Below are 63,626 nucleotides of genomic sequence, written 5' to 3'. Positions count from 1 at the left end.
ATAATAACATCTATTTTCTTTTTAGTAATTCTCAATGTCTTGTCAGTTAATAAAAGATAAAAAAAACATTTTTTCATTACACAATCAATTTTACGAATAAAATATCGAAACGAATAATTGGAAAATTAGAGATTCTATCCACTTACCTCGATTTTGTAATCAAAACGATGGATTATTTTCTGAACAATGAAAAAAATTGATTGGACCTTTACTGATTGCTGCAACGGTGATTGTCAATTAACGATGAACAAAAAGTGGATATTAAATAGACGGATAAAAAATAAAAAAAAAATTAGATATTCAGTAGATGGATGGATGTTCGAAAGAAAAACAATGAAATTTTTTATAAAGAGAATGATACACGATTTTAATGGTGGGATTGAATAATTGGTGATGGATTATTCACCAATTTATAATATTAATATTAAGGAAAAGATAAGATTAGAGTATCTAAATCAAAATAAAACCTTAAAAAAGGAAGATAGAATTTTAAAGATGAGATAGATGAATAAGAAGATAACTTTTAAAAACGAAAACAAGACTGACGTAATACATCGTGTTCCAATCGATTGAATTATCATTTCAATCGATTGAATTTGAACTCACACACTACAATCGATTGAAATTGGCAAATTCATATTGTTTGGGTAAATTCAATCGATTGAGTCACAAAAGCAATCGATTGAATTTGGTGAGACTCAGGTTGTTTTGAAGCATTCAATCGATTGGAAATTCTAAACAATCGATTGAATTACAAAAATCCAATTTTTATGCATCGTTCAATCGATTAGATCGTATGACCAATTGATTGAGTTATGCGAAAACCATGCTTTTGGCAATTTTCAATCGATTGTTTAGTGGTAAACTGTAATCCAATCGATTGAGATATAATTCAATCGATTGATTCATTATTCCAATCGATTTGTTTTCGCAGAAAACACAATTTTATGATTCCTCGCGAACGACACGAATCAAATTTAATATTTTAATCGATTGTAATGGCCAAAAAATTGTTTTTGTATTTGATTGTTAATGAACATGATAGATTTATGATAAATTAATTATTTATAAAATAAAAAATTATTTTTATAATTATATAAAATATATGGGTCAATTTATAATTAAAATTAGTTAAAGGACTATGTAGCAATTGTTAAAAAATCTTAAAAAACATGTTTTCTATTTGGACCACTAAGTGGTCCAAAAGTTCCTGGACCACCGAATCCTGAGCCAGGTTTCATATGTGTACGTGTAATATTACCCTAATCGCACACTTAATCACAATGAACTTTGTAACTTCCGTAGTCACTTTCGAAAAACTAGTACATCAGTTTATTAGAAGCTATGTGATGATTCGGATATTGGAAAACATAATACAAAAATGTTTACGTCGTTTATTATCTTTCGTGTAATAGACGTCTACAACCGTTCTGAAATTGTGAATGTGACTTGTTTTGCATGTCGTGTTTGTGCTTTATTTCCTTATTAAATAGAAAAATACTTTTATTACTTCAAAAATTAGAAAAAATTTAAAAATATTCTTAATATTTAATTTATTTTAAATGGCCATATAGGTGTATCACACCTCTCTTAAGTTCTTAACCATATGTATGGATTTCACCTCTTGGAGCATAAAAGAATTATTTTGCATCATTTAATTGTTGTGTCGTATATATGGGTTAATGTTCAAATTCGTCCCTGAAAGATCACGCGATCTTTATTTTCGTCTCCGAATAATTTTTTTAATCAAATTAGTCCCTGAAAGATAAACTGTTAGTCAAATTAGTCATTTCATCAATTGGATGATGACGTGTCACGTTAAGTGCCACGCGGCATGATGACGCAACATGCCACGTGGCAGGTCAGTGACACGTGGCATGCCATGTGGCACTTGACATATAAAAAGTTTTTTATTAGTCAAAATAGTCCTTGAAAGTCTAGAGTAAGTCATTTTCATCCCTCAAATTTTAAAAATTAGTCAAACTAGTCCTTATATAATTTTTTTATAATATTAAATTTATAATATTTTTTATACTACTAATTTTAATATTATTTTTTAAATCTTAATAAACAAAATTCTTTTTATGTAAAATAATAAAAATAATTAAATTTTTATAAAGTTATTTTGTCATTTGTATTTTAAAATTTTACATTTTTAAATTATAATTTTTTATGTGAATTTTTTTATTTAAATGAGTTTATCAAATTATTGTTGATTATATATTTAAAAATTTAATATTTTAAATTTTACTAAATAATATAGTAATTATTTTAAATTTTAAATTATAATTTTTATTATTATTTAATTTATATAGTAAAACTCAATAATTGAAAAACTGGTTTATGGAATCACTTTTTGAATCTTAATATTCTAATATAATTTTTTAAATATTTCATTTAAAACAAAAGGAATTTTATTTTAATACAAAGCATATCTATTTAAATAATGTACTAGTGCGGAGTAGCCTGTGTTATGTATAAGTATAATGTTTCCTATTTCATTTTATCTCATTGATTTGTGAAATTAAGAGAAAAATTATATAATTTATCTCAAACATATGAAACACACAAAAATTTATTATGATCTTTGCATGCTTAAGAAGCAATTCGTTAATAATAATAATAATAATAATAATAATAATAATAATAATAATAATAATAATAATAATAATAATAATAATAATAATAAAGCAACAAATTTTTAATATTTTGTAAAGTTTGGAATTGAAGCAAAATTTGTGGATCTTCTTGAATTTTGACTCTAAGTATCACTATCATTACATTCTATATGTAAGTAATACCGTAATGAAAAAAAAAAAAGATGTAGTAGAAAAAAATAATGGTATAACTTTGTTTAGGTTAACATACATAAATTTTGATTTTGAGCATATAACTTTGTTTAGATTAATAAATACATATATTTCAATTTTGAGTATATATATATATATTCCAGCAAAATGCAATAATGTAAGAAAAATATTTTAGAATAGAAAAGAATAAGAGAGATTTTGAGAAGAATTAAAAGAGAGAGATAATTTTATTGAAAAAATTTTTAAGAAGAAAAGATACAATTATTAATGTTTTGTTTGTCAATTACATTTCTATTAAAATTAGTAGCATCAAAAAATATTTTAAATATAATATTATAAAGAAAAAATAAAAAAATTATATAAGGACTAGTTTGACTAATTTTTAAAATTTGAGGGATGAAAATGACTTACGTCTGGACTTTCAAGGACTATTTTGACTAATAAAAAACTTTTTTACATGTCAAGTGACACGTGACACACTGACCTGTCATGTGACGTGCCAAGTGTCACTGATCTGCCACGTGGCGTGTCACGTCATTATGTCACGTGGCACTTAACGTGACACGTCATCATCTAATTGACGGAAGGACTAATTTGACTAACAGTTTATTTTTCAAAGACTAATTTGATTAAAAAAATCATTCGGAGACAAAAATAAAGATCGCATGATCTTTTAGAGACGAATTTAAATATTAAATCTGTATATATGCAATACTGCACTGTATTAAACTAAAAACAAAAAAAAGGGCAATTCACCCTGATAAACTCTAAGGTGAGTTTAGCCTAATCACAAAATTACAAAAACATCACTCTAATAAATTTTAATGCAAGTTCTATAATGCTTTTTATTATGATGTTTAAATTGTTTAATTTATTTTTAAAAATAAAAAATAAAATATTTAAAATTTATTATTTATCTTTTTTAATAAATTAGGTATAATTTCAAAAACACCGTACCTCTAAAGACATTGCACATTTTCCTACCATAAATAAAAGGGATTGCAAATTTTGCAGACGTGTTGCATGGGTTTCTCTGCCAAATGGCCCAAAATAAATAATAAGAGGCAGTGCATAAATAATTTTATAATTTAGTTAAAGGATGAAATTTAACAATTCTAATTTATAAATGTCATTTTCAGAAAAAAGGTACCATTTATCAGTATTGCACTTCAAATTGCTTATAATAATTAATTTCTTAGTCTATAATTTTATATATATGATAGCACGCAGTACATAGGTTGGTTAGAGTTGATGTCATATAGAAAATGAAATCACACCGGCCTGCTCAAATCTGTGGGGAAGACTGAACTATAGTGCACTAATAAACCAACATATAATTAACTACTAATTATTAATCGCAAATCGTCAATTTTCCATTTTTTTTTCTTTCACCAGCTAACATTAATATAAGTTAATTTATCAATGTTTTGCAGAAAATCATCTTTTATAAGCATGGTACCCTTTGCTAATACTCAATAAATTATATATTTTTTTCAGTTAACTTATTCAATTCAGTACTGGACATTTATTTTGTTTGTTTTTGAGTAATCATTACAGAATCCAATACCTTTAATAAAATGAAAAATGTATGAACTTATCATGAGCATTGAAACTACCGTATAGTTAAATCCATGGAGATACAATAGAATCTTGAAAAACCATTCACCGTATAACTTGTTTTTTATTCACCTCTCATGTAATTAACGCCTTTAATGAAATAGTAAATGTAAAGATCAAGGGAAATAACATACGTGGTACATTTTTCTTTTTTATATTAAAATCTTGTTTTTGTAATATTAAAAAACAATAAGTTTTGTTACTAAAAGGAAAAAAAGTTCTATTTTCTTTTTGTAGAATAAATAGTATTTTGACACTCAAAAGATTCTGATTTTACTAAAATAGATTCTAATCTTTGTTTTGGACAAAATAAATTTTCAAATATTAGTTCCATTTGATCAAATGAGTTAATAATTAATCTATCATTTTGGTCATTTAGGCCATTTTGTCCAATAAAACTAATATTTGAAAATTTATTTTATCAAAGATAAAGATTGCAATTGAGATAATTATATATAAGACGGTTTATTCCATGGGAATATTTCATAATCCTATGTTGTAGGTTTTGGACATTAATACAATGTAATTCTTGTACTCATCGAGGCCGGGATTATTCACCAAGTGGAAATATACTCAAATTCTCTATAAATTTTAGCTATACTTTAGGACTAGAATATACACATCGTTACAAATATTTTTAAGCAATATTAAATGACAGTGATGTGATTGCTTACTATAAGCTTAGTCCTAACTAAAACGTTCTCTATAAATTAAGATAGATGAGTCAGCAGCTTAATTCATTAATCATTACTACACATCCTCTTCAATCTCACATGCCATTTGGCAAAATAATCTACTATATGCTTTATCAATTACATCACTGCGGTAATAACCAAACTAGTCTTATATTTGCTTCTCTCTTCTGTTTATACATACACATTTTATTTTTCTTCTTCATTCATGCATGTTCTTATGCCGGTGACATATCAACATGTTTTTTCTTTTCAATATGATAATATTTTCCAACAAAATAAACATGCGTGGGGAACTTTACCTCATGTGTTGCTCTTCACTTCAACTTCACAGGTTTGTTATGCTGAGAATAATAATGTCATTGCAATTACTGCAGCAAATGATCCAATTAACGATCCAACGTTGACAACAACTCCTCATCAAATTACATTCATTATATAATACACTGCACCGTTCTTCTTATCTCTATGGTAATGTTCTCATTTGTTTGATGATATCAAATGACCAAATATAAATTTGTAACACTTTTTGAACCTCTTGGCATCCTGTTTTTGTAGTTTCTTAATAAGGTATCTTTCTTTGTTGTTATTGGGAGTGAGAAGTGAGAAAATTAAATTGAATCACATAAATAAAATTCCCTTTACATTACTTATATACACAGCCAGCTAAGTAACTAACTCCAGCTGTCAAAATAACAACCTAACAGAATTCAACTAACTAACTAACTAACTAGTTGTAAAAAATGATTGGATTGTAGCAGAGATTGCAGGCATGGATCTTAAAATACCAATAGATGACCAATTCTCCAAGTTGCATCCTTCATTACCATTAAGCACCAGAATTGGAATAGTTGGTGCTGGTCCAAGTGGTTTATCAGCTGCATATGCACTCTCTAGACTTGGTTATAATAATGTCACAGTTTTGGAGAAACATCACACAGTTGCTGGCATGTGTGAATCAGTAGAAATTGAAGGTACTTATATCTTACTACCACTCTCTAGCTGCTGATCCAATTGAATATATATATGAATGATTTTTGTTTTGGATTACTATATATATATGCAGGGAAAATTTATGATCTGGGTGGGCAAGTTCTTGCTGCAAATAGTGCTCCAGTCATCTTTCATCTCGCGAAAGAGACAGGATCCGAACTAGAAGAAATGGACTCACACAAGCTTGCTCTCATTGACCCTTTCTCTGGAAAGTTCCAAGATGTTAATGTTGCTGATGATTATGTATCTGTTATGACACTTACTCTGGATATTCAGGTAAGTATATATAGTATTTAGTCTTTCATTTACATAATGAAATTAAATTTCCTTATTATGTTGATTCTGCTTATATGACTGGAATGACAGGAAAAGGTGAAGAACTCTAAGCATTTTGGGATCCATGCTGTTAGCCAAGTTGCTTCAGACTTAACTACAGATTATCTTGAGAGTCATGGACTCAAATCTGTTCCTAAATCTGTGGCTTATGGTTACACTGCCTCAGGATTTGGATTTGTTCAAGACTTGCCTTATGCATACATTCATGAATTTACTAGAACATCAATGGCCGGAAAAATTCGACGCTTCAAAGGTGGATATACAAGTCTATGGAAGAAGATTGCTGAATCACTTCCCATAAAACTTCATTGTAACACTCAAGTGTTGGCCATCAGACGTAGCTCTGAAAGTGTCAAAGTAACTGTCAAGAGATTAAATGAAAATGAAAAAACCATGGAGTTTGATAAGATCATAATCTCTGGTAATTTTCCATTAAGATATGGAAGAACTTATGGATCAGTGCCTTCAGCTTTCACAGGTTAGTGTATATACATATATATGTTCATTTCTTTGTATAGTACATATTGTTGTTGTTTTCTGATTGATTCTTGTTGCAGATTCTGAAGAAGAAGTCATGGATGCAACTGAACTTGAAAAGGACTTGTTCAGCAAAGTAGAGACATTTGATTACTACACCACAGTGTTTAAGATTAAAGGATTTGAACATCTTCCAATTGGGTTCTTTTACTTTGGTGAATACATGGAAGATCCCAACACCATTGGAAATCCTGTTGCAATGCAGAAGTTTTATGATGACAGTGACATATTCTTGTTCTGGTCTTATGGCAACTCTTCTGATATTAAGGGACCAACTGTCATCGAGCTTGCGATTAAAGCGGTTGAATCCATGGGGGGAAAAATTGACAAATTCATCCTTCAACGTCGCTTCAAGTATTTTCCTCATGTTAACAGCCAAGGTATTTTCGGAACTACTTAATGCCCATAATTTATTTTCATTTTTAGTTGAGAATTATAAACTCTAGAGTTTGAAATGCAGATATGAAATCTGGTTTCTATGAAAAGCTGGAGTCAGAACTTCAAGGTTCAAGGAATACTTATTATGTCGGCGGCCTTATGGCTTTCGAGCTCACAGAGAGAAATTCATCTTATGCCATGGCTCTCATGTGTAAGAACTTTGCAACTAGCAGTGATTTGCCAATGTTCCCTTACACTAAGGTAATTATTTAATATTTATATATTTTAGTTTTTAAATAGTCCCAAAATTGAGTTGCACTTACTAGAAGCATGTTATCTGCAGAGTTTGTTTCCACTACAAACTGAGTTCCAGAAAAAAGAGCCTAGAGAACTTGGTGAATTGCCTGGGGTGCAATTTCCCAATTTGCCCTCTTTGAACAGCTATTTGAAGCACTGGGGAGCTCATCCAATCACTCAAAACAGAACTCTTTATTCTTGGATAAATGAAGAAGGAGAAGTTGTATGCAAAAGGAGCTATGGAGAACAAAATTCTAATGCTTCTTGTATTGCTCAGAATCTCTTAACATGCCGAAAGCCAATCATCAAGCCCGGTGACAAGGTTCTCCTAGTCTATGTCCCCGGTCTGGATTTCGTCGATGCCTTCTTCGGATGCATAAGGGCTAAGGTTATACCAGTTCCTGTTCTTCCTCCAGACCCCATGCAAAAAAGTGGACAAGCACTTGTGAAAATTGACAACATTGCAAAGTCATGTGGCATAGTGGCAATTCTATCAACAAAAGGTTATCACTCAGCCGTGCGGGCCGGATTTGTTAAAGGTCTAATCTCATTATCCGGAAAAGATGGCAAGTCTTCAGCTAGATGGCCAAATCTTCCATGGATGCACACTGATTCTTGGATCGACAAGTCAAAAAGTCTGGCTTCTGAATATGTAGATGATCAATGTGAGGCTCAAGCTGGTGATATTTGTTTCTTGCAGTTTACGTCAGGTTCAACTGGGGATGCTAAAGGAGTGATGATTACTCATGGAGGCCTAATTCACAATGTGAAGTTGATGAGAGGAAGATACAAGAGCACCTCGAGGACCATGCTAATAAGCTGGCTTCCTCAGTACCATGACATGGGGCTCATTGGAGGACTTTTTACAGCTCTTGTTAGTGGTGGATCGGCCGTGTTGTTTTCACCAATCACATTCATCAAGAAGCCATTGTTGTGGCTTGAAACTATGAGTAAGTACCAAGCAACTCATAGTGCTGCCCCTAACTTTGCTTTTGAGCTGGTGATCCGAAGGTTAGAGTCTAACACAGATAATCTTCAACATTTAGACCTTTCCTCCATGATTTTTCTTATGATTGCTGCTGAACCAGTGAGGCAGAAGACTTTAAAAAGATTTCTTGAGCTAACTGGTCCTATTGGCTTATCCCAAAAGGTGCTAGCTCCAGGATATGGCTTGGCCGAAAACTGCGTTTTCGTCAGCTGCGCATTTGGACAAGGTAATCCTATTCTTGTTGATTGGCAAGGAAGAATCTGCTGTGGATATGTCCAGCCAGGAGATGCTGATGTTGACATCAGAATTGTTGATCCTGAGAGTGGCGAAGAGCTTCAAGAAGATGGAAAAGAAGGAGAGATTTGGATAAGTAGTCAAAGTTCAGGAATTGGGTATTGGGGAAAGGATGAACTGAGCCAAAAAACTTTCAGGAATGAGCTTCCAAACCATCCTGGAAGAAACTTCACAAGAACTGGTGACTTGGGAAGGATAATAGATAGGAAGCTATTCATCACAGGAAGAATCAAGGATCTGATCATTGCAGCTGGGAGAAATATATACTCATCAGATGTTGAAAAGACAGTTGAGAATTCATCCGAATATCTTCGTCCCGGGTGTTGCGCTGTCATTGGTGTCCCTGAGGAGATTCTATCAGCAAAAGGTATTGCCTTGCCTGACGGGTCTGATCAAGTTGGCCTCGTTGTAATTGCAGAAGTAAGGGATGGTAAATCAGTTAGCAAGGATATGATTGAGCATATTCAAACTCGTGTGATAGAAGAACATGGAGTTAGTGTTGCTTCTGTCAAGTTGATCAAGCCAAGAACCATCAGCAAAACAACATCAGGAAAAATCAAGAGGTTTGAATGTCTCAAACAGTTTGCAGATGAAACACTGAACTTGGTGCCACAACCTCTCTTGACAAAGAAAAAATTGGTAAGGTCATTTACTACTGGAACTTGTAAAGATGGAAGAACACCAAGGTCCAATGTAGCAAAAAACAATCTTGGAACTAGCCAAAGAATCAGCAACAAGGAAATTGTGGAGTTCTTGAAAAAGCTTATTTCTGAGCAGGCAGGAATCCCAGAAAGTGACATATCAGTCACAGATAACATAACATCTTATGGTGTTGACTCAATTGGTGTTGTCAAAGCAACACAGAAACTCTCAGATTTTTTGGGAGTTCCGGTTGCAGCTATTGATGTCTTCACTACTTCTTGCATTCAAGAGTTGGCTAACTTCTCAGAAAATCTTCTACTCAAGTCTAAGCCACAACTTGTTAGCAATCCATCCAATGCTTCAGAAGAAGATATAGAGATTGCTGAAGTGGTTATGGATGTGTCCAAGACTCGCCAATGGGGTATTCGTTTACTTCAACTCCTAGCACTTTTTTATATTACTCTCATGCTGGTTTTTCCTGCTTACATATCCATCACTGCTTTTCTAAGTTTCAATCAAAGTATCAGTGCATTAGTGGAAGGAATTTCATGGTCAAACTACTTAATTTCTTTGACTTTGGCACCCCTTTCTTGGATCCTATGCATTGTTTCTAGTAGCATTTGCATTTCAATTTTTGGGAATTCTTTCTTGAGGCCAAACTATGCCCTTGTTCCTGAAATCTCCATCTATTCAATGGATTTTATCAAGTGGTGGACACACTATAAAACTCAAGAAATTGCTTCTAGAGTCCTAGCAGTACACCTCAGAGGAACAACATTCCTTAAGTATTGGTTTGAGATGCTTGGTGCAAGAATTGGATCCTCAGTTTTGCTTGATACAGTTGACATCACAGACCCGTCTTTGGTCTCAATTGGAGATGAAGCTGTCATTGCTGAAGGGGTTTTGATTCAAAGCCATGAGGTAAAGAACAGGATCTTGAGTTTCAATCCAATTAGGATTGGAAAAAGTTCTTCAGTTGGACCTTATGCTGTTATTCAAAAAGGTAGTGTTATTAAAGATGGTGCTGAGGTACAACCCTTGCAAAAGGTTGAAAAAGGACAGCATGTGCTCAAGCCTACAAAGCTTAATAATGTTGAAGAGGTTAGTTTCTGAAATTATCATCTAGTATATCTATGCTACATTTGTCTATCTAATTTATAATACATATGTTTTTCACGAATAGAGATTAACATCTTATTATATATTATTCTATTATCACGCAAGCCTTTTTTTTTTAAGTTTTAATTTTTATAAATTTTTTAATTTAATTTTTTTATTGTCTCCTTTTTTTCAATAACTTTTACTAGTATTATTTTCTAATTAATATTAATAATAAATTTAAATAATAATCTCTATTAATATTATCTCCTAATTAATAAATTTAATATTATTGATAAATTATTTTCTAAGAAAAAATTATTTTATTATTTCTTTGTCATTAGTACTATTTATTAAAATATTATTCTACTTTTATATATTTTTTATGATATAGATCAAATAATTTATATATTATATGTTTTTTTTATAGATTTTTTAATTTTCAAAATAAAATTATAAATTATGAAATTAATTGATATTCAACTATGTTAAGAGAAATTGTTACAAAATACTTGGATTTATTTTAATTTTTATAATTTTAATTTTTTTAAGTTATATAAATAATTGTAAAATTTTATTCAACAAAAAAATATTTTTAATAAAGTAGAATTTATATGAGTCAAACTTTGTTTAAATACTAATAAGTTTATTACTTAATGTATATGAACATTTTGTTTAAATTTAAATCTAACTCACCTACCAAAATCAAATAAAAAATAGATTCTTTTTATCAAAAAATTCTACTTAAGAGTTAAGAGAATATTTTAATATATATATAATAGATTATCAGAATTAATTTTTATTATACTATTATTATTATATTATAAAATATAAAATTTATTGTGATATAGTTTTTCTTTTAAAAATTATATAAGTTTGGAGCAATAACTCAACCTTTTTATTTCTTTTTTTTTTTTTTTCCCTCAGAGTGCAACAATGCTAATTACCACAGACAAAAATGAACCTAGTGCTATCTACCAATTGATGGGGATCTATGTCGTTGGCTTTGTAAGCTCTCTTGCTGCAGCCATTACATACTTTCTCTACACAAGGCTCTTCCAAAAACCAACATCATTCCAACACTTTTCATTCATGTGCATAAGTGGGGCTTTCCACTGGATTCCTTTCACTATTATTGCTTATGCCACCATGCTTTCTGAATTCCCATCAAGTGCCATTGTATTCACCATTTCACTGGCATGTGCTTACTTGCTTCATGGTCTCATTCTCAGCTTTCTCACATGCATCTTCATTCGTCTTCTTCATGGTCAAAAGCAAAACCACTTTAAAACATGGCTTCGAAATCAATTGAGTCTTTCCTGCCACCTTAGATTTGCAAAACTCCTCACAGGAACAGAAGCTTTTTGTGTATATTTGCGCCTCTTAGGTGCAAAAATTGGCAAGCATTGTTCTATAAGAGCCATCAACCCAGTTTCAAACCCAGAGCTCATGGCAATTGGTAATGGTGTTCATCTTGGTGATTTTAGCAGAATAATCACCGGTTTCCATTACTCAAATGGATACACTTGTGGAAAAATAGAGGTTCAAGATAACTCAGTTGTTGGAAGTCAAAGCATTATTCTCCCTGGTTCTCATGTTGAAAAGAATGTCATTCTAGGAGCACTTTCAATTGCTCCAATGAATTCCATACTCCATGAAGGTAGCATGTACATTGGATCTCAAACAAGGGTTATTACCAAAAAACCCACAAGTGGTTTAGATGAACGAATAGAAGAGATGGACATGGCTTACAAGAAAGTAGTAAGTAACTTGTCTGCAAATTTAGCCACCACAACCATGAATGCTAAGGCAAGATATTTCCACAGAATTGGAGTTAGTGGAAAAGGGTACCTAAAAATGTATGACAAAATTGATGGAATTCCAATGCACAAGATTTTCCACCCTGGAAAGAGCTACCCTATCTTGATCCGACATAGCAATAGCTTGAGTGCTGATGATGATGCAAGAATTGATGCACGTGGTGCATCTCTGAAGATACTCTCTGATGAACCTGGTTCTAACAATGCTCTCTTTGATCTTACATTGAAGACAGGCAAGGCATTTTATGCAAGAACTTTGGCTGATTTTGCAAGTTGGTTTGTGTGTGGACTTGCTGCAAGAGAGGAACTAGTCAAGAAATTCCCACATCTTCGTGAAGCAGTGTGGAATTCTCTTAGAAATGCTAACTCATATGCTGAATTGCATTACTACTCCAACATTTGCAGGCTCTTGCGCTTCAATGATGGACAAGAAATGTACGTGAAGTTCAAGTTGAGACCCTATGACAAAAGCATTGGTGAGAACACAGGTATGGTTAAGCCAATTGGGATTCTTCCACCAGAAACAGGTGCTATTCCAAGGGATGAAAATGATAAACGCCCTCTTCTTTTCCTTGCGGATGATTTCAAGAACCGCGTGAGTTCACCAGGTGGAGTTCATTATGTTTTCCAAATCCAAGTTCGACCGGTGCCGGATGATGAAGCCACACGTGACGTTGCTTTGGATTGCACAAGACCATGGGACGAAAATGACTTCCCTTACATTGATGTTGGAGAGATCAATATCACTGAGAATCTTTCTAAGGAAGAATCAGACATGTGTGAGTTCAATCCTTATCTCAAAAGCCATGAGTTAGATGTTATTCCTGCTACTTCTAACTCTCAAAGTGCTTCAATGGATCATGGTCGTTCATTGATCTATGAGATTTGCCAGTATGTTCGCAACAAGCGACCGCTCCCAGAATCTTGGAGGAACCTTATTGAGCAATCCGCGGTTAAGGTTGACTTATCATGTTGTCCAATGGCGGCGGCGGCGGCGGCGGCAGCATCATTGCCTAAAAAGCAGCCACAAAAAGTAACATTGGCAAGAACTTGGTATCAAACTTTCTCAGCACTCTTCATTCAACCATTTCTTCAAACAGTTTTACCTCATGCTGTGATTGGTTTATCTATTTATGCTCCCTTGTGTTGTATTGTATACATAAAGAATGCCAATGGATTCCCACTGCATTGGATGCTTCCAATATTTTGGATTCTCTCAGGTGTTATGGCTGCATTGGCTTGTGTTATAGCCAAATGGATTCTTGTTGGAAGAAGGAAAGTTGGTGAAACAATGCCTCTATGGAGCATAAGGATCATCATGGATAGCACATGGCAAGCCATAAGAACATTGATTGGAGATTATTTCATGGACATGACAAGTGGTTCATTTTTATTTATGGTTTGGATGAAGATGATGGGTGCAAGCATTGACATAATGGATGATGGTGTTTATATAGATAGTAGCATGGGATCTTTGTTGAACCCTGAAATGGTAAAGATTGAGGGAGGGGGTTGTGTGGGAAGAGAAGCATTGCTATTTGGACACATATATGAAGGTGATGAAGGTGGAATAGTAAAGTTCGGAGAAATTAAGATTGGTGAAGATGGGTTTGTTGGGAGTAGAGCAGTGGTTATGCCTGGTGTTCATGTGGAGAATGAGGGAAACCTAAGTGCCTTAACACTTGCCATGAAAGGTGAAATCATTAGGTCAAGATAAACACACGTAATCATGGTTTTGAATTGCGGTTGTTGTTGTAGTTGTCGTTGCATGCATTGTAAAACTATGAAAAATTTACTGCGGCAGTTTAAAATAACGGTGAATTCTATGATAGGTGCTATTATTTAGCGTCAAATTTTTGTTTAACTTTTTTTTTTATAAATTTTAAATATTTAAAAATAATTTATTTTATATTTTAAAAATAAATATTATTTTTTTATTCTTTTTAAAGTTAAATATTATTTTTAGACATCATAGTAATTACCTAAAATAATAATTAAAAGAATACAGATAGTATATATATAGGAATGCACGTGTATTTTCATGATGTAATATATGTAATATTTCTTGTGATATCATTAAAAAAGTTTGAGAATGATAAACTTTTTATTGATGTAACAACATATAAAACTAAATAATGGATCAGTATTTGTGTATACCCCAAAATTACTATTGAAGTTTATGCATTTTACGGTTTGCTGAAGACTACTACTGTATAAAGTATAAACTAATACTGAGATATTAATCAATAAATTAAAATATACTTTTTATTCTTAAAATTAAAAAAAATAAATCAAAAATGTATTTGTTTAATATGATAAAAGCAAACACTGTTTTTATAAACAATAAAAAAATATTATTTTTATCCAATAAAAAATACGGTTTGTAACTGTCATTTAAAATAATATAAAATGTCATTTTAATCCGGTAAAATAATGGTTTCAAATATCGTTTTAACTTATAAAAATGTCACTATTAAAATAAAAATGTCGGTTTAAAATACCATTTTAATCAATAAAAAATATCATTTTAATTCGATAAAAATAACGATTTCAAATGCCATTTTAACTAACAAAAATGTCATTTTGTTAGGATAAAAATTGCAATTCATAAACGTCATTTTAACCAACTAAAAATGTCATTTTCACTTTGGAAATAACGACAGTTTGAACCGCCATTTTAACAAACCAGAAAACACCGTTTTATTCCAGAAAATTGTGGCAGTTTTCTGAAAATCGCCATAATAATCAGAATAACACTCAAAATTACATCAATTTTTGAAACTGTCGTTCCAGATAATAATAACGGTTCAAACCGCCATAAATACCAAAAACTGCTGTTTTTACCTGATTTTTTTGTAGAGATATTACCATTTTTCTGGAGACCCTCTATCTTTTTCAAAATCTTTATGTTTATTTTTATATTTTATTTTAGTTTTGCTAAAAGAATATCATTTAACTTTAATTTTTAGGATAAATAAAAGATATGATTTTTTGTGCATTAGCTAATTTAAAAAAATATTTATTATAAAAAAATCATATTATTTAATTTTCATTTTTAGAATAGATGAATGACATTTTATGTATTAAATAATTTTAAAAATAATTATTATGAAAAAAGTTAAGAATATTTAAACTTAAAAAAGAGTAAAGTATCGTTTTTGTCCCTCACGTTTGAAGTAAGTTCTATTTGTGTTCCTAACGTTTAAATCGTCCTATTTATATCCCTAACGTTTATAAAAGTGATTCAATGTTATCCTACTATCAATTATACTAACAAATCAGATTATATTTTTCAATTATTTTCACTTGGATGTATTCATTCTCAATTAGGTATCACTTGAATGTGTTCGATTTTAATATTATACCCATTATTTATGTTTAGATTCAATTATGTCCCTAAAAAAGTGAATTATGTAAATGTTGTAGGAATCAATTTCAACTTTTCATGAGCTATTTTTTAGAGTGGATCATCGATTCTATCCCAGACATTTGTATTCTAACTTTAGGAAGAGATTTTTAAAACTCAAACTAAAGCGTTCATAATGTGTAATTGACGGCAGGATAACATTAAATCACTTTTACAAATGTTAGGGATACAAATAGGACGATTTAAACGTTAGGGACATAAATAGGATTTACCCCAAACGTTGGGGACAAAAATGATACTTTATTCCTTAAAAAATTATTTAATAATAAAATGGAGTTTGTTCAAAATAAGAGAGAGAGGATTAAAAAACAAACTAGAACAAAGAATCCAAATATTTTCTATCTCTTTTTATGTAGTGTTCCACATTAAATAATTATTTTTTTATGGACAATATTCAAATGACAAATAAAATAGTAAAAAGTTTCATATAGATTATGAAAACTAATATCATCCTTATAGTACAATCGCATAATTTTAAAAGGTACAAAATGAAATAATAAAGTATACTTTGATAAATGCAGTACCAATCTAATGTTAAAAGTAATGACAATCTTCTATTTCAAAATACTATATTAAATTACGATGTAAATATTTTTTATCTATTAAAATTATGCATAAAAATAAAGAAGGCTTTGAATATAAATTTTTATTCCTGCTTTAAATTTATATAAGAGTATTTATTTATTTTGGTCCCCAAAAAATCTTGGATCAGACACTTTAGTTTCTAACTAAAATTAATTATTCAATTAATTTCTAACAATTAACTCCGTCAGTCATTTGAGTCTTTTGCTCCGTCAACTCTAACAGAGAATAAAATGGTCCCGGACAACTCTAATGGGAGACAAAATGGTCCATGCCCCCTCTATTCGAAAACTCGTCTGGTTTCCTCTTGAACTAACATACTATGCAACTCATGTACATTCCATTTATCCTTCACAGTATTATAGTTCATTTGGAAAGGATCATACTCAAACGGTAATGCGTTTAAAATAAACTGCACAAGAAAATTTTCATCCACTTTCATTCCCAATGACTTAAGTCTTACTGCAATATTTATCATTTTAATGACGTGCTCATGCATAGTACGAGAACCATCAAATTTTATGGTGGTCAAAGTGCCCATTAACGTCCCAACAAGAGACTTATCAGCAATTTGGGAGCGTTCTTCCACAAGTTTTATAAATTCTTTAGCATTATCAGACTTGGGAAGAGCTGACTTGATGCTGTTTACTATGCTCATTCGCATAAACATAAGACTAAGTCTGTTTGACCTTTCCCAAATTTTATAATGAGTCTTTTCTTCATTGCTATTATGAACAGTAATAGCAGCAGGTTTCTGAACTTGAAGTGCCAAATCAAGATTCAAGACACCAAGATAAAATTGGACTTGTTCAGATCAATCAGAAAAATTCAGCCCATTAAATATTAGAACAGACGTAGCATGCGAATGCAATGTGACATGAAGAATTGCTACAATTATCACATACTTAATATTAACACTTTTGAGTCATAAGATAATACATTATTCAGATTCAAAGAGCATTTATAGAAACATTCAAAATAAATTAATATTTTTCTTTGGGTGATATATCAATATACAATAACACAATGATGCTAATAAATTTAACTTTTAGTAAAGATACATGCACCAATTAAAAATATTTAATATCTTTAGATGTTTAAATACTAATAACAAAATATATATATATATATATATATATATATATATATGATAACAATTATGTTTATTAATTATATATAAGATCAACTAATTAATTTTTGGATAATCCTTAAATATCTCATAACAGTAAACTTCAATTAACATATAAATAATTATCATTTAGCATATTTTTTATATATAATTGATACAAAATAATAAACATGAAATTAACGACCACTTCGATAATTAACAAATCTTAAAATTTAATTTCAATACAAAATAAAAACTAAGCAAGTTAAAGAAATAGGATAATTTAAGCACACGAGTAACACATGGCCTTTGATTCTTACCGTGTCAATATATGATTTTAAAAACATAATCAATTATTCCTAATTGTCAATTATGTATGCGAATAGGATAAACAATCATGATAACTTAGCGTAATTTCACGAAACATTTAAGCCATGCTATGATCATTTAATTCATATAACATTCATCATATATACTGCAAATATTGTAATACATTACAATTATATATATATCTTGCAATAAACAATCATGCACAACAACATATAAATTAAAAATGTAGTTAACAAGTTTGTACAACTACAAATTTCATGCTATATCAATTTTGCAGTAAAAATTTCATTTTTATGGATAATCACAAATTTCACAACCTAAAGCTCTAATACCATATGTTAAACTTAATATAATTTCTAATATACATTATAAAATTATCATTCACATAAAAGATCTTGAAATTTATGACTATTGGTACAAAATTTAAAATTCACAAACTAACCAGTAAGTGCACCGGGTCGTACCAAGTAATACCTTAGGTGAGTGAGGATCGATCCCATAAAGTTTGATGGATCAAGCAACAATGATTGAGTGATTGGCTTAGTCAGGCAAGTAGAAATTGGTGTTTTGAGAATTAATTGCATAATACAATAATTCAGAGAATTAAGAAAGCAAACAGTAAATTTATGTGAAGAATATGGAGAAAACAGTTAAGGTTTCAGAGTTGTTTATCTTTCGGATTAACTTTTCTTACCAACTATTTTAATCATGCAAGGTTCAATTCATGGCCAACAGTAATTGACTAAACCCTGATTCCTTAGTAATTTAGTCTCCTCTAACCTAGTTAACCGCCAATTCCTTGGTCACTTAATTTTAATTAGAGGTTTAGGTCCAATTCTAGTTTATATGCCACAGAAACCCTAATTACCCAAATATAAGAGGATTATATGTCACGTATCTTGTTAAGTCTAGATCATTAGTGATTTCGGAGAAATTATTTTCAAACTGTCATTCAAGTAAATTGCTTTTCTAAGGTTCACAAGAACTCAAATAAAATAGGGGTTATGCTTCTGATCTACCCAAATCCTTAAGACGAAGAACAAAAACAAATTCTTGAAATTTAAATCAAAATATTTATTAAAATATAAGAATAATAGTATCAATCCATACAATAAATAGAGCTCCTAACCTTAACAGTGGAGGTTTAGTTGCTCATGGCTCAGAGAGAAAACTAGGATTCAGAAAAGCTGTAACGTGCGAAATGAGGTGCGTAAAAGATAAAAGGGCCCAAAGGGCTGAATCTTTTTCCTCTTTTATATCTAATCCTAATTAATGTAAAATATTTTCTAAAACTAAATAATATCTTTTCCTATTTATAAATAAAATAAAGTTTAATCAAAATAAAAAAAAAACTAAATCTTCGAATTCTCTTTAACAGGTGTAGGGACCATTGCACAAGCTAGGATTGGCGCCTAACTTCAGGATATTGAAGTTAGGCGTGGCCTTGGCAGCACGCTTTGGAGTTAATTGCTTCATCCGGCGCCTAACTTGGGATTCTCCAAGTTAGGTGCCAATATGGCCGTACATGTTGGAAAAGAAGTGTATACTATTATATATCGTTGGAAAGCTCTAGAAGTTAGCTTTCCAATGCCGCTAGAATCACATCAATTGGACCTCTATAGCTCAAGTTATTCTTGTTGGAGTGCAAGGAGGTCAGGGTTGACAACATCATTCACTTTCTTCCCTTCTTTCTAAACAAATCTTGTCAAATCCCTCCAAATGCTACTTGAAATAAAACAAATTACACACAACTCAAAGTAGTATTCATAGTGGCTAAAAATTATTTAAACCTTGATTAAACTTAGCAATTCAAATGCAAATTCACTAGGAAAAGATAAGGAAGATGCTCACGTATCAACTATCACAAATAAAATGAGAAGAATTACTAATCTTGATCCATGATGATAATAATATTATGAAAAATTCACTTTGTCTATCCTTTGCCTTCTTAATTCTTTTTTCAATTAAGTTATTGATGGTGAGTGAAGAAGAAAAATGAACTTTTTTTTAAATATTGGGCTTCAGTATGTGTAATCAAAATAAATGACCCAATCCATGTGTAATACGCCGTTGTGTAATAATTTTAATTTTACTTTAATTTTATTTTATTAAGTTTTTAAAGAAAAAGACTTATTATTTTTAGTGGGTCAACTATTTATTCTCTACTCAAGACCATATACCAGTTGCCCAAGAGGCATGACATGAGGATTTTCCAGCTACTCAAATTGTTTCTGGTCGTTTGTCTTTAGATTTAAGGCATCAGCCGTAGTCGTCTTTGGAACATTCTATGCCACGACATTCTGTTGATTCGATTAAGAGTGTCCATAGAGGAATTGGATGTCGCCAATCCCCAAGAGGTATTCATATGCCCGAGGATGTCGAGGAGGAAGACGATAAGCCTAGTGTAGGTGGGAATGAGATTAATGAACCTTCTGCAGATGAGGATGAGATTGATGAGCCTAGTGCGGGTGAGGATGAGGTTGACGAGCCTGGTGCGGGTAAGTTATTTACTAGTATTATCGTCTAATAAGTAAAATTGTATTCTGTATTGTTCTATCTTGTGTAGGACTATTCTTATTTATTATAGTTATCATGTTAGTGCAACAGATGACAGCTCCAATCAAGCAGTTCATGGCAAGGGCTACAATCTTAGGGTTGACCTGATTCGTAAAAGTCAAAATAAATGGAATCCTTCAGAGATCAAGAAAAGGCTTAAAAGAGGATGTTCCAAGGTGGCTCAAAACATAAAGAAAAATATCTTTAAATGAGTTATTATGCAGTTTAGTTAGTAGATTTGTGCAATATAAGTTTGTATGAGTTGTGTTGTTTTCATAGATGACTTTCTATTATTCTCAGACCTGTTTTCAATGTGAACTTTGAAATTAATTCTAGAAAAGTTGCAATAACATGATTCAACACTGGATACAACACTAAACAAAAGGATGAAGAATACAACTAACACAATTAAAGCATACGATACAACTGAGTTATTCCAATACCCCTAATATGACAACTAAGGATTTAGAGCCGAGCCACTAGCATTAGATCCAGCACGGTGTGGGCATCTATTTCGGCTATGACCCTCACCTCCACAAAGTCTGCAACGCCTAGGACCATGCATGTCACGCATATCCATTTCATTTAAGAAGCGAGTTTTTTTAGGGCGACCTTTGGTTACTCGCTTGTGGTGGGGATTGGGTATTAGTCTTGGTTCTTGATGCATTGGCCATGTTGTTAGATTTCCTAGTGGCCTGAATCGGGTTCTGGACACCTTTTGGATCTCTTCCATCCTATATACCCCATGCACATATTGTTTCCAATCAAGGTGCTGGTTCGCACAACAAGTGAGGACATGGTGACAAGGAATTCGATCTACCTGAAACTCACCATAGTCACAATGACAATGACGAAGATTCACCACAAACTCTATGCCGCTAGGCATCTCACGCACCTCAAAGACCTTGTTCTGCCGGTCAAATAAGTTAACTTGGATGCTTCTCTCTGGATGTTGATTTGACTGAATTTTTTCAGTTGAGAATGCATCTCCTGCACTTATACAAGCATCAACCTCAGACCTCTTCCTAGTGAACAACTCATTTAACCTGTAAAAAGTTGTCTTAACAAGGGATGTGATAGGTAGATTGCGTGCCCCTTTCAAAACTCTGTTAATGCACTCTACTAGGTTGGTGGTCATGTGGCCCCAGCGATGTCCCTCATCATATGCCAAATCATATTGCGATTGAGGGATATTGTCGAGCCAAAGCTTGTAAGCCTCACCCCGTGGTGCACGAAATTGTGATCATCAATGGCGCCATCAACATAGTACGCTCAATTGCAATCTCAACTCTTTATCACAACTTCACACAACTAACCAGCAAGTGCACTGAGTCGTCCAAGTAATAAACCTTACGCGAGTAAGGGTCGATCCCACGGAGATTATTGGTATGAAGCAAGCTATGGTCACCTTGTAAATCTCAGTCAGGCAGATTCAAATGGTTATGAATGATTTATGAATAAAACATAAAACAAGGATAGATTCATTGGTGAGAATTTCAGATAAGCGTATGGAGATGATTTGTCCCTTCCGTTTCTCTGCTTTCCTACTGTCTTCATCCAATCCTTCTTACTCCTTTCCATGGCAAGTTGTATGTTGGGCATCACCGTTGTCAATGGCTACAATCCCGTCCTCTCAGTGAAAATGTTCAACGCACCCTGTCACGGTACGGCTAATCATCTGTCGGTTCTCAATCAGGTTGGAATAGAATCCATTGATTCTTTTGCGTCTGTCACTAACGCCCAGCCTTCAGGAGTTTGAAGCTCGTCACAGTCATTCAATCATTGAATCCTACTCAGAATACCACAGACAAGGTTTAGACCTTCCGGATTCTCTTGAATGCCGCCATCAATTCTAGCTTATACCACGAAGATCCCAATTAAGGAATCCAAGAGATATCCACTCAATCTAAGGTAGAACGGAGGTGGTTGTCAGGCACACGCTCATAGGTGAGAATGATGATGAGTGTCACGGATCATCACATTCATCAAGTTGAGGAACAAGTGATATCTTAGAACAAGAATGAGCTGAATTGAATAGAAGAACAATATTAATTGCATTAATACTCGAGGTACAGCAGAGCTCCACACCTTAATCTATGGTGTGTAGAAACTCCACCGTTGAGAATACATAAGAACAATGTCTGGGAATGGCCAAATGGCCAGCCTCCAAAACGTGATCAAAAGATGATCTAAAGATCTAAAGATCTAAAAATCTCCCGATGAAAATACAATAGAAAAAGGTCCTATTTGTAGAGAACTAGTAGCCTAGGGTTTACAGAAATGAGTAAATGACATAAAAATCCACTTCCAGGCCCACTTGGTGTGTGCTTGGGCTGAGCATTGAAGCTTTCATGTGTAGAGACTTTTCTTGGAGTTAAACGCCAGCTTTTATGCCAATTTGGGCGTTTAACTCCCATTCTCTTGCTAGTTCCGGCGTTTAACGCCGGGCATTCTTGAGCTGATTTGGAACGCCAGTTTGGGCCATCAAATCTCGGGCAAAGTATGGACTATTATACATTTCTGGAAAGCCCAGGATGTCTACTTTCGAACGCCGTTGAGAGCGCGCCAATTGGGCTTCTGTAGCTCCAGAAAATCCACTTCGAGTGCAGGGAGGTCAGAATCCAACAGCATCTGCAGTCCTTTTCAGCCTCTGAATCAGATTTTTGCTCAAGTCCCTCAATTTCAGCCAGAAAATACCTGAAATCATAGAAAAACATACAAACTCATAGTAAAGTCCAGAAAAGTGAATTTTAACGAAAAACTAATAAAAATATACTAAAAACTAACTAAAACATACTAAAAATATACTAAAAATAATGCCAAAAAGCGTATAAATTATCCGCTCATCACCCCGCTCACATAATCTTTGGTAACGCATGTTAAATTCACACACCGTTCTAGAATAGCTTGCCACAAGAGAACAACACAACTCAGATAATAAACAATGTTGTTATTATCAAAATCGCCACATAATAATAAAAATATTATAATTTATTCACCTATGTTGATGATCAGCTTCTGTATATGCGGTGCCTTAAACCTTCTCAAGAAGTTGGATGCTATGTGTCTGATGCAAAACATGTGAATAGCTCTTGGATACTACCATGCTCCATTGCTACGAGCTATGGCTGAACTAATAGACTCGTGTCGATCAAAGAGAAGACTAATAATACCATCTCAATTCACCACATATGTTCGCAAATGGCTAAGAAAAAAGTGCCACACATCGGCAGTCTCACCCTCAACTATGGCAAATGCGAGAGGCACAATATCTCCATTGCCATCCTGTGATACTACAACTAAAAGAGATCCTTTATATTTTTCATATAAGTGTGTGTCGTCTACTTGTACTAACGGTTTGCAGCTTCTAAATGCTTTAATTCAAGGATAGAAAGCCCAAAAGACTCGCGTCAGAATCCGAATATCTTGCACCAACTCATCCCCTTGGTAGGCATATGCAGTTTCGTACTCAACGGTTGCTGATGGTTCTTTTGCTACCATTTCTTCAAACCATGTGGGCAAAGCTTCATAAGAAGCTTTTCACCCGCTAAATATTTTTTCAATTCCCTTTTGCTTAGCCAGCCATGCTTTGCGATAACTTATCGTATAATTGAACTTAGACTGTACCTCAGCAATTACAGATTTCACCTTTAGAGATGGGTTAGCTTCAACCAATGGTCTTATCGCTTCTGCAATTGTCTCTGAGTACAATTTAGCATGATCTCAGGAAATGGAAGCTCTGGTGCATGTCTGGCTACTATTGTATCTCTTTATAACCCAACAATATTGTCTTTTGATAAGACTAACTCTGATGAGCCAATCACAGAATGCTCCGTATTGTACACATTTTGCATAGAATGTCGTAGGCTCTTATTCGAATACCCTATAATTGACACCTCTCTGAATGGTATACTCTTTAATTACTGCAATCACTATCTCCCTCAAATTAAACACCATCTGCAACAACATGTGGGACTGCACTAATAACAATATAAAATAAATCATATAATGTTAAACTTATATTGACTAAAATAACTAATTATCTCTATAATAATAATAATAATAATAATAATAATAATAATAATAATAATAATAATAATAATAATAAATTACTAAAATAATTAACTATATCTAAATTTTTAATTAACATGATTACTAAAATAATAATTCCAAAATATGCTACCGCTAGTAATTACCTGCATTGACATATTTAGGAAATTCTGGTGCATGAATGGCATCAACATTCAAAGTATGCATGAAAGATGGCTCTCCGGATGGATGCCAATCCGCTAGTGTGTTTGCAACATCTGTCACATTTATGTCATCCATTATATCGTCTTCATCTTCATCTTCAGTTGGATCAAAAATTTGGTAATTGCCTTCAAACTTTTCTTCACTTTCACTGTTATAACCTATCCAGTCTATGTTAGGCTCCACTAAATTAGCCTCAATGATTTTTCGAACTCAACATATAACTCGATAATTGAGACTTGTGTTCTAGTTTGATGGTAGGTCAAAAATATCTCTTGCATACTTGTTTCATCATCCACATACATTATTTGAAATTGAACAAAACCACCAAATATCAATACAGGTTGTCTGTACAAAACATTTATTACTCTCTTCAATACTTGGTGATCTATACTTTGACAAAGTACACTCTTAAGTGATTCATATGTTATTCCAAGAGGAACAACAATAACACATAGTTTTTCACATACAAAACTTACACCTTCATGTGTTTGAGATAAAATTTGACTATTATAGTATATTTTTAAACTAACATAACCCTCCATTCTATACACAAACAATTTTATTCTCACTCAAAATACGAAACTCAGAAAATAAACAAACTCGTAACTAAGGAAGAAGGCAAGAAGAATATCCTACTATACCATCGCTAAACCACTAAATCTATCTAATGCAGTAAGCATCCCCTTTTTCTCCTTTTATAGTTGGTTTAATAATTTTTTAATATACATGGTACAAAACGGTACTAATGTATCCAGAATACGGCACTACCGTTTTATTTTTCCTGACAAAACGGCAACTACGTTTTACACTTTTTGCTATTTTTAATTTTTTTATATAACAATTCGGCATTGCCGAATTGACTTTGAACAAAATATTTTTTTAATTTTTCAAAATGTAAATCGGCATTGCCGAAATCATTTTTTAATGAATTAAAAAATTTTAAAATAACAATACAGCAATTCTGAATTGAACTTTAATAAATTTCAGTTTTCAAAACCCACATACATGTATAACATGATAATTACAAAATAACTTGGAAAAACACACAAAGTCTTCCAATAACAAAAAATAGAGCCAAGAAAAATTTCATAGGTAGAAAGAGAGAACTGAATTATGATTTCTTTTTCATAAAAACCAACTTTCATCAAGTTAGTTACATTTCAAAATAATCATGTAACTTCTTTTATTTATTATTTTAATTAAATATTTTATTAAACCAATAAAATAAGACACATCACACACATGAGACATCATATAATAATATAATTTCTTACAGCACCTACCTCAACATGTCACGGACCACACACTTTCTAAATCTATGTGACTGATAATACCCACCTCCTCCGCACTTCACCCACCAAAAGCATCCACCTCCACGTCCTCGATAACAGCATTACCTCCAACGCCGACAACATCCACCACATCTTCAAGACTAAGTTTCACAACTACCCCAAGGGTACGCCTTTCTTCACTCTCCGGCAAGCAATATAGTAGATTGTTGGACATTAGAACAACATGAGAAGATTATCCTTCGACATCATATGCAAATTCTCATTTAGAATGGACCCCAAGTGCTTCGTTCCTTCTCTTCTGGAGTCCATGCTGGTAGATAGTTTCAACCTCGCATCCAAGCTATCAGTACAACGAGAAATGTCACCGTCACCGCTCATGGAAACTGGAGAAATTACTAAATATTTGTTCAAAGAAGAAGCTGAAGAAAGCGATCAGAGTGGTAAACAATATGGCCATGGAGATGATAGGGCAGAAGAGGAGGGAGATGACAACGACGACGACGAGTCTTAACAAATCGGACTTGCTGTCTAGATTCATGGGATCCATTGAAGACAACAAGTACTTGAAAAATATGGTCATTAGTTTCCTGAGTATGAATTGGTTGAGAACAAGTTGAGAATTTTTCTTCTTGTGAACATTGAAGTTTTAGAGTGTGTATTGTGTAGCTTGAACTTGTAGTGTTAGGGGGGAGAACAGTGTCGTTTTTGAATAGAGGGAGTCATAGACTATTTTGTCCTCCATTAGAGTTGTCAGGGATCATTTTGTCCCCTATTAGAGTTGACGGAGCAAAAAACCTAAGTAACTAAAGGAATTAATTGTTAAAGATCAATAGAGTAATTAATTTTAGTTAAAGACTAAAGAGTTTGATCCAATTTTTTTTTGGAAACCAAAATAAATAAATACTCTTTATATAACTAACTTTAATTTGAGCCATTCAACTAACGGTTCATCTAGTTTACAGATGTATTTTCGTACAGATTTACAGATTTTTGTTTTTATTGTATTTTCTGTGGACACATGGAGTTTCTCTTTGGCTGGAAGTAGTTAGGTGTGAGGAAGCTGGCGAGGCTCATTGGAGCGTTGGGTGAGCCGGCTGAATAGCGTGACTCAGAACGAGATTTTGTTATAGAGGGTCCGTTGGTGCCATAGTTGGGCCTTTTGGTTTGTTCCTAAAAAAGAGTGGGTGTAATCCAAGAAGTGGTTCTCTGGGTCAGTCTTCTCCTCTCATCAAAGGAAACCCTATCAGCGTTAACCAAGACCGCCACCGTGGGCCTCGTGACTCTCGCTGTGCCCGGCAATTGGCTACTGTGTCTTTTCTGGGTGCTCCCTTCTGGTCAACGACTTCTCCACGGACGCCAATCTCCAAGTCATGTGTCGTACCCAGGAATCGGTGGTGCTCACAGACTTCGTCTTGGTCAGGTGCACTAGTTGCACAGTCCGCCATGCTTTTCGTCCTCCGCCGTGCTTGTCAATCGAAGGTAAGAGCTGCTCTTCCCATTGAATGATCAGCTTTGAGTGTTGGCATCGAAATATGATCAGGTTAGGTCAAGTATGTGTGTTGCATTTGAAATGTGTATTTTGAATTTTTAGTTACTAGTATTGGCTTTAGGGTGAAAATTTGAAATGCTGCTGATGTTGTGGATTTAGGATTAGGAATCCATGGTTTTAGTCGGTTGGAGCTTGGGTAGTTGGTTAAAGACTAAGTCACATTAGATCATCCTTCTTCTTCCATAAACTCCTATATGAACAAATTGTTAGATTCTTTAGACATATGTGTTAGATAAAAATTAGGAAGTTCAATATATTGTAGGTTTGGGAAATTGTTATTGCTATGCGTACTACTAGCTTGCTAGGAATGACAATGAATACATGTCCTTTCCCCCTTTGCGTCTAAATATTAGAGCTGATGTGAAATTGAGGACTTGTGGCACCTTACTAAGCATAAGCACCTTCACAGACACTGGAGACATAGACATGGTAATTTAAATTTTTTGTTTCGTAGAGGACATGCCACAACTATATCATGAAAAGAAGGTTGTAAATGATTTATAATTAGATCTTCATGTGTTTTTTATACTATAAGACCCGCTGATGTTTTTTGTTTTTTAATTCCTGCCACTAAATTCTAAAAAGGGTTTACCCTTTTGTCTACCATTTTGCTGGGAACCTTGTTGAACTTATGGTGCTTTGTAGGTTCTTAATTTTTTGTTTTTAAACTTCATGAAGATGATGCGCTAAAGTTGGTGTGCTTTGTTAAGGAAAGGAATATTTTCTTCAACCTATTTTTGCATTCTATGAAAAAATAGATGAATTAACTAAAGGGGTTAAGTAGAAAACAAGATGAGCTAATATTTGTTGTTGGTTTGGTTAACTTCACATTTTTTGTTTTTGTTTTTGGTGGATGTCTTGCTGAATTTAAAAGTCATATAATGTGTTTTAATTAATTAATTATAACTTCACTAGTGGTATAATGTGTTTTTTTATTATAATGCGGTGGAGTTTGTCACTTTTAGTCATTGCTTGATAGGATTAGTTCGTGAAGTCATGTAGTTGTCAGGCTAGAAGATTGCACACTTGTTGCCAATGGATTTCAAGGGTATGTTGAACGGTGAGGGTGAAGACTCAGATAGGAGTACCTCAAATGATAGTTGTGGACATTATTGTGCGAGTGATGATAATTATGACGAAGACGAAGGCCTCGAGCACCATGAGGGCTGCGAATCTGGGGAAAAAGTGTAGGGGGTGCTGTTGACGATAACAAGTCGGGTGGTGCATATGATGTGGCAGAGGATGGTCTCAGCCGTCCAGTTAGTGTGAAAGACTTCTTGGGAAAAGAGTTTGTAACGGAGGAGGATGCTTATGCTGCCTACAAGGAGTTCGCTAAATTAAAGGGGTTTTGGAGTTCGGAATGGAGATGTAGCTCGTGTGAATGGGGTGTTGATTAGGAGAGATTTTTCTGCCATCGACCAGGTACAAGACATACTAAGCACTATGACCATCCTGAGCAAGTAAGGCAGGAGAGGTTGGAGATTCGTACGAACTGTAAGGCAAAGTTGAAGATTTACTATGATATGCAACATATCGTGTGAAGGGTGAGGACCATCGTGGATGAACACAACCACGAGCTTTCTCCAGCAGTGTTTGCACATCTCCTTCCTAGTCATCGAAAGATGAGTGACAGTAACAAGGCACAGGTGGATAGTTTGAAGCAGTTTGGGATCCCCACCTCAAAAATAATGGCTTACATGGCGGGACAATCTGGTGGGTATGGCATGCTCCGGTTTACAAAATGGGATCTATATAATTATGTGCACAGACAAAGGGTTGTGCGAATATGCGACGCCGACACTGCAGCGACTATCAGTTACTTGGAGGGTAGGGCAAATGCTGACATGAGGACGGTGGCACGATACACATGGACCCCGAAAAATCGGTTGGGTAGCCTATTTCGGGCCGACAGTGTGATGATGACGGATTATCAACTATTTGGTGATGTGTTGAATTTTGATTCAACATACCAATCTAACAAGTACATGAAACCACTGGTGGTTTTCTCCAGGTTAAATCACCACAAATAGACATCAATTTTTGGGTTTGCGTTGCTGGAGGACGAAGAGGTCCGCACTTACAGGTGGGTGTTGTTGAACCTGCTCGATGTTATGGGCCAAAAGAAGTCGTGTGTAGTGGTGACCGACGGGGACAAGGCGATGCGCACTACAATGGCTAAGGTGATGCCGGTAGCGACACATAGACTTTGTGGTTGGCACTTAGAGAAGAATTGCGTCCAACGGGTGAAAGAAACAAAATTTTGCAAGGTTTTTAGGAAAGCAATTTATGTGAACTTTGAAATCAGAGACTTTGAGGAGTACTAGAAGGCATCCGTCGAGTCGCTTGGCCTACATGATAACTGTTGGGTTAAGTCCACGTACGAATGTAGAGAAAGTTGGGCAATGGCGTACCTTAGGGGCACCTTTTGTGTGAGATACAGGACAACATCAAGATGTGAAGGGATCAATGCTTTCATTAAGGGCTTCCTTAAATCAACTGATAGCATGTTAGAACTTGTGCATAGTTTAGACCGTGTTGTGAAAGACTATCGAAACAATGAAATTACAGCCCAATTCTACTCAACGTACTATAGTCCGGTGCTGACGACTGGCCTTGTTTCGATCAAGCTATTTGCATCAAAGGTGTATACACGAGCAGTCTTTAGTGAAGTGAAGAAACAAATTAAGAGTGTCGCGACGTTATTGTTTCAGAGCAAGGACAGCATCAGCACGACAACTGTGTACAAGTTTTCGAGAATGGAAAAACCAAATAAAACGCACAAGGTTTTGTTTGACCCGAACGAGGAAAAAATAGAGTGTGAGTGTTCGATGTGGAATAGTGAGAGGATTCTATGTAATCATATCTTTTGTGTGATGAAGTACGAAGGGTTGGAAGAAATACTGCATGGTCTTATTTTGAATAGATGGTGCAAGAATGCAAAGGATTGTAGATCGACACCCATTGAAAGTAAAGACAGCCATGAAGGCCGTTTGCTTCGATATGGTGCCCTATGTGGGGCAATGAGTTTAGTTGCACAACTTGGGGTTGAAGATGCTGTAGAGTTTATTGTGGCTAGGGATGGGATTGCCAGTCTCACTAAGGTGCTTCAGCAGAGATTGCATGAGGGTTGGGTGCCAACTTGGTCTATCGTCATTGTCTGGGATTAAGGACCCTGTCGTATCTAAGACAAAGAGGGCACCGAGGAAGGGAAAGGAGTATGAACCAGTTAGTTAGGGTGAGATGGAGCCAAAGAGACGACGTTGCACCAATTGTGGGGTTGCTGGACACACGAAGAGGACCTATATGTGGCACAAAGGAGATGGTGTTGCGGGGACTGATGGTGCGGTGGTCCAAGTTTTGTCGAGCGTTGTCCGCATGACGCAACTGCCCCATCCGCAACGCCAAAGATGCGTTATTGTCACACAAACAAGGTAAGTAAGTTGTTTCATCTAAATTCGAAACAAGTGAGTAATGTTATCTGATTAATTTCCGACATGTGACGCTCGAAAAAAAAGAGTATTAATTGCACTATTAAAACTTATTTTTCGATACGATACGGCTATGTCAAAGGTAAGAGTTTAAATGTCGGATATAAAGAATTTGGAGTTTTTAGACATTGAGTAGTGATGTGGTTTTTGGAGAAAATGATTTATCGTAGTTGGTATAGTTTTTACATAGTGTTGTTGCTTTTCGTTCTATGAGCCCCGTGTGACCTGTTGCTAAACTTAGTATATTCTTAGTAATGATTAACCCAACACTTTTTGCATTACAATATTTGACGTGTTTTGATTTGCAAACGGTGCACAATTGCAATCAGGTAGCTAATACAATTGCCATTATTTTAACACCTTCTTTGTAAAATGTTTGTATAACCCTCTAGAGATTAAGTTTCCTTAAACGTGCACTTCATATGGGTTAGTGGCCAAAAGGACAAGTTAGATATGATTTTTCTTGAAGCTTACATAACATGACATGAAACTGTGAAAATATTAAATGCAGTGTTGAAACAATTTCTTGTGCATACATAACATGAAATGAATCGTGAAAAAGTGTTCAGATTTGTGAAGTTGTTTTGCTTGATTAGCAGGGCTTTCAATCGGAGACCGGCAACCCTTGTGAAACTGGCAGGACGCGTGCGGATGGAAATACTCCGTCAATTGCTCATGGGTCCAGCAATCCATTTTGTCGCAACCCCTTGGGTGTTTGGGGTGGGAGCACTAATTTCTTCCTTGGCGGGCAACACATCGAGCAATTTTATGCGTCTCATAGTTGCTCGGGGCACATAGGTGAGCCATCTGCACATGCTTCCAGCACTAGTTTTCATAATCCCAATACATGGACAAATAAGGATTTGTTTGAAAGGTGGCTAACATAGGTAAATTTCTGAGAACCCGGTTTGGAAACTGCTTATTATGTGCTTTTATTCTCTTGTCTTGCTGGATTAATTGTTTGATAGATATTTTTTGTGTCCTTACACAGAATGTCCTCAGTAGGTCCACCTGCAGCGAAAAACATGGAAGTATCCCCAAGCAATGACGCGGGAAAGTGCTGCGAGTCAAGCACCCAGTTCAGTGTCGCTATCTATGGAGAGTCAACAACCCACAAGAACAAGTTGTATTTTGTTGCTTTCCATATTATTTTACAGGAGCAATATCAGTTGTGTGCATATGTGTGTAGTGAACATGTTGACTATGTGTTTCGGTTTATCTATAATGTAGTCAAATTTCCTCTTCCTTTGTGAGTTGTCTCACTATTTTTGTATGCAAAAAGAATTAGATGGGTGTGTTTTTGGTGACATGTAAGCAGTTTTCACAAACCAAATATGTGTTTGTCATGCTGCATCATACTCTGGGCACGATCATGGTTAAAAGGGTCACATTTTGCGTAAGTAGTGGTCTTGAAAGAAATTCTCATGCTTTTACTTCCAGCTTTGCAAGTGTAGTGACTTTTTTTTGCATGCATTGGAACCATAGGCCCATATTTTTCGGCCCAACAGTAAGTAAGCTTGGCTCAAATAATTTAAAAAAATGAAAAATTAATGTGGATCATGACCAAAGAAGACAAAATTCCTCTAAATTGGAACGAAGATAGGGATACGTGTGACCCAAATAGGGTTTTAATGTGTGGGGCTCGTAACACAGCTAATGTTTCTTGGAAGGTAGTCGTTGGTGTTTCTTTCTTCCGTGTGGGTGTATCCGGCCCAAGGCCAAAATTAGTTACACTGATTACTCATGATGCTACTAAACATGTGCTGCGTTCATGTAGAAAAAAAATTAATAATAATCACTGCATTTTAGAGTGCAAGGTCCATTAAAATCAAGTTCTCATGTGCTAATTATTTTGATGCAAACTTTGCATTTGTCATAGGTAACCCAAACATACACTGAGGCTTACAGAACACTAGTGCCTACAATCCCAAAAAATAAAAGTCTGTCCACATTCTATAAAAGTCAAAAAGCTATGTGCATACCCCCGAGGTGGCTACAAGTTTAGGATATATACAGAAAAACAAGACGGTAGCAGTTATGTTTCACTCTGTACACTCAAAAAGAACCTCGAAAATTCATCTCAAGTTTCTTGTGAAACATTCAGGGCTTGAGCAAAAAATTAAGGACCCTGATTGGCGCCGGAGCAAAAAGTTAACCAGTGGTTGAATTTAACAACAACGTGAACATGTCTAGAGTGACTTCCTCTACTAGCGTGCGAACGCCTTTGCGACAACTTCCTGTGTAATCCCGTTGTGTGACTTCAAGACTAAATCCATGGTTAAGCACATTCGCGTCACACTATTCACATACTGAAACAAACGGACAGAAAAAAGAGACATTATTAACAACGAGAAACACTCTTCTACAAGCTCACATACATGAAATAATATAAAAAAAATCAATTAGTTAGACGGCGCAGCATACTTGTCCCCCATCCTCTTCCCATAGGTGCTCTCGAATCATCCATTGGGCGACCCACACGCCACAATCCATGCTGTTTAGGCACACAGTAAATTTTGGGTTTTTGGCAATAATTGAATCAACTTTGCAATAATTGACAGGAATTAATATAAGATACATCATTGTGGATGGAACAATATCAAAGATCAAGTTAAAATTGAGCTTCACATTCAGGCACACTAATCTAAATTGTCAAGAATGATCATGAGTCCTCCTCCTTGAGGATCATGTTCATTCACACTAATCTATATTATTTAAAGACCTCATCATGTGGTCATGAAATTCGCACGTTCTTTTGAACCCACCTTGTAAATTTAAAAAGCATCACACTTATTAGTTGGCAATTCATTTTTCTTGTTAACATAGGCATTGTTGGAAAGTTACTTGTAAATTGTAGCCAATAAAAATATGAAAGTAACAGTAGTGCTCGTTACTGAGTCGAATGTTTGAATACACATGTAGTACATATCATTATAGATTTAAAAGTTTAAACTTCTATCTGCTAAGTTAATTGATACATGTTGACAATCTGGCAATGTCATCCAAAAAAAACTAATTAAAATTTGCTAGTGGCTAAACATTCCGGCGAGTCAAGAAATAAAATAGGGGGAGTGATTTATGATTCGAGTTAAAGTTTAGTTCTGCATATAATAATTTTATATGTTTATTTTTATTCGAAATTCAAAACAAGTGAATAGTATGTAAAATTTGAATGTTTATTCTATTTCCTGTTTGATTATTAGCATGTTATTTACGATGAAGGTGGAATTGCATAGCAATGGAAAAGAAGATGTTACTCTTCTCACTAGCGAAGAATCACCGGGATAAACCAAACTGATGCAAACTTTGTCACATAATTTTAATGTCTTAAATCTTGTATGGTATAGAATGGAAACATGTACATGAGATGCTGCTAGGATCGCACGAGATATTAAATGCCATGTACTTACGAGTTCCCTTCTTGTTGAGGCACATCCGGCTCTTTGATGTCAAAGGTGGAAAACTTAGGACGCAACACCCCCTCCCCCGACAGCCAAGACTTTCCCAGTGTTAGTCCCTCGAGATGCAGTGCCTACGAAACACATGTAAATTGCACAAAGAAATTCATGTTCTTGAAACACCACGTTGAGTGGATATGACCGTTTGACAATGAAGTTGTTGCTTACCACTCACATCATCCCTGTCTTCCTTGCATCGACTTCATGTGGGTCCCGAAGTGAGTCAAGATAGATCAACTTCATCGGCGGCACATCGATATTCATGAGGTATCAGTGCCGGTCACACCATATCGGCTGATAAATCTAAACATACAACACAACTCACACCAGCTAGTCATGAACCTTATCCACCCAAGTGAAGAATATTAAAAAATGGCAGCTGTGTTCGTACCCTCATCACAAGGTCCACCTTGCTTTGCAAGTACTTATTACATATGGATGTCATGTTCCCGGAAGTCATGGAATGACCGTCGATTGTAACTTGCTAACAGTTAGATACACGTACACCGTTAGAGGATTTTCTCGGCTAGGAGCAGGGACAAATTCCTAAAACATTTATCAAAATGAAACCTCTACTATTTCTTTGCTTGACCGAAAAACTAATGAATAGAGCCATGAAATCATTAAAGTTAGCCTTCAATGCATAAGTGGAATTATTCATACATATAACTCCTAAGCTGAGGTAGAAAGACAATATATCAAATGCATTTATCGAGAGTCAGTTCTTAATATTCATGCTGCATACAGTTGAATAATTTGCTCTAACACTAACCTGCTCATTTATATGGTAAACTTAACTATTTCAAGCAGAAAAAAATTTCTATCACAGGTTGGCGAAAAATTCTACACACTCTGTAACTGAATTGAAGGTAATTAAACAATTCAAAATTTTGCTACATAATACGGCAAAGGCTAAATATCATGTAATTTAATTTCGTTATATAGTGGAGTGGCCAGACTTACCATAACACTTGTAGGTAGAAACCAACATTGTCGCTCGGAGGTAGTTGTCAGCATGCGAACCACGACATTAAGGACTTGCATTATTTCACCCAGAGGAAACCTCATTAGCACGATTTATGGAGTTAAAAATTCAGGTCGGCATTGTTTTCCTCGACACATTCAATTATTTATGTTTACTCACATCGTCGACAATCTCACATTTCGGAACAAGAGTCAGAAGTGCTTCCCTGTTATAGGTACAATCACTGACATCGATCTGAATTTCACTGTAGTCACATTAAAGTATATAACACTCGATTAGCATGACCATCATAACCAGCGGTGACAACGGGACAGAGGGTGTGTGCATTGGCGCTGTGTCAGCATATGCATACACTACGTGTTTAGTACCGCACCAGTAGATCATGTTAAGTACCTTTTCGGAAGATCTTAGCTGAAGATGTTGGTAGCTACAGCTAACTCCAGATCGGACAAATTTATTTCGTCATTCGAGCGAAAGACAAGGTTCATGAACTGCAACATATACATCAGATTACCGATAACTTACAGACTGGACCACGTCATTGAAAAACAACAATTGGCAAAGTATATTAGAAGATCGAATGTAACTCGTCACCTGTGGGATGCGCTCAACTTTCATACTCAGCAGACTGCTTAGGTTGACCACGTCGTCGGGAGCAAGGGTACGAACGTTGCACCTACGCCCTCCGGCTCCTTCGGGACTTGCAAGTTCTACACTGACATGAGTGTGCATTGGGGAGGTTTCTCCGACAGTGTCAGAGGTTAAATCCACCTGAAATATGGCACCGGATTGTGTTATAATAACCACGCAAGTAAGTAATGCGTAAGCAGTTTTAGTGAATATATGAAGAACAATTGGAATAGTACACACCACTTCAGGTGACGGCTTTGTCGGTGATACTTTTCAATTTGAGAGCGGCTGCAATGGCTTCTTCTTCTTTCTCTTCGTACTAAACAGCATGTGGTCGACACTGAAGGTCGTGTCGATAATGGGTCGATTTGTTGCGTCACAGGCAGTCTGGAATTTACCTTTTCGAGGGCATTTCATCGGTGCCTGACTTCTCAATCCACGATCGGGGGATTTCGACCCGTTTTCCACCGGCAACAGTTACAACCACTGCAACAGCCCTTCAAAAGTGCAGTCACCGGCATGAAAGATTTATCAGTGGCTAGTTCTTTGATCACATCTCTGATCTCCGACACCACCGCATCGTGTCGAGAAATGGCATCTGATAGTCTTCTAATGTCGTGGGAGATACCGGAGACAGTGCTAACCACGCTCATTGCAACCGGACTACAATCCTACGAGACATACATAATAGTGCATTTAACATTATATCCAGCGAACTGTGTTAGGTACAGACAAATACGAATAACAAGATTGGCATCCTTACATGGTGGTGTACTCCGCAGGAAGAGCCACAGCTTGCAGCTGAGAAAAGAGAACCATCGTCATTCGCATGAGTAACGCTGCAAGAACAACATCGATGGAAACAATGCCTCTCCCAGAATGGGCAACTTGGAACACGCCTACTTAATAGAACAAATGTGACGACGTCAGGCAGATAGTCAAGGGCTTAACTAAGAGGGCTTCGTTTTGTCCTTTTGCAGGCACAGGACATAGAGCATGTTGAACTGGAAGGGAGATGACATGGTAGGGGACCATTCGACGGTTGGAAAGCGTGGTCGCCTGGATGCTGGTCTAAGGAGATACGAGGGGAACTCCTACAGGAAACACAATGGAGGACGCCAGCTTGTGATTTCACAAATACAAACACAAGGAAAAATTATAGGGAAACGAACTACGCTTGACCATGAGTTTACAATCATCATTGTCAAAGTTGATGCTAACAGTCAACAAGCAAAACATCACTATGTCGATAATAGTAACCGGTAACAAATGAACAAGTAAAACAGTGCCACATAGAGTCAAGTACAGAACATTTACCCACCGTTGCAAAAGGAGTTTAAGAAGGATAGCTAAATAGTCGAGGATTACTAATCGCAACAATATATTAACATAACAAAGCAGAATAAATCATAACAAAACACACAAAAGTTTACGGTCGTGCAGTTAAATGGTAGTTCAAATCATTGCCTCTCTATGACTGTTTTGAATCGTACAATGTCAAATAAGGAAACAAATGCCTGTTATGCGACTTGGAATTGCCAACAACTGTTAGATTAGAACCCAACAATCAGCTTAAAACTGGTCACCAGGCATACATGTGCCCCTTGTAACAAAATCACTCGTTGTGCCATAACATAGAGAAAAGGGGGAATGAAAATTCCCAAAAAACTGGTAGCAATGACAGTAACTTTTATGAAACTGAGTTAACCCAGTATGGAGGAAAGCGGCAATGTAGCCTTCCAAAGAGCTGACCCTACTACGGAGGAGTAACGAATCCAAGAAGCCGTGTCAACTAGCGCGACAGCGGCGGGCGATTTCGATCCTGAAACACCCACTACTATAAAGGCCAACTACTAGAGTAACGAGTAGAGGATTTCGACCGACCAATCCCGACGAATCCATCGGTGTCACTCGCACCCAACACGTGACGGAAGGAACTGTGAAAAAATGCCAAATGTGAAGGGGAAGAACATATTATCCTCCCTGGGCTTAACGGACTAATTCGTGGGTCGCATAGATACAAGGATTCAGAACCGCAAGCTAGGGCACGGTGTAGGGTAAGGAGGAAACTGTGCCTTTTTTCGCCTAACCATGAAGCAAAAGCCATCGTGTAGGCCAGATTTTTTCACAGGCGGGCCGGTTTGACTACCTAATGAGATCCTCTTTTGACTACACTGATATGGACCATGTTTTCACGTTGTAATAAGAGCTGGGCCCATTCACAAACCCGATGGCTAAATGCGTGTTGGGGCCCAAACATTTGTGTATAAATGAGAATATGAAGAACAAAAAAAAAGTGAACTTATTGGCCCATAATTTCTTTGGATTGGACTTTGGATTTATTGTATCTCAATTTATAGATCATGAGCTAATGGAAAACCCACCCTATACAAACTATTCAGATGGGACAGACTTCGCTAACCCTACGAATATTTGGCACCCAAGTTACAAGACAAGACAAGGAGTCCATAGTAAACAAAATTATTTGACAACTAGAAACTAAGAGAGATACTGTGACTTCTTCATTTTATGCTTGGCCAGCTGTCACTGAACATGTGAAAAAGGGCATGTTGTGCCAGAGTTTAGTAACGGAACAGGAACTAACCAACCTGACTATATTCCTTAGTGACCTAGCATCACAAATTAAGTACAAAGACGAACGGAACTATTCTCAGTCAAACGAGTTTAACACATCTAAACAGAGGATGTTAGTAACCGTGACGCAACCTTACTGGTCATTGTATCGCAAGGGTTAAGCCTAGGTGACTCATTATGGCCTTTACAATAGACCCATTTTGCCACCACGCAGTTCACTATCTCCATATCAGCACCAAGAAAAAAAAGTTAGTCACTATACGACACAGGATAAGAAATATCTATTTAGTTTCAACATGGATGATGTAACGTGACAAATTTCTCTGCGAAAGGAACTGACCGATGCGGGAATAAAGTTGTAACAGGAATGCGGACAAGTATTTAGAGGCTCCTACTTACATGGGTATCGAACCACGCGTGGCTTTGGTGAGAAGACGTACCCCCTAAGCATGGAGAACGTGTCTCGCATCAGGAAAATCTCATCAGAAACGAACACACCTCCACCCGATGCATTTTGTCCTATTCCTTAGTTAGATTCCCCCATGACGATAAATAGTTCTATGCATTGGAATAGGGTTTTAGGGATTCCCCCAACTTATCCGCACAGTGATAGTGGTTGCGAGAATAACATGATGTGTCCTGGTTAGCGAAGAATACCGGGGCAAAATGCATCCTTTCTAAATCGCTAGCTAAGATTCCCATTGAGGCACCACTATAATACCGTTTACATCGAATCACTGAATTGCCCTTATTAGTTTGTGCAAGGCACCACACGAAGACCTCTATCAGCAATCCCCGCGACACGTGTCGCTGTAAACACATGGTGTCGATGTCCAAGATCATCATTTTGGTCTTGTCCGTCTCCCGAGGAACACGAAATGAACAACCCTGCCCTATCAATCACCTTGTCCCATCATGCTTGCGCACATGGTGGACGGTTGGAACTTGGCGGGAAAGTAAAGAGCCCCCGACCAAAGTCTAAACGATGTCACAAGGGGTAATCAATTTTTCAGGGATACATTGCTAGAATCCCCCAAGGCCAACTCACCCTTTCTTTTATAAATACCAGGCTCCTCCTTGAAACCAAGGTGAAATCACAACAAGGGTTAGACCCAAATCACGTCACAACCCATACACCAATTCAACACGGCAAACCTTTATAGGGCAACGAAAATGGCTAAAACCAACCCTCCCACATGATGCAGAGAAAAATTCCACACCGTCTTTGGTCATAAGCGAATCCAATTATGGGATTGGGTGAAATCGGCAAACATTTTATCAAGCTTCTAAGACTCCAACTACGAGCACTCCCTCCCCTGTTGCACTCCATGGCCAATTTCACATTTAGGAAGGCCGGGGCGACTTGCACGATTGTCACTCTACCAATGTGTCTAGCAACAGTCTATGGAAGCTATGCAACTAGTATCCGACGACCATCACTGTCTTTGGTCGACTCCGTTCACAAGCAACAAGTCTTCCTTCGTCGTGAACGTAACAGTTACTCATTGGCATTTATATCATGGTTTGTACAAGTATACTTTTTCTCCTGCTACTATTTCATATAAAAGGGGAAAAACTATTTCTCAATATAATGTAACATATTTTTAATTCCCTTTTAATAAACACGGTTTGAGGCTAACATATGTCTTGTAGTTTCACTCCCATCTTCAATTGCTTTGGCCTTCAATCGTATACTAATTAGGTTTATGCATGCGTGAAGTGTTTCCCAGCGCCATGCCGTTAAGTTTACATGTTTCAGTTACACGTGTTGCATGCACATTAACATGAATCAAGCTTGGCATGCATAATGAGGAATTTATTGATTGGTGCATCCAGATCAGTTACCTTAATACCTCAATTAATCTCTTCCAAGATACCCTTCAACAATTGTTTAACCATGAAAATGCGATTTTACTAAAAAATTCATTTCCGGTCGTATTTATATTTTACTCGTATTTATCCAATATCAATATATATTATTTTCCCATGAAACAAGGAAATGAACGCAAGCTTTTTTCCTGATGTGAATGTATATGAATGGGGCTAGATCATAGATTGGGATGCGTGCCATGGAACACCAAAGAGTCCACCTGGTTCATGGCAGTTACCATCCATAAACGGTCCAAGGCACAAACCTAGCCAGTTCATGGTCGGGTTCACCGTTCTTTCGGTCAGATCTGCCGATCCGGTTTGGTTTTCACAATTAGGGGTAAGCCTTTTCCTTTACCGCAAATGGTAGTTAACGATAATAACATGACTTATAATTTTATAAACCCGATCTTCTGCTCCGTCTTAATTAAACTAATTTATATGTACTTAAAAATATCATAAAACACACACTACTCTTTAATTTCAATTTCGTTATCTTCATATCTTCTATTAGGGATGTAAGTAACCGAACCGATCAGAAATTTACTGCAAAATTGTACCGAGATTTACAACAGCTGATTGATAAACTGGAAAAAATTGCTTTCTTTCATTTTTTCCGACTAAAATCGATCAGTTTGGTTCGGTTCTCCGTTGGCTCCATCAAGACCGAACCGAATCAGATATGTGTTTCAAAGTGTGTTAGTTTTTTCATTTATAACTGTCTTCGTTCGTATGTTTAACTGTTAGGTCAAGTTGAAATTGTATTGAATTTAGCCGTCATATACTCTTCTTATTTTAAGTCATTCAAGATTTTGAACTTCATTTTATGGTGACTTAAGTTATGATTATTAGGCTTTAAAAAACCGAAATAACCGACCAAATCGATCCGCTGTCGTTTCTATTCGGTTCGGTTGTCCATAAAGCAGCAACCCAAACGGTTGCCATTACTTCAAAACCATACAGGCCGATTCTGTTGTTTTACGGTCTAATACCGAAGCAAACCGAACCGATTACAGCCCTAGAACTAATATCCTTCTTTTTCAATGAGCAAACCTCAGATCCAGTTATAATAACCAATAACCCCCCAAATTCATCTTCAATTACAAGATACCAAAAATCCGTAACCCTAATTATCCAGAACATTCATCGACACTCAGATGAGTTACTTGTAACCGCCATTCGTTTGACCTGAAACTTTTGCCCCCTCTAGAAACCTTGATTGCAGATTTTGCACAAGAGTCAGAAGAAGGAAGAAAACACACATGAAGTTTTTTCACATTTTGTTCGTATCCAGCATTCCTGTAATGTTACTCAGCTACTTCGTGGATGGTTTAGAAGCTACTATCTGAGGAAGAGACACTGCTAGAGGACGGGAGGAACAGTAGGGGTGGAAAAAGACCAAGCGGCCTGCCAGGGGCCTGCAGCCTGGCCTGTGTTTGGCCTGGCCTGGCCTGACCTGTTATAAAATAGGTACATGCCTAGACTCTTTTAAAAGCCTTAATACATTAATAGGCCAGGCCCAGGCTCACTAATTAGCCTTATAGGCCTGTCAGGCCTGCTTGGCCTGTTAAAATATAATTAAATATATAAATAATTATTTATTATTAATAAAATTATGAGATATTTTAAATTTATTATATTTTATTATAAATATTTGTGTATATTTTAAATATGTTAAAAGTTTAAATTTTTTTATAAATATTAAATATATGATATATTACATATAACTATTTTTATTAAAAAATAATTTTTTAAATAATATTTTTATTTTTGTAAAAAAAAAATTATCAGGCCTTTTAACAGGCTTCAGCCAAGCCAGGCTAAATAACAGGCCAGGTCTAGTACTTTATAAAGAGCCTATAACAGGCTGCAGGCTAAGCTCAGGCCAATCAACTGTATGACAGGCCAGGCCTGTTAAGAGCAAAGCCTGGCCTGGCCTGCCCTCTTTCCACCCCTAAGGAACACGACTGCTCCCCTCCCCCCCCCCAACCACCACCTCCCAGACAACGACAATGAACCAAACCACTACGGGCGAGGTGCATCGTGACAACAAGCCCGCGACTTGCGGCACGGCTTAGGCACAGTTCGTGGCGAGTGCAACGTGCTTCAGGGTGCGGCCGACGGCTCCGACGATACTGATATCGAAGTAAGGGCAAAATCGTCCCCTAGACGATCATAGCACTGCTTTTAACGTTAAGTTCGATGTAGTATGCAAGAAAAAGATTGCGATGAAAAACAATTTCCCCTATAACCATCGGGTTCACAATCATACTTAACCCTTGCTCTAACTACTATCATGTTTTTTATATAAGATAGAGGTATCAATGCTTGGCTATTCAATTGTAATCATAAATTTTGTTTTGTCTATAATTTATTATAGCTTTAAATTTCCTAATTCATCATTTCTTTCTTAACCAACCGCCCATCTTTGGTAGCAATAAAATTAACACTTATACGTTTGTGTATATTTATTTCCTTTGCACTATAAATACAATGTATTAAATTCTAAAAAGCTATAAGTACTTCTTAAATTCAAGATGTTGATAACACAATAATTATTCATTAATTTATATATTATAAAATATCCGTATAATACAATATTTAGCATTATTTCCAAAATGACTAAACAATTCAGTCAAAATATTTCCTTAAATCATTTGAAGCTACTTTATTTTGAACTTCGACAATATCTTTTTCCATATTATTGTATTTTTTCACGGGTTTAACTTAAAAGGTAGACAAAGAAAGCAAGATAGCATAATATATGTTCATTTCTCTTTCTCTTTTTTTTTTCATTTTACTTTTTTCCTCTTTGGTTTTTGGTTTCACCTCAAGCGCTTCATAGCATTCATGCATACTTTTTTTTTCTATTTTATTTTCATTGAATTTTATTTTATTGTATTCTATTTTTCTTTTTATTTTCATTGAATATTTCTCATTGTTAAGACCCAAAAATCACGTCAATACTCCAGTCAAAACCAACAAATGCAGCTGCATATAGTAAACTTATCATAATCCCATTGGTGTAGTAGTTTCACTGTAGGGACAATTTTTCTTTTGGTCTGTTTTTCTTCTGTGTTTTTTCACTTCTTTATTTTTTTCTCGACTACCTTTCTTTGGACTACGATAATTCATTTTTCTTTCCACTCGTAACAAGGAGAAAACAATGACAACAAAGCGTATCAATGGGCCCATTTTTGGGGAATACGAAGTCCAGCCCAACCGACCGTTACGTTTGCACGAACATTATGTCTGGCGCCGTTACAGCTGCTACAAGTCAACCATCAGGCATGAAGAATTTCTATGCGACAAACCTGTCACGCCGCCTCCCTCTACCTCGATACCTTAACCACGTGTCCCTCAGAAACTCACGCAGAAAGAATAAAGGAATCTCTGTATGCTCATTGATCTGTATATTATAATTTTCTTTCAACTAATTGGTTAAACTATTGATTTAGCAACTCAGTTCCTTGACTAGTTTGATTATATCTAAAGCTATGAGAAATAAAATCATAACAAAGTAATGAAAATAAGAAGATATTTCTCAAAGCTAACTTATACATATTAAAATGATAAAATTTAATTTAATAGAATTTTGTATCTTAATAAATATCAATATTTAATTTTATTCGTTATCATATTTATATCTGTTAAGATTATTTTAAAATTTAAAAGTAATTTTATCAAACATAATTATAAGTATGATTTTGGTCCCCAAGGTAGAGGCTGAAAATTTATTTCGTCCCCCAACTTTTTTTCGCTCTAAAATGGTCCCCAAGATTTCAGTTTGTTTTAAAATCGTCCTTTTTACCAATTTTATTTTTTTATTACCAAACTATCCTTCATTAAAAAAATTATAAAATAAAATAAATATAAAATAAATTAAAAAAAAAAGAAAGGGATAGATACAGAAAAGGGGGTGGGGAAAGAAAGAAAGGGGGTGGGGGCGAGAAAAAGGGGGCAGGGGCAGGGGGAAGGGGGAAGGGAGGGGGACCGCCGCACCACCGCACCGCCGCCCGCCGCCCGCCGCCTTGCCACCCTGCACCGCACCACCACCTTCTTTTTCTTCTTCTTCTTCTTCTTCTTCTTCTTCTCTCCTCGCCGCCGCCATTGGTCTTCCTTACCGCCGCCGCTCTTCGCTGCCGCCGCCACTCTTTGTTGCCGCTGCCGCTCTGCTCTTCAGGGAAAGGAGGAAGGGAACGCAAACGGAGAAGAGGGGAGAGTGGGGGTTTTGGGAAGAAGAGGGGGAAGGGGAAGGGTCCTCGCTGCCGTCACCGGTTTTCACGGACGCCGCCGCTCTTCGCTGCCGCTGCCACCGCTGCTCCTCGCCGGTTTCTGGTTTCTTGTGGTTTCTTCTGGTTCTGCTGCTTTTGCATGCTTATGATTATCAATCTGGTTTTTGTGTTGTTGTTGTTCTTTTGATTCCATTATGATTATTGTTTTTCTGATTTTGGGTTCTGAGTTTTGACGATGACGATGATTTTGAGTTCTGGGTTGTTCTTCTTCTATTGTTGTTTGTTTGAGTTCAGATGATTCTGAGTTTTATTATTGTTTGTTTGAGTTCAAATTATGATTTTCTGAGTTTTGATGATGATTATTTTCTGAGTTCTGATTTCATTGGTGTTGCTTCTGCTTCTGTTTTGCTTCAACTTCTGGGTTCAGCTTCAGCTTCTGGGTTTAACTTCGCTTGCTGCTGTTCTTCTGCTTCTACTTGCTGTTTTTCGTATTTTCAATTTTGTTAATGGTTCTGATGATAATGATAATGACCATGATGATAATGGTGGTTGTGGTGGTGGGTTCTTCTGATTTTCAATTTTGTCATTGTTGTTGTTGTTATCTATTGTTGGCTGTTTTTCTTTTCTGGGTTTGTGCATCTGCTTCTGCTTCCGTTAATGTTGAGGAAGAAGAGGGGTGTTGAGAAAGAAGATGGGAGGGGAGGGGAGGGTATTTTCGTCCAAATGACGATTTTAAAATAAACTGAAATTTTGGAGACCATTTTAAGGGGAAAAAAAGTTGGGGTTTCAGCCTCTACCTTGGGGACCAAAATCATACTTATCCCTATAATTTATGTTTATTAAAAATCAATTTTATTTAATTTACTAAATATAATTTTTACACTTGAAAAAATCTATCTTTTAAAATCAGCATTAATAAATTGTTTTTGAAAAATAAAACAACTTACAGTATGTGGCATAAAAATAAAAGTATGGTAGGGTGGTAATATGCACTTTATCTGCGGGTATTTAATTCGATCTAATTCGGTCAGATAGGATTGTCAATTCGATCTGCAATGGGTAGGATAGGGTGTAAATTGAGTCTCAACCATATCCAATCAACCTGCACGCTTTATATGTATATGTTATATATTTATACAAAAATATATTTCAAGTGAATGTTGAACTAAAAATTCCTTACTAAATGCAAAAGATCCTTAACTACTAAGAGCAATTCTAATGCGATTAATTTTGGATATCACTAAAGATTTAAAATTAAAATTTATATTGGATAACATTTACGAAATGATACTGATATTGGTAAGAAGATACCTTATCATTTTAAAAAAGGAAGAGTGAAAAGCTACTACTTTTATAAACTCATTATTAAATGAACACAGTATTACTGTAACATTGTTATTGTAATGTTGTTTTATTCTAATATTGTAACAAAAACTCAATTAAAATTTAGTCAAATAAATTAGATGTACTGAGTTATACTTTGCAGTTTATTATTCTATTTTTTATTATCTTCTTATCAATTTGGTAAAAAAATATATCCAAATTAATATAATGTAAATTTTTTTGAATTATTTACAAAATTTTAATTTTTCTCCCAATCTAAATACATAAAATTCTCAATATTTATGTCACAACTAGAAAATGGATTAATACAGACAGATTTACAGACGAATTTAGTCTTTATTACAGACGGATTTTTACCAGTTACCGACGGATTTTTTCTCTGTAAATTTTCTACCCATTTCCCAAAGGCGACGCACTTGCAGACGGATTTTCCGTCTGTAATTACAGACGGATTTTCAGACAGATTTTTCGTCTGTAATTACAGACGGATTTTCCGATAGATTTTTCGTCTGTAATTTGAACTTTGGAAAATCATTCCACGTTCTGATTACAGACAGAAAATTCGTCTGTAAATCCGTCAGTAAGGTAAAATAGAAATTTTTATTTTTCTAATTGCAAAATAAACTTGTTTTCATACAAAATAAATATAAATTTAATACAAATTTTTATCTAATTTGTATTCGAATATTTATAATATTTCAAAAAATAAACAAATTTATCGTATTATGAAGTACTATAAACAAGCAAGACAATATAATTCAAAACATAAACAAAATGTGTTGATCATCAACTATAATTCCTAGTATATTGTTCAACCATACTAAAACTGTCAGCTATAGTCTTCAGTGTCATCTTCATCCTCATCATCATCATAGTCCTCTTGTTTCTTCTTCTCAGCAGTAAGAGAAGAATTAGGTGATTTTTTCTTCTTCTCAGCAGTAAGAACTTGAGAGAGAGCAGCTACTGCTGCTGCTCTTTGTGATCCATGACTTCTTCCGGTTGTCTTAGGACTAGAACTTTTGGTTTCGGAAGATGATTTAAATGCAGAGTTTAAAGCAGCCAAAGCTTCTGCTCTTTGTCTTAGTCCTCCTTGATTCAGCCCATTCAATCTATCCTGTGACTGTGAGAGTAGAAAGTATTAGAAAGAAAGGCAAGTTCCAACGGAGTATGAAATCTTTTCTCAATAAGACTTGTGACTCCACCGTTGATGCTTCCCTCGGGCCTCTCCAGAATTGGGGATTGTCCAAATTTAAAAGGGTCTTTGGCAGCATCAATGGTTGAAAGTAGAAGAATATTTTCAGGTTTGAGGTCAGTGTGGATTAGACCAAGTTCTCTGTGCAAGTAATCCAAACCAATCAAAATGTATTTGCACATTTCCCTAACTTTATTCAATGGAAGGCATTTGTATCGGTTATATTTGATCAGACGTAGCAAGCTATCACCAAGAAACTCGATAACCATGCAAAGGTGTTGCCCATTCGGGCCAGTGTATTTAAAGTGGTCAATTAATTGAACAACAAACTTCGAATTTGAAGGGTCACCCTTAGCAATGTATGAAAGAACATCAATCTCATGAAGTGCTGCCTGAACAAACTGGGCTGCACTTTTTTGGATCTTGAGAGCAACATATGACTGCCAAAAAAATTAAAACAAAAGCAAAATACTAACTTAGAGATGATCTAAAAATGAAAATACTGGTTCACTAAAATAATAAAAAGTAATTAGAATTTTTTGTGACATAATTAAAAATGAAGACGCATAGCCGTAAATGTTTAACCTTTAAAGAAGATTTACGAATCAAACATGAATACTGAATAAAGGTCAAAGGATAAAACTTAGCATAGTTATATCTTTTCATTTTCTTCTTTCTTTTGGCGCTTCTCATTTTATTTTAAAACACTCCTCATTTTATTTTAAAACACTCCTTAGCATATGCGAGGCAACAAAAGTGATCCAGGTCAATTTAACCAAAAAAAAAAAACTGATGCTTATCAAATCATTTGATTCTCTTAATTTGGAATTTCAAACAAACAAACAAAAAGAAAAGCTTTTTTCTTTCTTCTCCTTTACCAAATCAAGTTGCAGATCATGAATCATAAGTTAAATTGTTTCTTTTCCCTTAAATCTTTTCTCAATATCCAAGATCAAACATATAAGAATCTAAGCATATTAACTAAAAGACAAAAAAAGCAAACCTGGAATGTGATCTTCTGCTGCTCATTCACTGGAACAAGACAAAAAAACAAAAAAGAAGGATTTTTTATCAATTAGAGATCATGGAAGTAAAACAAGAATGCGAGATGAGACTGATTTATTTATTTATTTTGAAGGTTGTGAAGAACACACCATTTTCCATCATGGATTGCAACTGCTTGACTGCATCCTGATTGCAAATACCCATCTTCAACTGAAACAAGGACAAATCTGCAACTGGGTTCTTGAAAAAGTGTGACATTTAACACTAGCACAGGAAGATTCTACCCATTAAAAAAAGAGAAACTAAAATTGATTGATTCAGGTTCCCCAATGGGTTAGAGAAGAAGGTGAGGGTTGCTAATGCTTCTCCACCATGAAAGGATTCAAACTTTGTTTTGTTCAAGTCATGTGAAAGCATGGAAGGGAAAGGGTGGTGGTGTTGTTTTTGGCCTATGTAGCAAAGAACAAACAAACAAAAGTCCGAACATTATGCTAAGTACCTGAACAAATTTGCATTATCTTTGTCTCCTTCCAAGTAGTCTCGAGATATCAAATCTTCAATCCACTTTTTAATCGCCTTGACATCAGGCTGTGCAATTACACCATTTAATATTAAGAATTCGGGATTTTAATAGATAGCAAACTATGTTAGGAAAGGGTGAAAGGCTAACCTTAAACATGCGACCTAACTGCTCGACACATTCTATAACTAACTGTTGGTAGTTCAGAACTTTCTGACTCTTCATAATACGCACAATTGAGGCATCAATAGCATATCTTCTGTCCTTGTCAACATTCTCAATTACCTTTTTCTTCTCATCCATAGGAGGAAGAGGAATCTGCACATCAAATGACGTACAAGTCTCATTCAAAATAGATTGATATAACTAAAGTAAAAGAAATACAGAAAAGATTAGAATAATACATTTTAAACAAAACTGTACCTTAATCCTCCTCATTTTGTCCGTATATTTTGCATTGAATTCAAAATAATCAGTAGATGATATTGTCTTTGTGCTCGGTTCCTTGTTAAGAATCTTGTACTTTGCACATGACAAGGAATGCAGCAGTCTAATAACATCATCATCCGATAAGTTTAACTGAGTCATTATCTTAGAATAACTCAGTCTATCCGAGGAATTAAATAGAAGGACAAGGAAGCATGAGGTGAGAAATATAACCTGGTATGTTGTCACAATTAGTTCCATAGTTTTTGGTTCGAATTTTCCACTTATATTGCAACTAGCAAAGAAGAAAAGAACTAACTTCAATCATGGTCATGCACAGAATGCATAAAAACAAACATGCATACAAGTTATCTCTGCATTTCAATTTTTTTAAAGTTACTCATCTGCATCAGAATCGAAAAAAAACAATCAAAGAAGAACCCTCAAACTTGCTCAAAACTATTATCAAATCAAAACTATTAAGTACTAGGACCTGCTTTATATCTTCATCATAATCGTTGACGTTGAAATTGATATCTGCATCAATGCCACGGAACTTGATCGCAGCTCGATCATATGCCCTGAAAATTAAATCAAACTTACACACTAAAATTCAAATCCATGAAATATTTTTCATTAGCCAAAAAGAAAAAAAAAAGAACCGATAACAAAATTACCTAGTTGCAGCATGTGCTGTGTCAAATCCACCTATTAAAATATATAAATAAATAAATTCAGTGGCACCAACAAAATAGAAGAAACAACCAATTAGGGTTTTGTTGACTGAATTTCGCTGTTAGCTATGACACGTTATAATTTAGAAACTCGGTTCTCTGCAGCAGCAACAGGGAAGGGACAGGGCTAGGGCTAGGGATAATGAAATCAGAATAGAATCAAACATGTAAAACCAAACAAAATTAAATAATACAACCTATCTTCTACTGTATATGCATATATACTTATTAACTCCAATGTTTATAAACATGTCTTCCTTAGCAATTAAATAATAATAAGAAGGGACTGGGGTTAGTTACGTTGTTATTCTATGCACCACATACACATTGGGTTTTGATGAACAAGTAAATTGATCTGAAATCTGCACCACATATTGATGCCTTTTTTTGTTTATAATCCAAATGAGTAAGGAACCGAAAGAGAAGAACTAAAGTTGTACCTTCTAACTGCTTGAAGTCGTTCTTCAAAGTCAAGATCGAAAGTATCGTTGCGAGACTTACCGTCGAGCTGTGGTGCGGGTGCCTCTGTAGAGAAAAAAGAGTCTCTAAAATCCAAAGCATGCAGTTTTTCACAGAAGTGAGTAATCAATAGGAGATGGAGACAGAATATGACAAGGGTTGAACCAGAAGCCTATACACTTCATAGCATCTCAATTGGCCCAAAAAACTAAATAGCTTATGGTAGTTTCATAAACAACTAACAGTTAAACATATGATTGATCTTCAGTAAGCTTTAATTCTTTTAATTTCTTGTCTGGAGATGTCTCACCAACACTTTATTCAGTTTTTTTTATCTATTTTTTCACTAATCATAAATGTTACAACACTAAACGAACCTTAACATTGAGCAAAATTCCTCAAAAAAAATGTTGAATATAACAATAACAACATAATAAGAAAACTCATCAGAAGAACACCAAGAACAAAAACAAAAAATAAAAACTAAGAAATAGAAAAAAAAACTCAAATCTTACCTCAGAAATAAAGGGAAAATGGCGTATGAAGGAGGTGTGGGAGGAGGGGCACAATGTGATTGTCGACAACAGCAAGGGACGCAAAGTTATAGCAACCGCAACACCAACTCAATGATGGGGGAACATGCCACACCTCGGTTCGTGGCTCTTCAGATCTACTTCCAATGGAGGAGTGAAGGAACGGTCATGACTCGTGAATGAAAGCGAGGAGGAAGGGCAGTGGCAGAAACACAACGGCGACACCGAGAGAGAAGGAGAGCGCTCGAACAGAAGAGAAGGCCAACGAGCTTCCAAACAACGGCGAGGGAGCTTCCAATCACGGCGACACAGCTTCCTACGACGGCGACGGATCTTCTACGGTGGCGGTGGAGGCTGTGTCTGTGTAGGGGCTGCGGTGGTTGCGAGGCTGTGGGGTTGCGGGGAGCTGCGAGGACTGATGCGGGGGCTGCGTGGCTGTAGTGGCAGCAGAGACTGCGGTGGCTGCAGGGCGAAGAGTTTGAGGGATGAGGGCGAAGAGGAGTGTGAATGGTGTTCGAATGGAGTGTGAATTGGGTGTTAATAAAATTAGGGTTTTCTATATTTCCAACGGAAAATTTAAATTACAGACGAATTTTCCGTCTGTAATAATTTAATAAAAACGCAGCGTTTTGTTTATTTAATTACAGACGGATTTTCCGTCTGTAACTATTTGTCACGAAAAAAATTAATTTTTTCGACGGAATTATCGATGGATTCTCTTTTTCGTCTGTAATTTATGCTAATTCATTTTTTTTATTTTTCGACAAACAATTCCTCTGTATTTAAGTGGGATAAAATCCGTCGGAAATATCCGTCTGTAATAACAAATTTTCTAGTAGTGTGTTCACAAAATTTTAATTTTTTTATTGCAATTTTTTTTAAATCCGATAATCCAAAATTAATGTTGTTATACTTAATTAGGTAATATTTTAAAATTTATTTTTATTAGTGTGTAATATCTTTTAAATGTGGTATATAATTATTAATTTTTTAATTTTATATTTTTTATTTTAGTTAAATTTTTATAATTTAATTAAAATTATTTGAAATAATTTAAAATTTTAATTGAAATAAAATCAAATATTGGAGTGACAAATTTTACATTAAGTTTTAAATTAAATTTTATGATATATGGTCTCACAAATACTTATGTGACATCTTGTGAGACTCAAAATAAAATGAAATTAATACTAAATATTAGAGATGCTCTAAGAAAATATCATTTTTGTTTTTTACGTAAAAGTCAGTTCTAATTTAAATTATTTTAACTCAGTTTATATAAATTCTCAACCTGATTAAGGTTGAATCCAAACTCTATCCTATCCTACCTATTTTTTTCACGATATTTTTCAATTTGATAAGTCAAAAATTAATCCGTCAATTGTTGTATGAATAAATTAGGATTCGAATTCCCTATATTTACTTATGTGAACCAGTAAACTAACCATTAAACCAATTCAAGTTGGTTTTCTCATTCTAAATGTTTATTACATTTTTTTTTTCTTGTATTGCAAGACTAGAAGTCTTAACAAAAACTCATCCACACCCTCACCCCAAAAAGGATTTCCAGCAGTCTAAAAAGCCCAAGAGCAAATTTTCGTGATTGGCCCAAGACAACAGAAAAGAGCTGATCATTATTTTGAGCATGTCAGTAGTGGCATGGGACATAGAATATGCTCTGTGCTAATAAAAATCAACATCTAAACCATAAAATCTCCTTAATGTGTTTTTTTTTTCTAATGAATATATCAGTTGACAAGTATATTTTCCGTTGGCTGTTGCCAGTAAGAAGGCAAAAAGACTAAAGACCCAGATAGTTGAAGTCTTCAAGACCCATAATCACAAAACCGATCTTGTACTTTGCCCAATGGGCCAACACACATACAGAAAAACTACATTGCTTTTGCCAAAATTAACCTAAAACGTAAACCAAAAAAAAACCTAAAACAAATTAAGGAAAAAAAGAAAAAGAGCGAAAACAGAGAACAAGAATGTGTTTTCACGCACGGTAAACGACTATCGTCGTACTCGTTGCCGCACAAAAGAACCCCATACATAACACAGAAAGAAAGAGTTCCTTCCTCAGTTAAGAAAACTAGAAAACGCCTTACCTTCGCTTTTGTATCCGCCCGTGCTCTGCCTGCCCACAAAAAAAAAAAAGACATAAAAATTAAAAAACATAACCGCCGTCCTCATGGACTCCGTGGCCGGCGCTCCGTCGCCCACCACCTCCGCAACCGCCGCTCCGCCGCGCCCGCCTCCGACGTCGTCGTCTCCGTTCCCCGGCCGCGAAGACTGCTGGAACGAGGAAGCCACCTTCACCCTCATCGACGCCTGGGGCGACCGTTACCTTGAACTCAACCGTGGTAACCTCCGTCAGAAGCACTGGCAGGAGGTCGCCGATGCCGTCAACGAACTCCACGCCGGAGACGGCGGCGCCGTCCTAGGTGGAACGTCCACTACCACAACCAAGCGAACTCGCCGGACCGATGTTCAGTGCAAGAACCGAATCGACACGCTGAAGAAGAAGTACAAGATCGAGAAGGCTAGGGTTTCCGAATCCGGCGGCAGTTACCAGAGCCCCTGGCCTTTCTTCTCCCGCCTCGACAACCTGATCGGAGATACTTTTCCGGTCAAAAAACTCTCGCCGCCGGCTTCCGGCCGGGGAACCCCTCCCTCCGCCGTCAAACTCTCACCGCTTCCGCCGCCGGCGTGGATAGTCTCTCACCCCGTAGGTCCCCGATCCGGAACTCAGAAACGTACGGCGGCGGTTCCGACGACGGCGCCGGCTAACCGGGAAGATTCCTACTTCCGGCGGAATTTCTCAGCCTTCGCAGCCGCAGCGGCTGCTGCAGCAGAAGCCAAGAGTGGAGATTCCGATGGCTGGAGGTCCAGCAGCGACGGCGGCGATGGTGGTGGAAGACGGAGGAAGACGGGGGAAATTGAGATGAAATGCTGGGAAGTTGGGTATAGGGAACTTGCTCAGGCGATTGAGAAGTTCGGAGAGATATATGAGAGAGTTGAAGCTTCGAAGCAGAGGCAGATGGTGGAGTTGGAGAAGCAGAGGATGCAATTTGCAAAAGATTTGGAGTACCAAAGGATGCAGCTTTTCATGGAGACGCAGGTTCAGTTTCAGAAAATCAAACGCGCAAAACGCACTTCTGGTAATTTTGTTTGGCCATTTTTTTTTTCAGTTGATGCTGTAATCTAGTGCTTGTGAATCTCGAGTTTGGTGTATAAGTATGGTTTTGCTGAGAATGACGGAAACTAATCATGCTTTGTTTGGACTATTACAAGTGATGATGACATTCATGGAAAAAGAGATTTCTTCATTAATTACTATATGTTATGCGGTTTACTTACTAGTACTGTACTTGTGAAAGTGAAACAAAGAACATGAGAACTATTATATTATTGGGAAATGGGAATTGATTTACTGAACTGATGTTTAGAGGTTACGTGACTCCTTGTCTTCTGTAAATTGTTTGTTTGAAAGTTGTGTTTTTTTCTGTTACTCTGTTGTATTTTTTCCCTTATATATTTTTCCCTTTGTTTCAAGAAAGAAGCATGTTGGTTCCCAATTTGTATGTTTTTTTCTCATAAACCAAAGTTACCTCTATTTTGGTTTGAAGTGGCCCTTCTATTTGTCAGCAAGAGTGCCGCTTTGTGCTGTAAAACTCGTTTTTCTGCTCACTTTCTAGAATGCTTTTTTTATTATCAGTTGTCACTTAGTACATATCAGTTTTTGGCATCTGATATTGAATTATTTGAAATAAAATGTAGCAATTTTGTGATTCCAGATCATAGCAATTGCTCCTTGTTGATCTTTGCTATCCTACTTAGTTATATTTTTAAAAGCTTTTTGATGGTTGATTAACCTCGGTTGATTTCATTGAAGATAGAGATTATGATGTAGCTCCACATAATTTAACCAATTAAAAAGCATTTCTAAACTGATAATTATCATTATTCTAAAATCTAAGATCGGACTTAGATAGCTGGTCTTGATGCTGCTAAGTGTGCTGTCTGATTGACATAAGAGTTTGTTAAAATATGAACGTGTGTTTTCTTTGTTGCGTATGGTCAAAAAACATTGCCTAGATTCATTCACATTGAAATCACAATGTTTTCTCATAAGTGTGATATAGTTCATTCTTGTTTCCGAACACCGTGTCCTAATTTGTGTAACAGACTAACAGCACATTGCAAGTTACTAGGTAACTCTTTCTCCAATCAAGCTTCTGGACAAAACAACATAAACTAAGATAAAATAAAGTGCCATGCATCTGCCTGTATTACAATCTCTGATGTAGTTTGTTGTACTAGAACACATAGCTGACAGCTTAAGTGATCCTGCGATGTGATGTAGTAGGTCTTATTAAAATAAAAAAATCCAATGATACCAAGTTTATTTATGCGTGTATTTTTACCATGCAGTTCGTGTCCTCTCGCATATTTATGCCCTTATCTTCTAATTGTCTAGCAAATGATGCACTTATGGTAGTTATAAATTGATTCAAATACGTCTTGAAAAAACTTTCTTGTAAACTTTAATTATGAAAGGAGTTTTCTTTGATTCACTCTTGTTTCACACTTGGTGGTATCTTTCTGTGCATTGATTCGATCGTGAAATATGGCATTCACTAATCACTAGTTGGGCAATTTCAAAAAACCCTCTTTTTTTATGTTTTTATCTGCTTGCATCTAATGGACCTTAACTTGAATGAATTATTGCAATATATCGGTTGAATGGTTTCCGCTAATTTTTTTTTCATGGATTTTTTAACCTTTTTTGTTTTGCTTGTTATTATGCAGACAGTTTCTCATAGCAAGCGGTGGCAGAGGATACTGGAAATATAGATATGTTTTTATATTGGGACGTGTCTCACATAAACAAAACACCCCCTCTCTCTCTCTCTCTCTCTCTCTCTCTCTAACCTTTTATTGGAGCAAAAATAAGCGAAATTCAGGTTTGGTGTACCTATATACTGATTTCCCTCTCAAAATAAATAATTTTTATTTGTTAGATATGTTGAGAAATTAATATATTTAGATAAAGGAATTGTCTAAGTATATTAATTTTTTAATAAATTGAAAAATAAAAAAAAAACTTTATTTTGAGAAGGATGAAGTATTTGTTTTGTGAAGTAAAATTATTGCCTTTATGGTCATTAGAAACTCCAAAAGATGAATGAACGAAGATCTATTGGATGATTTAAATGATTGGTTTTATACTGGTACTATATGGCTCCTCTTTCTTCTCTTTTTTTTTTATGTTTTTAAGATCAATTAGAAAATATGGTATTAATTAGTAAAATAAATGAATTTATGTATAGAAAACAAGCGAATATATGAATTAAAAAATAACTTAATATACATAACAAATGTGTTAAGAAATAACAATATATATACTGTTAATTTTTATAATTATTAACGTTAATATGTGCTATGACTGGACACTTTAATTATTATATGTTTTTTATTTTAACAAATACATAACCAATGTATTTAAAAAATAACTTAATATATTTACTATAATTTTTTATTAATTACTAACGTTAACATGTGCTATCACTAGATATTTTAATTATAATATATTAATTTTTAATTTAATTTTAATATATTGGTAGTGAATAATAGTTTTATATGTGCATTCAATTTTTTAATGTCATATGAGAAAAAAATAATGACTTCTTATATTAATCCGTTAACGATGATTCAAAAGAACGACGATGTAAAATGTTTTACACTGTTAGTGCATAGAGAAATTCTATTTAAATTTCTAATATTTAGGTTAAATTTTAACTTGATACTTAAAGTTTTAATAGTTAATAGAGTAAGCGATATGAGTAAGGATGGCAATACCACTTGAACTTGCGGGTATCCACTTGGCCCCTACCCGCTTGGGGCGGGTAATTATCCGCCCCGCACCGGGGCGGGTTTTTAGCGAAGCGGGTTCTTGGAAGGGGCGGGACGGAGTCAGGTTTAGGCAAGACCCGCCTCGCTATATATATAATATATATATATATAATTTTAATATATAATATGTATAATATATGTAAAATAATTAGTAAATGATTAATAATATTTATCATATTTAAATTTTTACTTTAATTTATGTTATGTATGTGATGATAGTTATATAAATTTTGAAATTTATTTTATTTATTGAATTTTAATAATTATATGGGCGGGACGGATTAGGGTTCAACGTTTTACTACCCGCAAGTAGAAGTGGGGCGGGTTCTATGCAGATTGTTGTACGACGGAGCGGGATCAGGTAGAGTAAAAATCCGTCCCTACCCGCCCCGTTGCCACCCCTAGACGTGAGCGTTAACAATATTATTAGTTAAGTCGTATTTTATTTCCGTAATTAGAGAAATATAACTAAATTGTACACAATTCAAAATCTTAATAATCAAGTATCAACACTTCATAATCAAAAGAAAAGGATTTACATTAGAAATTGTTGGTAGATTCATTTTATTTACATATGAAATCAAATATTATTATCTCTTCAATATGTTGTTTGTCTCAAATTTAACAATATAACAACATGCATTAAATTCATTTAAATTTCTTTAAAATTAAAATAACATGTTTAAAATTGTGATTAAAATATAATATTTAAAATATTATCCAAACATTAAAAAATAAAATAAAGATCCATTAAATATAAATTCAAGTATAGTACATTAGTATGTATCATTGTTTCTAAAATTTATTATTATTTTTTTTTGAATTATTTATCTAGGTGTCACCGTTGATTAATTGATATGATATTTATTAGTAGGGGTGAACGTAGATCGGATCGAATTGGATATGGTCAAAATTTCGATCCGATTTGCACTAATCATCTAATCAGATTAGATCTAATATCTGCAGTTTTTAAACTTGGATCCGATCCGCACATTTGCAGATCGGATCGAATATCGGATATATCTGTATAATACAAAAATATTTTTAAAAACTTATTTTATTAAAAAATATCAATAAAATTCATTTTTTTCTATTCTTTTAAATACGTTTATTCTAAAATAATATTAAAAATACTTTTATTAAATAATAAATTAAAATAATATAATATATATGATAATTATTAGTTAAAATAAAACATAAAAAGAATATTTATTTATTTATTTATTTATTTTTGCGAATACACGGATATGTAAATACCTATACAAAATCTACAATCCTATTCTATTAATATGCGAATCAGATTTATATCCATAATTTTTTGATTGAATTCTGATAAATACCGCAAATATACAGATCGGATCCGATATATAAATACTCCTACTTAGTAGTTCAATTGTCAATTGACTTTAGTAATTATTTTATACCATATTGTTTTTAAAACTATTACTAAAATGTTATTTTTTTTACACTATAAAATTAATTTTGATGTACGATATATGTAAAGTGATTTTGCAGTGTATCCGATCACATCATGATATATTAACAAAATTAATTAAATATTTTTTATATTAACTGTATAAATAATTATTTTAAAAAATAATTATAATTAATTAATTATATAAAATATTTTATATTATTAATACATTGAAGTTAAATTCTTCAAACTATTTATATAAGTTTTACTATGTGGTGGCACCACTTTTTCCCGTGCTGCTGACTAGAGGGTGCTAATTGGAAAGCACTCTCTTCGTATAAAAATACGACCAAATAATGAAGACGATGTCTATACAACGCTTTTCACATTGGAGGCGTTGAACAACTGAGAGCCTTCAATGGGAAAATGAGACATGCAAAAGTGTCTCTCCTGCAAGGTTTTAAAATTTCAACTGATCATTAAACTGCTATAATTATTGGTTTATTATTTAATTATGATTTAATTAAAATAATTGATTATAATAAAATAATATATAAAATTATAAATAAATATAAAAAATATAAATATATTTTAATGTAAATTTTAAAAATATACAAATTAAAAATATAATACCAAGTCTCATAATCCTATATAACTAAGACACGAGTTAAATACAAAAAGAAATAGTTAGATATCAAAAGTCAAAATCAAAATTTATATGTATAAAATTTATTATATTATATATCACATGTTATAGAAGGATAAAGAATAAGTATCATACAAAAATATTTTAAAGATAGATACAACTTAGGATAAAAATAACAAATAAATAAATACATATTAACAAAAAAAATTCTTGTGAATAAAAAAAATATTGTTTATAGACCAAAATATTTAGCCTAAATGTCAATACAAATTTTAACCCTACTCCATTTCAAGAAATTACATCATTTTCTTTGATGCTTCCATGAACCTAGTCTCATTGAATTCTCTATCCCAAGAAAAAAAAAAAAAAAAAAAAAAAAAAATATTTTCTTTCCTTTGGACTCATCCTCTCATCACTTGTTGTCATCATATTTTTACATTTTTGCCTCTTACCTTCTCCTTCTCATACCGTTCTTCGTGGTTCCTCTGCCTTTTTCTTTGCCGCTTCTGTTGCTTTCACTGTTCACGCTGTTATTATTCTTCTTGACTCTGTCTTTTCACTAAATCTATCCTTTGTGGCTGTTAATATTATCGTTTTTAATTTCTTCCTTCCTCTACATTTGACAATCTACCAAATCTACCTCAATCTCTCGTATCGATACCTTTTCCCCCCCCTAATAAACAGTATCATTTTGTCAATACTGTCTAGATTCCAGTTTGGTCTTATTCCACAGTATTTAGATGTCGGTTTCGAGTGTTGATGTTTTTTTTGTAAAAAAAAATATATAAGTAGACAGAATATTAAATAATATGAATAATAGATATATCGGATGTTTAATTTAATAGGTATGTAGATGATTATGTTCATTATTTTTAATTAGATGGTTATTTTTTTTATTCGATTTATTTATGCATGGTTAATAATGACTGGATGTTCAATTCATTAAGTGTGCAGATAATTATCCTAATATTAAAGTTTAGAAAGTAATTTGAGAATAGAGTATTTTTTTACTTTATTAAACCAATTTTAAAGTTCATAATTTATGTTATTTATAAAAAATTATTGTCTACCTAATAAAATTATATTGATAATGAATCCAACTCGATTGAACATTGATTCTCAATCGAACGAATTCCACAAGTGGAGTTTGATTTTTAAAATCATGTTCTTAGAACTTGTCAAATTAAAAAATATAAATAAAAAAATTATATATGTACACCAAAAATTAATTATAAATTAAAATGATTTATTATATATTTATTTGTGTATAAATATATATAATTTAATTTATTTTTAATATATATTTTATATTTTAATATATATTTTATACTGATGATTAATTTTACTATATATTTAACATAGTTGTATATAAATATTTAACATAATTTATTATTAATATTAATATAAAAATTTCATGTTAAGACTCTTTTATTGTTCCAATTTTAAATTTCTTTTATTATAATTCATAATGTAACAATTAAATATATTTGTTAAATTCAACTAGGATTATTAACATAAACAATATAACATATCATTAAAATCTTAATACAAGAGTACTAGTCATAAAAAGATACGACACAAAAATTCAAAAATAAAGTATAAATAACACAAATGAGAAAAAGAAAATTTACATGATAACATTAAGAGGGTGGAAGAGGTGGAGGATATTGACCGGAGGGGTATGGGTATGCATGGTTATTTGTTTTTTTTTTTGGTGACTTGCATGGTTATTTGTTTATTTGTTTATGTAATGATTATAGTAGTTTCCTTATTTATGTATAAGTTTATATTAATTATTTGTTTAATAATTTTTTTATTTTTAAGATATATTTATTTTTTTAGATAATTTTAAATATTTTTTATTTATATACACATATATATAAAATTATACGTAAATATATTTTTTTATTATAATTATTTCATTTTAAGCGTACAATTGTTCAATAATTTTTTTGTGTTTTATTGTTCATGTCATTTTACATATAATCTATCTTCATCAATTATGATAATTTTTTTATTTATGTATGTATATATTAATTTTTTAATTAATAATTTCCTTATTTTATTTAGTATATATTTATTTTATTAAATAATTTAAAATATTTTTTATTTATGTAATTATACGTAAATATATTTAAATTATATATATTAATTATTTTCTGATTATGATTATTTACTTTTATACACACATATATACACACACACACACACACACATATATATATATATATATATATATATATATATATATATATATATATATATATATGATTAATTTTTTAGTCTATAATTATTCAATAATTATTTATTATTTATTTTTAATATTATTATACTTACTAGCGGCTCAACAGGCACTAACGTGCCTGATCAGCCGCTTTTCTATTGTTCTGAAGAATTTAATTTTATTTTTAAAATATATTATTCGTTCTTTAAATTTATTAGATTATATTTGTTAAATTTTAATATTAACGTGATCTTATTTATATCATATTTTAGTGTTGATATTAATATATCATTTATTCTTTAAATTTGTCAAATCAATATTTTTTAAATCATTTTAAAATTAACGTAACCTTATTTGTTTCATATTCTGTTGAGGCTAAAACTACTATAGAAAACCTTTAAAATACTAAATTATAAAAGCACACAATAAAGATATATGTATATTATCAGAAAAAGATATAGTTCCAGAAATAACGACAAAAATATTATCCTAATTTAAAAAGAGTATATATCTATAAACCCAAATGCATGTTAGTTATTTACAGAAGATTAATTTTTTGTAAATATCATGGATATTCATATTTGTCTTCTTCTTTTTTAAGTGGTAGGCCAAAATATGATTCTGAATCTGAAGAGACCTGCATTTTCCTACAAATAATGGAAGGATAGAAGAAATGAATATGCTTATTTTTTTCGTTTTAAAAGATCAAACTATAAGAGTATTACTGAAAAAATAGGAGAATGCAAAGATTGTGTACCTGGAAAAAATCCTTCGTAATTCATCATACATCTCCTTGTCAATAACTTCTTGCATCTTGAAAAACTGTCAGATTTTATTTATCATAAAAATAACCGTATAAACGCTTCAGATTTATTCAATTAAATTGATTGCTTATTATAGAGAAGAATTTAATTAAAACCTGTAGAATTGTGACATCTTGTTTTGCATTGAACTTTCTGAAAGGACAAAAGAAATGATATTAATCCTTGTTTATCATTGACAAAATGTAAATTAAATGAAATTACATCTTTTTTTGTTAGGAATTTTTTTAATAATAATTACCTGCAATGATATTGTTTTGGTTCGAAATGAGTTAGTTGTGTTCTTCTAAGTTCATGGCTGAAAGAAAAGAGTTAAATTTTTAACATAGTTGGTATATAGGACGAAATAGACGGAAATATTTATTATGTAACAAAAGTTTATTGCATTACCTTTCATTTTTTTGTTCCAATATTTCTCTTTTTACCATCTTCCATAGTTGAGTTTTGTCTGCTTTAATTGTACCTCCCCAACCAATAGAATAAATTTTGATTGGATGAACCTGTGTCAATTTCACGTTTGATCAATAACACTAAAACAAAAATATGTATCATCAGTGTAGTTGTCACTGTCATTAATTCTGTAATCCTTACTTTATTGTCGATTGGTCTCATTGATGCAATTGATTGCTCATCCTTCCATGTATTCCATAACGATTGAAATCCTGTTTCTTGTAATTTATTGCATATATGTATCACAATATATTGCAGTAGTGTCCTATATATTACTTTAGAATTAAGTAATGATATATCCCAAATAAGACATACCTCTACCTTTTATTAGTTTTAAAATTTTAATTTTTATAATTTTATTGATAAAATTATAAAATTGATAGCAACATTTAAAGAAATCAAATTTTGAATTCTTTTCAAAGTATATACAAACATTGCAAACTATAATTTATTAAAAAACCAATAATGATATATTTTAAGGATGTATGATATAATTTTCATAATTTATATGTGAATTGTAGTTGGTGCATACCTATTGGGTAAAGTAGAGGTTCCAGTTCCTTTCGCTTATCTCTTTTAATATGCTGATGAGCTCTCTTGATATCAATTTATCTGTTAAAAATCTTAGTTATTAGTTGTTAAAATTAGTGAACAAAACTATCTATTCCAATGTTGATATTGTAATGATAAAATTACATAATACACGGATTATACTTGTAAAAAGGCTCACATATTTGCCAAGGACATAAATTACCTGAGGTGCAGGTAACAAAATTTCTTTGAACACCACATTCTTTGTGAATTGTCCCCTTTTTCCATCTACTGTTCCTTCTTTGACTAAGATTTTTGTGATTGACTGAGAAACACTTCGAGATAGAGCAACGTATAATTGACCATGGCTGAACACATGTTTAGGGAGATAGATCCCTACTTTAGGGATAGTTTGCCCTTGTGATTTATTTATCGTTAAGGCAAAACTCAACCTTACAGGAAATTGTTTTCTAATAAGCACAAAGGGTAGTCCTGAGTTCTCAGTTGTTTTGTGTTTTATCCGAGGCAGAAAAGCTCTTTTTCCAGAG

General features: G+C 34.1%; 7 protein-coding genes across 9 annotated transcripts; 4 read left to right on the top strand and 3 right to left on the bottom strand.

Annotated features, from left to right (window-relative positions):
• The first annotated feature begins 5,177 nt into the window (after positions 1-5,177).
• Positions 5,178-14,315, top strand: LOC130970344 (uncharacterized). Of its 3 annotated transcripts, none has more exons than XM_057896403.1 (9): positions 5,178-5,252; positions 5,454-5,590; positions 5,881-6,093; positions 6,186-6,388; positions 6,479-6,926; positions 7,006-7,365; positions 7,446-7,624; positions 7,707-10,685; positions 11,610-14,315. In XM_057896403.1, the coding sequence occupies exons 3-9, from the start codon at positions 5,892-5,894 to the stop codon at positions 14,217-14,219; spliced, it is 6,981 nt and encodes a 2,326-aa protein (XP_057752386.1). In that variant the 5' UTR covers positions 5,178-5,252; positions 5,454-5,590; positions 5,881-5,891; the 3' UTR covers positions 14,220-14,315. The 3 variants fall into 3 exon arrangements, with proteins under 3 accessions (XP_057752386.1, XP_057752387.1, XP_057752388.1); XM_057896404.1 differs by having other exon boundaries at positions 5,878-6,093; XM_057896405.1 differs by having other exon boundaries at positions 5,184-5,252; positions 5,497-5,590.
• Positions 14,316-16,791: 2,476 nt separating this feature from the next.
• On the bottom strand, positions 16,792-17,169 carry LOC130965767 (uncharacterized). The gene has a single exon (XM_057890529.1). The coding sequence runs from the start codon at positions 17,167-17,169 to the stop codon at positions 16,792-16,794; it is 378 nt and encodes a 125-aa protein (XP_057746512.1).
• An 11,466-nt stretch (positions 17,170-28,635) lies between these two features.
• Positions 28,636-29,630, top strand: LOC130965766 (protein FAR1-RELATED SEQUENCE 5-like). Its single transcript, XM_057890528.1, has 2 exons — positions 28,636-28,787; positions 29,144-29,630. The coding sequence occupies exons 1-2, from the start codon at positions 28,636-28,638 to the stop codon at positions 29,628-29,630; spliced, it is 639 nt and encodes a 212-aa protein (XP_057746511.1).
• A 372-nt stretch (positions 29,631-30,002) lies between these two features.
• On the top strand, positions 30,003-30,767 carry LOC130965765 (protein FAR1-RELATED SEQUENCE 9-like). The gene has a single exon (XM_057890526.1). It carries the CDS (start codon positions 30,003-30,005, stop codon positions 30,765-30,767), a length of 765 nt encoding a protein of 254 aa, XP_057746509.1.
• A 16,266-nt stretch (positions 30,768-47,033) lies between these two features.
• On the bottom strand, positions 47,034-48,659 carry LOC130965763 (protein kinase dsk1-like). Its single transcript, XM_057890524.1, has 4 exons — positions 48,551-48,659; positions 48,400-48,428; positions 47,402-47,836; positions 47,034-47,318 (listed from the first exon to the last, which is right to left on the bottom strand). Exons 1-4 carry the CDS (start codon positions 48,657-48,659, stop codon positions 47,034-47,036), a joined length of 858 nt encoding a protein of 285 aa, XP_057746507.1.
• A 228-nt stretch (positions 48,660-48,887) lies between these two features.
• On the bottom strand, positions 48,888-50,925 carry LOC130965762 (cullin-1-like). The gene is made up of 6 exons (XM_057890523.1): positions 50,918-50,925; positions 50,522-50,626; positions 49,797-49,928; positions 49,345-49,642; positions 49,072-49,239; positions 48,888-48,989 (listed from the first exon to the last, which is right to left on the bottom strand). Exons 1-6 carry the CDS (start codon positions 50,923-50,925, stop codon positions 48,888-48,890), a joined length of 813 nt encoding a protein of 270 aa, XP_057746506.1.
• Positions 50,926-53,031: 2,106 nt separating this feature from the next.
• Positions 53,032-56,307, top strand: LOC130968058 (trihelix transcription factor ENAP1). The gene is made up of 2 exons (XM_057893140.1): positions 53,032-54,237; positions 55,889-56,307. Exons 1-2 carry the CDS (start codon positions 53,268-53,270, stop codon positions 55,900-55,902), a joined length of 984 nt encoding a protein of 327 aa, XP_057749123.1. The 5' UTR covers positions 53,032-53,267; the 3' UTR covers positions 55,903-56,307.
• Positions 56,308-63,626: the final 7,319 nt, after the last annotated feature.

This window comes from Arachis stenosperma, chromosome 3, assembly GCF_014773155.1.
Source record: "Arachis stenosperma cultivar V10309 chromosome 3, arast.V10309.gnm1.PFL2, whole genome shotgun sequence".
NCBI lineage: Eukaryota > Viridiplantae > Streptophyta > Magnoliopsida > Fabales > Fabaceae > Arachis > Arachis stenosperma.
Note: the sequence above shows the minus strand (reverse complement) of the source record. Positions and strands in the feature narration are given on the sequence as shown.

Bases quoted from the DNA above. Each gene is read 5' to 3' on its own strand.
- LOC130970344 (XM_057896403.1), top strand. From the start codon at position 5,892: ATGGATCTTAAAATACCAATAGATGACCAATTCTCCAAGTTGCATCCT. The intron at 6,389-6,478 runs GTAAGTATATAT...CTGGAATGACAG, and splicing joins CACTTACTCTGGATATTCAG to GAAAAGGTGAAGAACTCTAA. The intron at 7,625-7,706 runs GTAATTATTTAA...TGTTATCTGCAG, and splicing joins CAATGTTCCCTTACACTAAG to AGTTTGTTTCCACTACAAAC.
- LOC130965767 (XM_057890529.1), bottom strand. From the start codon at position 17,169: ATGAGCATAGTAAACAGCATCAAGTCAGCTCTTCCCAAGTCTGATAAT.
- LOC130965766 (XM_057890528.1), top strand. From the start codon at position 28,636: ATGGATTTCAAGGGTATGTTGAACGGTGAGGGTGAAGACTCAGATAGG. The intron at 28,788-29,143 runs GTAGGGGGTGCT...TATCGTGTGAAG, and splicing joins TGCGAATCTGGGGAAAAAGT to GGTGAGGACCATCGTGGATG.
- LOC130965765 (XM_057890526.1), top strand. From the start codon at position 30,003: ATGGCGTACCTTAGGGGCACCTTTTGTGTGAGATACAGGACAACATCA.
- LOC130965763 (XM_057890524.1), bottom strand. From the start codon at position 48,659: ATGTCACACTTTTTCAAGAACCCAGTTGCAGATTTGTCCTTGTTTCAG. The intron at 47,837-48,399 runs GTTTGCTTTTTT...TTTTTTTGGCAG, and splicing joins AGCAGAAGATCACATTCCAG to TCATATGTTGCTCTCAAGAT. The intron at 47,319-47,401 runs GTCACAAGTCTT...TCACAGTCACAG, and splicing joins AGGGAAGCATCAACGGTGGA to GATAGATTGAATGGGCTGAA.
- LOC130965762 (XM_057890523.1), bottom strand. The intron at 49,240-49,344 runs GTACAGTTTTGT...TTTGATGTGCAG, and splicing joins ACAAAATGAGGAGGATTAAG to ATTCCTCTTCCTCCTATGGA. The intron at 48,990-49,071 runs GTTAGCCTTTCA...GTAATTGCACAG, and splicing joins AGTTAGGTCGCATGTTTAAG to CCTGATGTCAAGGCGATTAA.
- LOC130968058 (XM_057893140.1), top strand. From the start codon at position 53,268: ATGGACTCCGTGGCCGGCGCTCCGTCGCCCACCACCTCCGCAACCGCC.